We start from the raw sequence: 70,943 nt of genomic DNA, 5'->3' as shown, positions 1-70,943 counted from the left end.
CCCAGTGAGCGAGGTCCCCGCCCACTGAACGGGGAACCCTCAACATACGTCTCTTCTGACGTATCAGGTGTACCCAGAAGCAGATGAACCAACGCTGTAGGCATCTCGTGTGCAGTAAACCTAACAGCACCACAGAGTGGGCTGCAGCCATCATGCCCAGAAGATTCATAACTAACAGGGCTCTCACGATCTTGCGGGGTTGCATGCGGGAGATCACCGTGGTGAGATCTGCCGCTCTCACCGGAGATATACGTGCCCTCATTAGGGAGGCGTTCAGCTCCACTCCGAGAAACACAATCGACTGGGATGGAAGGACTGGGTTCGCGCCCTTACCGCCGTCGCTTGCACCAGAGAACTGGGAGCTGCCCTTGGAGGGCTGCGCTAAAAAGGGCGAGTGTGAAACAGTTGGAAGAGGCTGATCCGCACCGCGGAGCTTGGTGTCCAAAGATAAAAAACGAGTGGGAGTCGGACCCATGCATGGGGACGACAAAGTGCCAGCGGATGGAGCTGCGCACTGTGTCGTCGCGCATGGACACGATAGCGCCATGACATCTCATCCCACCCTACGTTGTGGGGGGGAGCGGGATGTGTCGGGCCTGGCAGGAAGCTAGGGCCGGTGCGCAAATGGAGCACACCCGTACAGCTGGCTATGGGCATGTAATATGATTGACTGCGTGAACATGCAGGTGCTTGGTGTGTGGAACATGTGTGAGGATTCGGCAGAAGATTCTGCAGAGGACTGTAGGATGTGCTCTCAATGTGATGTTTTTTGGGTTTTATTTCAAAGCCAAAATCATTCACAGAGTTAACATTACAGACAGAAACACACACATTCTCCCCAATGAGTCATTTTCGTGTTTGCTTTCAGCGAGGTTCTTGCGACGGTGACAGCCAAGACGGTTTCTGCTGGCCCTTTCGAAACCGTTGGTTGCCAACTCTCTGGTCCCCCTGAGGTGGAACCGAAGCGGGAGGCCAGCTCCGTGGGCGGGCGGTGCAGCTGGGCGTCTGAAGTTTCCGCGCCGTTTGTCCCATCCTCTGGAGGAATGGCCGGAGTGAGAGGCGGACCGGGGGTGGACCAGGTCTCACACAGTGGCTGACTAAGATGGGGACCAAACAGAACGTCAGAGTTGATGGGGCCTTCCAGCATCTCTCTGTGCAGGCGTTCGGGAATGGAGGGCAGGGCCTTGAGCCACAAGGCCCGTTGGATAAGGGTCTGCCAGGCAACAATGCGAGCAGAACCGGTGAGTACAGCAGCGCACAGATTGAGAATGGCATCAGCAGTTTTAGTAATGATGGTTTTCGACTCGTCAGGAGTGCCAAGCTCTTCCACCATTTTGGAGACACCAAAGGCAAGAAGGGCGATGTTATTTCCTGTAGCCCCGGTCTGGAAGGCACACTGGTGTGCGCGATCGGTGAGCCGCGCCAGCAGATGGTCCTGCTTAGAAGTGGGAACTGCTCGCTGGCCAGTGAGGTGGTTCTTGGCGCCAAACAGCGAGGTCAAGTCCGGCTCCAGTGGAGGAACGGATGGCCAGCCCTGGTCGGAGAAGCCCTCGACTTTAGTAATGGGCGCATATGTGAAAATTGGCGATTTGAGCTTAGCAGGTTCGGAGAAGGCGGCGGACCAGTAGCTCATGGCAGCGGGGAAGAGCAGCCAGATGGGGTCTGGACAGCGCGTTTGTGTTGCCCCGAAATTTCCCGCCAAATCATCTGCTTCAGGCAGAGCCAGTTCTGGCACAGCTAGCCCCTTGCGGACCGCAGCCGCAGACATTATGGCAGGTAGCTCCTGGAGCAGTGCTCTAACTGCTGGCAGGGAGCAGCGACAAGGCACTGGAGCAGAGGAACCCGCTGAGGGAGGCTAGTCAACCTCCGTGTTGTCCAGTAGGGAAGAAGGGCTATGGCAGCCAGCCTCGTCGTACTCCTCATGTTCAATGTCATCGTCCAGTCGGTTGGAGCCAGCCGGCTCCTGGCCGACATTGAAGAACTGTAATGACTTGTCCAGCGAGTACGTGTTAGCCACCGGAAATTCCTCGTCGGCAGCGGGGGTGAAGTACTCAACCCGGCGGATCTTTTCAGCCATGGGCAGAGTGGCACAAAACGGTTACGAGGCCTGGGGGATCAAGGCCAGGTCAACATGATGAGCCCCGAGACAGACCTCACATTTGGTGTGCAGGTCGCCGCTGTAGATGCAGCTCGCCTGGCAGGCCAGGCAGGTCCTGACGTTGCTGGATATGGTTGGTGAGGCGATTAGTGCTCTTGGATAATTGCTCTTTAATGAAAGCTCTTAAGATTGGCTTGAAGAGATAACGCTCCACTTATATACCCACAGGGCTGCCCACCATTGGTGGGCATACATTTAAGCTCTTCATGATTGGCTGATGCTGAGATCATCCTTCCAATAGCAGCTTGCTTAAGGTCTAAGACTAGACAAAATAGAACTCGTCTCTTTTTGTGTCTCCTCTGTCTGTGCTGACGGGTCTGAATCCGCTGTGTATCTCACGGCAGTGATGCACCTTTGGCGCAAAATGCGGACCTTCATGGATCGCGTGTCCGATGTATTGGGACTTTGGGAGTGGCTGCGTTGGCACGGACTGTGAATGGCTGATGTTGGAGGGACAGATATTGTTTTAGAACTCGGAGATTTTGACTAGTAAATGACCTGAAAAACTAACAGTGCGCACCGCCTAGAAAAAAGTATTTAAAAAAGGTATGCCGAGAGGTCAGAGATTTTGAAGTGGCGGTGCATGTTGTTGCAAACCGAACCCACTTAAAGCACAGCTTTCAGTCCATATATTCAAACTTTGGTCCATATATTCAGACTTCGGTCCATATATTCAATTCAGACTTCAATAAAATTATCAGATTTCAGTCCATATACTCAGACTTTCAGTCCATATATTCAGACTTTGGTCCATATATTCAATTCAGACTTCAATCAAAATTATCAGACTTCGGTCCATATACTCAGACTTTCAGTCCATATATTCAGACTCTCAATCCATATATTCAAACTTCGGTCCATATATTCAGAAGTATTCTGGTGTCAGGTTCGTTGGCAGATCTGAAGCGTGACTGAGAGTTCTGTTGCCCAGACGCGGAGAGACGGAGAGAACTGGCGTGGTTATTTCCTGTAGGTGTAGCTTGAGGGTTTAGAGGGCTGGTAAGCCTGGAGACTCGATACAAAGTCTGGTGAGAACGATGACTGAGCAATGAATGAAACGCCGGCACTTCCTTAAGTAGTGTCGGCGTGATGACGTCAGTCGCCATGTTGGTGGCAGGAATGAATGGAATGCAGTCAGCTGGAGGAGTTCGTGACATCTGGTATAAATATATAATAATTTCCTGAACGGCATGCCATACTATATACATTACTTACACATCACATTACATCCCCTCACATCCACTCCATCACATATCATTATTCATATCTTGTCATGCATAATAATTAGTTTTGAAAAGAATAAAATTCCTTTTTAACTGTATACCTGACTCTGTCTGAATTAATACGTGTGTGTGTGTGTGTGTGTGTGTGTGTGTGTGTGTGTGTGTGTGTGTGTGTGTGGAGGCTTCAAGATGCAGCTATAAACAGACAACAGGGTTTAGGAACCTACATGTAAACAGGGGGGGGGGGGGGGTTAACAGTTTGACAAAGATTAGCAAGGTTATGGAGCATCTACATGGGGAGAGGTCAAGAGAGTGAACAGAAGGTGAGGAGAGCTGAATTCTGAGGAAAAAAACCCCAAATGAAACAGAAACTAAGAAAGCAAAACTAAACACAATGTGTGTCTCAAAAACCCCAACTCCTCTGGTTCCTGGAATCTGTGGTGAATTAAAAGAACTTTTGTTTCTGCTTTGTGTTTCATGAAGTTTATTTTAAACAGTTGTGGAAAAGGTTATCACAGCTAAGCTAGTCTTGGGACCACACAGGCCAATGCACGCTTGACTGTCTGTGTTTGAGAAGACAAGCTAACTTACACACACCCACACACACACACACACACACACACACACACACACACACACACACGCACGCACGCGCATTCCACACACGGTTTGATCCCTTTTCAGCCAGACAAAAGGGATCGGCCATTTTGGGTTTTCAAAACTACCTCCATCTTGGGTTAGTCCACCTCAGATTGTCACGTCACATTATTTTTTCATTGTTTCATTGTTTGTTGATAAAATAGGTTGGTTGATATTGATTGGCTAATCGCTTTGGGAGGAGCTGAAGTGATCATATTAGTTAATAAATGTTATTGCCAATTAAGTTTTGTCTCAAGTGAATTTGTTTGTGTGATATGGAATTATGACTGCTACCCGTTAAAGAATTTACAAACTTTAGACAGATCGATTAGAGGTGTGGATTCATTTTCCCCTGTTAAAATGGAATGGTGCCCCGAGGATATCCAAAGATATCCTAATTACATAATAAATCGGTAAATATTTCCATATTTACGAATTTATTGATGAATCCAAAAAGTAAGTAAAGTCTACAAATTATTCGTTGGCTAATAATCACAACACTAGTTAAACTGAATCTTTTAATAAACCTATTGTTGGTAGGCTTATCCTTAACTGTCATAAAGGTATGGTCAGAAAAAGGGGGTTAAAATCATAATTATGAAATACAAAGTCATAATCATAGGAAAAACTTTTTAAATTCACATTGAGGGCACGCACACTAACAAATACTAACAGTATTTAATTAATATAAAACAAAAATGGTGATTTATGTAGCTTTTTAACTTAATTGCAATCATTATTACAGTTTTTTTCAATTGCTAAAACACGTTTTTCAAAACTGTACGTTTCTTTCAAAACTGCACACACAAAACCCCAAACATAACACACAAATTGCTATACCGTGGCTTCCCTTTGCAACAAAACCCTGCCATCACACATCGTAACATGTTCCCAAAATGGAACACGTGTTTTCATTTGGTAAACACTGCCACATTTTCACATGACACACACATACCATTCATTGCTTAAACACAAGTAGTCTTCGGGTGAACACTACCAAGCATGGAAAGAACACTGAAGAGCAAAACTGAAAACACAATTGTCTAAATGGAACACAATGAATTACACACTGAATGTATGACAGTGCCCACTTTTCTCTGAGACAAACATTAGACATCACACAAATTTTGAGACAAAACATTTTATTTTTACAGTTCCCCCCCCCCCCCCCCCCCCCACACACACACACACACACACACACACACCCTCACCCCCGGCCACCCCACCCCACAAATTTTGAGACAAAACATTTTATTTTTTACAGTAACCACTTCCACCCCCTCTCCCATTCAAGCATAATCATGGGGTATCATGCCTCTGGTCTCTGTCTGGCCAGAGGGTCTCATCAACATCACAGGCGATGTCCTCCTGGTCCAAACAGCGCTGGAAGTACCACCTTGAATGCCTCATGAAGCCCTGACAGGCCTCAAAGGCCACATCTCTATAAGCCTCCTCCATGGCTTGAAGCAGTGGGACCTTGCTCTGTGGATTCCTTTCGTACACCTTCCACCTCCAGGCTGAGAAAAACTCCTCAGTGGGATTGAGGAAGGGGGAATAAGGTGGAAGGTATAAAATGGAAAACCGTGGGTGGTCCTGAAACCACTCATACACCTGGGTAGCCTTGTGGAAACTTACTTTTATGCTGCAGTCCCTGATTGCAAATTGCTCACCCGACATGAAAGTTTAGAGATTTGAATATTTGTGTGCTGTTGATTGAAGCTTTGAGAGTTTGTTTGACAAGTGTGTTTAAACGTGAAAATTGTGTGCTGTGTTTTGACAGCATGGTGATATGAAATTGACATCAGAGTGTAAAGGAGGACAATCAGAGAGCTAATATGATAAGGCAATCTTAAGTAGTGATAAATGGAGTCAGGCGATTGGGAATTAAAGTAGAGGTTGTGAAATGTGTGCCTCATTTTTGATTTTTGAGTTTTAGCAATCGAAAAAAACTGTAATAAATTTGCCAGTCACAGCCTAAGAGGATCTTTTCTGCGGAAGTTTCTCCTGAAATGGAAACTAGATAATTGCAGAAAATAATTTCATTATCGTTTCAATAAAATCATTAAGGAAGAGAGTGAGTGAGTGAGAGAGAGAGAGAGAGAGAGAGAGAGAGAGAGAGAGAGAGAGAGAGAGAGAGAGAGAGAGAGAGAGAATGTGATGTTCTTGGTAAATCCCCTCCTCCAGAGAGGAGGAAATGACCATTTCTCACTTCAGGAGAAATGAGCGCATAAAGGCACACAACTGCACATTTTCCTCACTGTGCAGCTGAAAGTCACCATGGCAGTTCTGCAGCTCCTCTTCCTCACCTTCATCACAGGTAAGCCCAACAGGTTGGTGTTTGATTGGTTTATGATCAGAGTGATGTTTTAAACTTGAAGATTCCAGGAAAACATTTGCGTGATGAAGGTTTGCAAAATGACCAAAATAATTTCCAGCTGCATGATTCTTTCACTTGGATTAATAAATAACAATAGACATATTTCTTTGACACTGTTTAGGTTTCCAGTGAAGATGCAGATGCTTTATTTATTTATTTTTGCTTCAGATTACAAATGCTCAAACCCAGCACCTACAAGTCACAACATGAAGCCTAGGCTTGGTTAAAACTGCCCTTTTATTTCACACCAAATAACTCTGACAGCTCTTGCAGCCAGTTCTGAGGAAAACTGCTGAAAGAGAATCTCACGTTCAAAAAGTCGACCCTTCCAAGAAAATGGGATGTGGTTAAGACACATGCCATTGCAGCAGTCACATCTAAGCCCTGGAGAAAACTGAGCGTCTGTCCGTCAGCTTTGGTCTTTTCTTGGCTTTAGTTACGTTTGCTGTAAACATCACATCAGTGTGGAAAAAATGGAGACTCTCATGGCATCTGTTTTCATACCTGATGCTATTTTCAAACCTAAAAAAATGCACTGAGAGGGTTCCTCTTCAAAGTAAACCCACAGAATGGTGCTGAATATACACATTTTGTGCTGTTTCCACTTCTTGTTCTTGCTGTGGTTAAAAGTCATCCAAGTCATAAGGTTGCCTAATGTGATTACCTAATCTATCAGATGACAACATTTAGAAAAAATCTTCTAATATTACTGACTTTTATTAAAATGGTAAAAATACAAAGGAGGCTCAAAATGAGGCACGTGGCTTGTTTGTAAATGAAGATATTGAGACCAGCCTTCAACAGGACGAGGTTTTGTGGTTTTCTTTGTGTCAGTCTGAGCAGTTATAAGTTTCTTTTTCAAGCAATACATCTTTATTCAGTTTCAGTTTTAGTGTCAGATACCAACGTTTTGGTTTCTTGGATATAATCTCCTTTACAAAATACCATAAGCCACGGGCACTCACAGAAAAGGGATCAAAGAACACAACTTTATGCCTTGATGCTTTTCTACCTCACCATTTAGAGCCACAACCAGGTAGAATCCACTTAAATATGAAATGGCAGTCAAACAAGGAAATGGGAACAGTTGGAAGCAGAAAGAAATCTGAAATCATCAGGATTCAAAAGAAAAGGGCGTTTCAGAGAAGGAAATTAATTTGATGTTCATTTTTGCAGGTGTGTGTTCCCAGACACCGAAGGATATTTATGTGAAGGCAGGAGAGATGGTGACGCTGCACAGTGAAGTGTGTAAAGTGAATGATACTGCAACACTCTGGAAACAAGAAACTGACCAGCCCATATATGTGTACAGCAACATGTCTGCAGCTGAGCAGAAACGCATGGGCGTGGTGCTTTATAAGAACTGCCTCGTGATTCTTAGAGCCTCCGGGAACCACACGGGGAATTACTCGTGTCATTATCTCAGGTGAGATCCAGACAGGCATGAACTTGGAAAAGTAGAAAATGGAGCAAAAGTCCTTTAATTTCAATAATTCAGCTTAAACTGACAGATCGTCTAAAGGCTCAGGAACCCTTTGCAGATGTTGAACCTTTCATAATATTCTAATTGAATTTTGAATGTGGGGTTTTCATCAGCTGTAAGCCATAATCATCACAATTTTAGCAAATAAAGTCTTTAAACCCTAACTCTCTAATGTATTAGTTTTACCCTTTAAACTGAATTACTGGGAAAAAAAAGAACTTTTACTCCACATTCTAATTTTTCAAGTTTCATCTGTCTTTGAACAACCTTCATTTAGAGAAATAGAGATTCGCTTTGATGAGACTCATGAGACATAGTCACATCATGGGTAGGCATAGTGGACAGTTTAAAAATGGGTTGCTGTTGTCCTAAAACAACTCAAATATATGTAAAAAAAAAAAAACTTAGTTGATGCAAAATCAACTAAACTTTTAACACTTTTGTCTGGTTTGGAATACACAATTATTCTGGTGGGAAACTAAACAGAATATACCCATAAGAAGTGAGAATACTTCAAGAATACACTAACTATGCAGACGCTTAGAGGTTTGGGAAAAGAGGTGCTCATAAATGGTACCCATTCATCCCAAAGAAAAATGCACATACAAGGTTCCCCAGCTGCTCCTCGCTGCCCAAGCAGCAAAATGTGGGTACTTACGACAGAGTCGCCCGACATGCTACAGGGGAGCTACCGCTACACCTTGCATAAACAAAAATTTTTGAAGAAAGTATGTGTCCCCTTGCTTATAAATGAGCATGCACCACAGTGGTATGTTAGAGATTTGCTTATATTTTTTATGGCAAGAATTTGCTTTAGCTGACTAGCAGTTAGCTTGTCCATCCAGCCACAACTAATCTCTGTTTCTCCAGCAAGTCAAAACATTACCTGCTCATAACGAATGCACAAATAAACAAGTTTAAAGGTCTGAACTAATGGTTTACTGTTTTCTCAAATTCTAATAAAAATCCCTAACGTGATCATCAGTTTGATGGTTAATTTTGGTGAATTTACAGGAGAAACCACAGCCAAAGGTTTACACTGACCGTGTACACGCCACAATCCAAAGAATACGATGAAAAGAACCGCTTCTCTGACTTATGTTACACACCAGGCTCCTGCCAGATGTTTTGCCCTAGTGTCAACACCCCTCCTAAGGATTTCAAACCAAATGGCACAACGTGGCACACGGTAAGAAAAGCAGCAGGTTTATGTGTGCACATGAGATTTAAACATGTTTTACTTCCCTCAGACTTCCAGTGACAGGAATATTGTATTTACTTACAGATTTTACTTTTTTATTCCAGGAGAACGGTGAGCCGTCATCAGGTTACTTCAGCAGCGTTGAAGAAAAAGACAGTGGGGTCTACATTTGCACACGGTCCTACGCATATTCTGGTCAAATATACAATATGACCTTTACAGTGATACTAGATGTCCAAAGAGGTATAACAGAAACAAATGCTCTCACTGTATTTTATTAGATCGTATTTTAGTTCATCTATTTATTCAAATGCAAATAAAATGTCATTTTAATCACCAGAAAAACCCGTGAAAAATTTGGGAATCTCTTTTCCAAATGACGGTCAGGTGTTTGAAGTAGAAGTTGGTGAGTTTTTATTATGTAGCGCATGCAAGACCCTCTCTCTCTCTCTCTCCCTCCCTCCCTCTCTCTCTCTCTCTCCCTCCCTCCCTCTCTCTCTCTCTCTCTCTCTCCCTCCCTCCCTCTCTCTCTCTCTCTCTCTCTCCCTCCCTCCCTCCCTCTCTCTCTCTCTCTCTCTCTCTCTCTCTCTCTCTCTCTCTCTCTCTCCCTCCCTCCCTCTCTCTCTCTCTCTCTCTCTCTCCCTCCCTCTCTCTCTCTCTCTCTCTCTCCCTCCCTCCCTCTCTCTCTCTCTCTCTCTCTCTCCCTCCCTCCCCCCCTCTCTCTCTCTCTCTCTCTCTCTCTCTCTCTCTCTCGTAATCTGAAGAAGATGTGATGAGCAACAGTTTTCTACATTTTCCAAAGTGTCTTCTAGACAAGTATCCTAAAAATGAAAAATAAAAGGCAGCTTAAGTCCAAGGAAAAACTTGAGACTGCCGAATTATTCTCATTACCTAATTTTTAAAGAGCACAAGAATGTCTCGCTCGCTATAGACTAAAGTAAAGACATGATGAAGACTCGGGAGTTCTGCTCATTTTTACCTTTAATTCTTTTCTGCAGGTAAGAGAGCTGAGATACCTTGTAAAGCTTTAACAGATTCCACCCTTGACCCCGGTTCACCGTTCTGGCTGAGTGGAAGTTCGTTTGTGGAGGAGGACAACAGAAACGCCAGAGTTTATTTCAGTTTCTCGTTGTAAGTGCAGAAGCAACATTTTAGGTGGATTACATCTGAGTTAGCAAAACAGACTAGCGAAATAAAAAATAATAGCCTTTTTGTTTTTATTTTCAGCGATAACAGAACAGAACAGATGACAGCAACTTTAACCTTTAAAGAAGTAAGGGAGGAAGACTTGTCTACAAAATTTACCTGCAAACTTGAAAGTGAAATAAAACCAGCCTTTGCCACTATCACCCTCACCAAAATAGGTTGTTTCACCTAATCTAATCCTCAGTACTGATGTTTTTATAACGATTAAAGGAATAGATGATGAGCTAATAAATCCTAGCTTTGTTCTCACTCTCTGAATAATATCCCTGCAGCTCAGCCCTCGTACACGGCTCTGGCTGTGTGTTCGATCGTCGTTGTGTTGGTGATGGTTCTGACCGTTGTTGTCTACAGCAAGTTCAAAGTGGACATCACTCTCTTCTTTAGGGATGCTCTTGGATGTCGAAGCATCACTTCAGGTGAGAGCTAAGGTTCTGAATGTTTTACACACACACACACACACACACACACACACACACACACACACACACACACACACACACACACACACACACACACACACACACACACACAGTATTTCAGTAATTTAAAAGCATTTTAAACATGTATGATGATGTGTGTGTGCTTTTGTGTGTGTTTGTTTGTTTGTGCATCCGTGAATTGTGTAGATGGAAGAAGCTATGATGCATTTTTGATGTGTTACATGAGTGACACTGATAAAGGACTAAATGAAGATGACAGAAGACAGCTGGAAAACACTTTGGAGGAGCGGTTTGGGTACACGTTATGTCTTTATGATCGAGACATTTTACCAGGACAGGGTAAGTTCAAAGAACTTCATGAGTAAATCAGTAGTGTCCAGTCCTGGTCTACAGGGATCATGCTCCAACTGTGCTCATTCAGTGGTTGAGTTGCCTGCTCCGTTTGCTCTCAAATTCTCCATCAGCCTGGTAATGCTCAGCTGTAGCACAGTAGGGTAGTCTAGCTCGTTCTAGTGGGTATACTCTGACCCCTTAATTTGCACCTCACCACGCCGAATGCTTGGGCTTGATGACCAGGTGTTTGTGTCCAGATCACTGAGATCATGCAGGATTTCACCTTCAAATCATGTTGTTGACCAGACTTTTGAGGAATTGTTTGGCATTAATTGGTGTGAGTTTTGCATTTGAAAAGGGTAATGATCCAAAATGTCCAGAAGTCTGTGCTTGCAAAGTCTCTTCAGATTTCTTTCATGGAGAGTCTTTGAATGATGCCAGGGCATGGATGGTGCGCCTTGGAAACTTAGCTGCTTTCTAGAGTTGCTGAGACAGGTTTCAGAGTTCAGACAGCATGTTGTACATGAGCCCGAGTTCACACGGGAATTCTTTGCTTTGCGTACGACATGCCAGGCCTCTGTACGTTTGCCTCTCTTTATATCCCACAGTATTTTCAAAGCATCCATTCAATGCTTCATATGACCTACATACAGTCTTTAATAAAAGCTACTGGTGGCCCACCCATCATGTACTCATGTTTAGGACTTCTGAACCCTCTTCTTGTACTGCCTCTAGACGTTCTGATGCATTCTCATTAGACTGACTGTAGATACTGTGGATATTCTCCATTAACACCTTGAAATGATTGCCTGAACGTCATCCACAGCATCAGAAACAGCCAGTACCAAACGGTGATTCATGCAATGCCACATGAAAAGATCAGGGAACCTTGCAGTGAGCCGTTTTACCACACCCCTTAGGAATCATTACGGACATTTTTGTCGATTTGGGCAGTTTTTCTTCATTCGTCTAGACACCATTTAAGCAGTATTTGTTGCATATGGTACAATTTTTTGTTGTTAAATTTCTTTTAACAATTATCAAAATTTAATATGCAATTCTGAAAGTAGATCAATGCTATTGAAGCACTGCTGGACAAAAACGGCCATTCTTAAAAGTGGCTTTTTTTTGTTGCTTTTTTATCATAAACAACTTCAGCACTGCTCAAACCTGTAAAATCTTCAGTCATTTCGAGGATTTTAACCTTGACACGCCAGTTTGACTACTCAATGTCATTGCTGTAATTTATTAGCCTGGCAAGCCAGACTAAATAAATGTATTATTTAGTCTGGCCATGCTCCATTGACGGCTCTCGGTTGTGGGGCGGGTTCTACCGTTGTCTTTCAAATGATCTCCGCATTCCACTGGACAATGAATGTGACATACTCTTGTTTCACTCTGTTGCATCATCCCACCCACCAGGCATATAGAGTGCCCTGATTGGCCCACAAAGCGGATAAAGCTCTGTGATTTGTTCACTAAGCAGATAGAGCACTATGATTGGCCCACCATTATGGACCAATCACAGCTCTTTATGTGTTTGAAACTCCTCTAGAGAGCTGTGATTGGCTAGCCAGAGTCCTGGTAGGAGCTGTGGAGGTTCCAATGGAGCATGCCTAGACCAAACTTTGCAAAGCAAGAATTTGGTCTAGTTCACTAGGCTAGTAATTTATGGGAGAAATACAAAAAAAACTGTTATTTAAAAAAAAACGCCTTTTCTGCCTGGGGCATTTATTACAAACCAGTCTTGGTTATGCTATGGAAAATCTAAAACATTACATTTTTTTTGCTTCAATAGTTTCTGTGTCAACAAATTTAAAACTGGCTACCCTCTTGTGCTTCTTCAGGACAAAAACATCCCATTGACTTCCATTCAAACCATAGTTTTTGACCCTGTAGCATCTGCAAACAATACCCATGCATTCTGTGATATTAAATGATAAATGGTCTGTATTTGTATAGCACCTTCTTAGGGTTCTACGACCCCCCAAGGCGCTTCACAACACAATCAGCACAATCAGTCATTCGCCCATTCACACACACATTCACACGCTGGTGGGAATGAGCTATGATGTGGCTACAGCTGCCCTGGGGTGCACTGACAGAGGTGAGGCCTGCTGAACACTGGCGCCACTGGTCCGTCCGACCACCAACAGCAGGCAAGGTGGGCCAAGTGCCCTGCCCAAGGACACAACAGCGGCATTCTCTAGTTGGAGCAGGGATCGAACCTGCAACCTGCTTTACCATTTTTGATTCTTTTTTTTAACACAGAAAAAGTTTCTCTTTACCTTGCTGACAGTTTCGTTTGCGGCTGCAAACATCCTCAGAGCTGACGCTGATGGTGGCGTCACTTCCTACTCCGTTTATCTGCGGGCAGCAGAGGATGTTGTCGCCCTCTGCTGCCCGCTCTCCCCTCTCCGATGATGCAATCCCATGCACGGTCCAATGTGTAGACCCCATCGTCTCTGTTCATAGTCACACACTCTGTTCATAGTCCCACATCCACGTCTCCTTATCTCCCTAGCTTCTTTAATCCATCTTTTGTATTTCTGTTGTTCGGTGTTTATGATCCTTGTGTTGTCCCAGTCCATTACATGGTTTTCTCTTATGCAGTGATCTGTTATGGCCGACTTCTTTATTGTGCTTTCTGCTTCTTGTTCGGCTGCTCTTGTGTGTCTTCGACTTGTTTCTTTCTCGCACTCCTTTCTATGTTCTATTGTTCGTGTGTTGAGTTGGCGTCCGGTTTCTCCTATGTATGTTTTATTGCAGAGTTTGCATGGGATTTCGTAAACGACTCCACATTTAAGTCCAGCTGATATCTTGTCTTTTGGGTGCACTAGTCTGTTTCTAACTGTTGTGTATGGTTTTGTTGGTGTGTTTATGTTGTGTTTTTTCATTGTTGCTCTTATTTTTTCTGTTATGCCTCTGATGTATGGTAGGGTTATTACTGGTTTTTGGTTCTTGTCTTTCTGGGTTTCTGGTTCATTGCTTTGGTTGTTCTTTTCTTTCTGTTGTTGTTTGTTGTTTTCCTTTGTTTATCGTCCATACCAGATATTCGCAGGTCTTTAAAGCATGTTGTATGTGTTTGTCCTCTTGTTCACCATCTCTTTATTCAGTTAACATGTTTGCTCGGTGATATAATGTTCTGATTACTGACATTTTGTGTATGGTGGGGTGATCTGATGTCCATAATAAATATTGGTCTGTGTGTGTTGGTTTCCTATATGTGTTTATGTTTAGGGTCCCGTCGGTCTGCCTGCTTATTTTTTTGTCCATAAATGCTATGCTGCCTTCGGTTTCTGACTCATATGTGAACTTTATGTTGCCTGTGTCGTCAATGTTATTCAAATGTTGTGTTAGTGTTTCTGTTTGTCCTTTTGGTATGATTTCCGGTATGTCGTCTACACAGCGTTTCCATAATTTTATTTTGCAGTGTGGGGAGGCAGTGGCTATGGCTTTTATGGCTACTTATTCAACATGTCTCCTAAGACAGAGTTCACCAGTGACTGAAACACAGCAGGAGCATTCGTCAGGCCGAAAGGCATTACCACATACTCTAAATGCCCTAACGGCGTTTTAAACGCCGTCTTCCACTTATCTCCCTGACAGATTCGCACTAAGTGGTAGGCGTTCCTGAGATCCAAGAGGCTAAAAATAGTGGCGTCCTGAATGGGCTCAAAAGTGGAGGTTAACAGAGGCAGAGGATACTTGTTTTTTACCTTTATCTGGTTTAACTCCCTGTAGTCAATACACGGCCTGAGAGTTCCTTCCTTCTTTGGAACGAAGAAAAACCCTGCTCCCAAAGGTGAGGTGGATGGCCTGATAAGATCAGCTGCCAGACTCTCCTGGATATAACTCTCCATACTCTCCCTCTCAGGCTTGGAAAGGTGATACGGTCGACTGGAGGGAAGTGGAGCTCTGGGTAACAGCTCAATGCTGCAGTCAAATGGTCTGTGTGGGGGAAGAGAAGATGCACAGTCCTTGCTAAATACCTGACGGAGGTCATGGTAGGCCGGCGGTACATTGGAGAGATCAATCTCTTCTGCAGGAGAGGTTGTGGGGTTATTGAGGGTTGGCGAGGCAGAACGCAGGCAGGCTAGAGAACACTCTGGGCTCCATCTCTCTATCTGACTGGTTCTCCAGTTCAGCTGGGGGTTGTGTCGCTTCAACCAGGACCTGCCCAGCACCAACGGAGACTGGGGAGGGGGAAAACCAAAAAATGCCAGACTTTCTGTGTGGTTACTGTGTGTCTTAACTGCAGGGGAATGGTTTGGTGAGTGATGGTGGACAAAGCTCTGTCATCCTCATGACAATTTCTTTTGCCATGTTGTATGTTGGTGTACCTTTGCTGTCTACTATTGGTCTAAGTGGGGTGTTTTGTTTGTGTATTTTTGGAGTTCCATAGATTCTTGGTATTATGTTTGCTGTATGAGTCCAGTGTTTGTACATTTTTTCTGTTAATTTGCCTTTTTCTTGTAGTGGTTTCAGTAATTTTTTCATGTTTTTCTTAATGCTTTCTGTTGGGTCTTTTTAAAGTATTTTGTGTGTATTTTTGTTCTCTAACATCTGTTTCATATGTTGTTTATATTTTTCTTTGTCCATAACTACTGTAGTTCTTCCTTTGTCTGCAGGCAGAATAATTATCTGTTCATTTTTGGATAAGGCTGTCATGGCTGGTTGTTCTTCTTTTGTAATATTGCTGTGTTGAATTTGGCTGTTTTTTAATATCCCAACTATGTTATTTCTGAGTTCTGCTTTCTTCCCTCACCTGTGATCTGTTGACATGCTAGTTCTGTTGCTACAATAAATTCTACATATGGTATTTTCTTTGGTGTTACTGCAAAGTTTAAACCTTTTTTAATATGCTTTCTTCTGCTTCAGTTAGTTTGTATTGTGAAAGGTTACATACCCATGAGCTTTGTGTGGTGTCATCTTGCATTTCTTTTCTCTTTTTCTTGTTGATGAGTTTGTTTAACTTCTTTATGTGTCTTTCTTTTACTTTTGTGAACTCTTTTTCCTGTTTTTCCATCATGTGCCCTTTAATTTGTTCCTCCGTATTTTCATCAAGTTTGCAATCCCTTTTTAAGTCCAGGTGTCTTCTTTCCAGTTCGTTTTTCACTTGCTTCTGTTTGGTTGCGACATTTCTTATCCTTTCTTTGAGTAGTGCTCTCCGTGCTCTTTCCATTATGTATTGTGCTGTCTTGGTCTGGATCGGTGTTTTCAGCTGTAGGATTGTTGGCGTGATGTTTTCGTCCTGGCATCTTAAATCGAAGTGAAGGTGGTTCCTTAGACGTGTGCGTTTTTGATGTAAACGTTCCAAATGGCGGAAGTCCTTTGTTCCTTGTTGTCCTTATTTTTCTTAAAGAGGACAAACACATACAGCACGCTTTAAAGACCTACGGATACCCGACATGGGCAATAAACAAAGGAAAACAACAAACAACAACAGAAAGAAAAGAACAACCAAAGCAAAAAACCAGAAACCCAGAAAGACAAGAACGAAAACCAGTGATAACCCTACCATACATCAAAGGCATAACAAAAAATAAGAGCAACAATGAAAAAACACAACATAAACACACCAACAAAACCATACACAACAGTTAGAAACAGACTGGTACACCCAAAAAACAAGATACCAGCAGGACTTAAATGTGGAGTCATTTACGAAATCCCATGCAAACTCTGCAATAAAACATACGTAGGAGAAACCGGACGCCAACTCAACACACGAACAATAGAACATAGAAAGGAGTGCGAGAAAGAAACAAGTCGAAAACACACATGAGCAGCAAAACAAGAAGCAGAAAGCACAATAAAGAAGTCAACTTGAACAGATAACTGCACAAGAGAAAACCATGTAAAGGACTGGAACAACACAAGGATCATAAACACCAAACAACAGAAATACAAAAGATGGATAAAGGAAGCTATCGAGATAAGAAGACATGAACAGAGACGATGGGGTCTACACATTGGATCGCGCATGGGATTGCATCATCGGAGAGGGGAGAGCGGGCAGCAGAGGACGTTGTTGCCCTCTGCTGCCCGCAGATAAATGGAGTAGGAAGTGACGCCACCATCAGCGTCAGCTCTGAGGATGTTTGCAGCCGCAAACAAAACTGTCAGCAAGGTAAAGAGAAACTTTTTCTGTGTTTTAAAAAAGAACCAAAAATGGAATTAGAAGTACACAGCAAGAACATACCAAACCTGATTTACCTCCTGAGCTCCTGCTGTCCCTTTTAAGGTTGCATTTTTGAGAAAATTAGTCAAATTTGTGATTTTTTACTATTCACCCCCAAAAATCAGTCGTCTCTCCATTAGTGGCCCAGGCGGGAAACCTTGACATTTTTCAAGACTTTCTGCTGCTAGGACAGCACAAAAGACAATGTTACATGCAAGGCCAATGCAATCTTTGTTTTGTACAGATGTTTTCTAGCCAGAAGATAATTTGCAAACCTAGTCGTGGAGCACTATGAATGCACTGAAATCAAAAGTTCACCATGACCTCTGACAAACAAATAAAGCGCCGTTTCACTCTCTTAATGAACTTTAAAGTGTGGAAAACAAAAACAATTATGCATATGCACCTGGCTGGAGCTCAAGCACAACTAAACTCTTTGTAGTCTGATTATCTGGTCATTTCAATTCTGTGACAGCCAAGGATGAAGGGGAACTTGTTGACCTAACAATTGCTGAAACACTGAAATGGTGTCATTTGATTGTTTTCTTTTCATGTATTTCTTCTCCATGTTTCCTCTTCACTGTCTTCTGTTAGACTCGTTCAACTAGTTGTCAAAGAATAAAGCCAACAAAAACAACTAACTGTGCCATAGCAAACATCACACTTGACGGACACCCATGTGGTCCAAAAGGGTTTGTTTTGTAAAGGCTGACTGCGGATGGGATATGAAATTTATGTCACAGAGTCATAGTGATATGCATCTTTGCACATTTATCAGTGGTTATAAGGAAATTCTGGACCCTTTCAAGCAGTTATGCAACATACTTGCATATCACATAGATTACCCAACTGCCTTAGCAAAAAGTGATAAGCTGGGTAGATACACTCCTCTTCCACTTCAAAAAGAAGCCAAGGTGATTTGCGTATTTGGTTACAATGCCTCCTGGACACCTCCTTGGGGAGGTGTTTTGGTATCTCCCCCAGGTCATGGACAGACATTTAAAGCATGCAGGATAGTGACCCAGGAGGACAGGTTTGGACCATATGGAGTACTTAGTAAAAACACCATTTTAATCTTACATTTTTGCTTCTTGCAGCTGTAGCAGAAACTGTGTTAGAAAGCACAGAGCAGAGCCGAGCTGTGGTTTTGGTTCCCTGCTCTTCAGATCCTGGACCAGGAATTGGCTTGTTGAGTGCCATCCATGAAGCCCTTGTGGAACGGAAGACTCGCTTGATTTTGATCAACACCAAGCAAACAGAAGGATCAAAATCAGACTCATTACCAGAGGCCTTGCAGCTTCTTAGTAAGGCTGGAGACTGTGTGACCTGGAAGGGCAGTCCGCCTTCATCGACGTTCTGGAAGGAGCTACGTTATCACTTACCAGCACCACAGCATGCACCTAGAAGAACACACCGACTTCTATCACAAACAGGCTACGAAGTTCCCTCATTGTAAACCTCCTGCATAGTCTAATGTTGGATTTGATTATTTATACTTCACATAGTGTAAAATAACATATCATAAAAGTAGAAATGTCTTCACTATGCTTTAAAGTGGCTTGTCTTTACCATCTGTAATCTTTATAAATCCAGTAATGTGAAGTGTGCCCAAATGGAATGACAAACTGTAAAAAACAATCATTTCTGAGTTTTGTTTCCCCAGTCAGTACTCTCCATTAGAGGCTGATAGTAGATGATCCTCTTGGGGAGATACTTCTCTGCATTTGACCCGTCAGGCTGTGGTTCGTAGAGTTGAACTGGTGTTAACCCTGTTAGGTAATTTTATCTCCCATCCAGGATTACCTTAGGGAAAGTTCAACACGCAGGGGTTATAATAATCAGCTGATCAATAACCAATACCAATAATCAACCAACAACAATCAATTTAGACTTTGCAAAGTGGAGAGAGATCAATGATACACACCAGGCGGTAGTCAGTTTGCTCTCATCAGACAAAACCCTCAGAAAGCATTTATTAAGGCAGACACACAAAAAGATAAACGCACACACAATACACACAAACATTTGAGGTTCTCACAGACTCTCACACAGGAAGACACTCCAGGTACAGTTTCTAAAACAATAAAGCTGTCTCAAGGGAGTTCTATTGATAAGGGGGACTGGGACTGGTACCAGGCGAGGTCAAAACCTTCCAACACATCCTCCCTGTGAGAACTGAAAAGGCCTGTCTCTTACCCGAGTAAAACAAATGGATGAAGCTTCGTTTAAAACACCAAATGTTACACAGTCAAGTCATTACAATACATGTTTTTATCCAACAAACCCTGTGAGCTCCGAGCACAGCTACAGCAACCAGCAGCATGGTGATTAAAGTCTGTTTATGGTTTTTCTCAGAAGTTCGGATTTCTTATCTTGCATCTTATCTTTTTCACCAAAATAACATCCATTTTCTTCTTTGTGTCTAAGAAGCAAGACCCTCATTTTGTCCCTTAAATGACCATAGAGTACTATTACTTTTGAAAATATTTTCAAAAGTAATAGTATTAGAGTGGGCTGCAGTTGACTTCTTCAGTGGTGCATGCTGGTTCTGTAAAAATGTTTGTGAGCAGAACTCTCTCTAAATGGAATGTGTCACACCCTGTCTTGTCTCCCCGTTCTGTTTAGCCATGTGTCTCTGTTAATTGCTCCCACCTGCCTCTCGTTTTCCACTCACCCAAGCTCCCAGCCCTCATGTATTTAAACCCCTTCAGTCCTGTGTCTCAGGTTGGTTCATTGTTTCAGTAGTCCAGCGTGTTCTGTTATTACAACCCTTTTATTAAACCGTTCCTGCTTGTCTGCCTGCCTGCCTTTGCACCCGCATGTGGATCCTGCCTCCGCTTCACTCACCAGCACGTGCGTGACAGAATGAACCAACCCAGTAAAGGATCCAGCAGGGAGGTTCTTCCTTGGGGGCATTTGCTCCAGTTTTTAACCGCTGATCACCGGCCGGCTTCTCCTCCTCTGGCCTCGTCTCGCCACCGACGCCGAACCCTGGCTGCGACGATCCCCTCCGCCCTCCCGGAGCTAGATGTGAGGTTGGACCAGGAGACGCAGCGAGAACGCTCCTGCTACGTGGGCACCAGACTGGCTGTGTGCTCCCCCGGAGCTGGCCCACGGCGTTGGGAAAGATGCCGGGCTCCACCGTCACCCCTGGTCCCGGGACGGAGCCGCGAGCTTGCTGCAGCTCCGGCTCGGCGCACCAGCTTGGACCCGCCCCCAGTCAAACCAGCAGTCCCGTCTCCGGTCCAATCAGCACCTCCGTCATCTGCAGGCAGAGGGACCACGCCTACAGCCCAGCTGACAGAGCTCGCCGGCCTCCAGGCGGAGCTTGGCCGGATCCGTCAGCTCGTCAGCCTCCAGGAGTTCCAGCTGGACACCCTATCCTCCCCGAATTACCAGGAGAAGGTTCCGGTCCAGTCTGCAGCTCCCTCATCTCTTGGCCAAAGGATCGGGCCCGCAATCCACCCAGCAGAGCTCACCAGTCTCCGAGCTGAGCTGGTCCAACTCCATCAGAGCCTCAGTCTCCAGGAGCTCCAGCTGGACAATCTATCCTCCCTGCTCTCCCAGTTTCCGGCACCACCAGTTCAGTCAGCTCCTGTCCCAGCGGTGGTCCCGGAGGTCGCACCGCATCCAAATCCAGACGGTGGTCCCGGAGGTCGCACCGCATCCGGTCCAGCCTGTCCAAGCGGTCCCGTCTGTAGCAACTCCTCCTCCACTCCAGAAGCCGGCGGTCCAGAAGCCGACGCCCCCGGACCAGAAATCAATGGTCCAGAAGCCGACGGTCCAGAAGCCGACGGTCCAGAAGCTGACGGTCCAGAAGCCGACGCCCCCGGACCAGAAGTCGACGGTCCAGAAGACGACACTCCAGAAGACAACGCTCCCGGACCAGAAGTCGACGCCCCCGGACCAGAAGTCGATGGTCCAGAAGACGACGGTCCAGAAGACGACGCCCCCCGGACCAGAAGTTGACGCCTCCGGACCAGAAGTCGCTGGAGGTTGACGCCCCCAGTCCTGAAGTCGACGCCCCTTCCAGTTCTGTGGTCGATGCCCTTTCCAGTCCTGAGGTAGACGCTCTCTCCAGTCCAGAGGTCGACGCTCTCTCCAGTCCGGAGTTCGATGCTCTCTCCAGTCCAGAGGTTGATGCTCTCTCCAGTCCAGAGGTTGACGCTCTCTCCAGTCCAGAGGTCGACGCTCCTTCGTGCCCAGCGGTCAATGCTTCTTCGTGTCCAGCAGTCGACGTTCCTTCGTGTCCAGTGGTCAACGCTCTTTCGTGTCCAGAGGTCGACGCTCCTTCATGTCCAGAGGTCGACGCTCCCTCGTGTCCAGAGGTCGACGCTCCCTCGTGTCCAGAGGTCGACGTTCCCTCGTGTCCAGAGGTCGACGCCCCCTCGTGTCCAGAGGTCGACGCCCCCTCATGTCCAGAGGTCGACGCCCCCTCGTCAAATCAAATCAAATCACCTTTATTGTCACGTCACATGTGCAGGTACACTAGTACAGTACGTGCGAGTGAAATTCTTGTGTGCGAGCTTCACAGACACAGACTCGTGCACAACAAAAAAAAATAAAAATAAAAAAATAAAAAATAAAAACCCGACAAGATATATAATATACAGAAGTTGGTATGTACAAACAGTGGCATTAATATACTGTGTGGCGTGTGTAATGTTGAAGTTCCAGTAGTGAGGGTGAGATGTCTATGTAGTGTTCAGCAGTCTGATGGCCTAATGAAAAAAGCTGTCTCTCAGTCTGCTGGTTATGGACCGGATGATACAGAACCTGATTCCTGATGGAAGTAGTCTGAACAGTTTATGGCTGGGGTGAGTTGAGTCCTTGATGATCCTCCCCGCTTTCCTCAGGCACCGCTTCCTGTAGATGTCTTGGAGGGAGGGAAGCTCACCTCCCATTTTCCTTTCAGCACACCGCACTACTCTCTGGAGAGCTTTGCGGTTGTAAGCGGTGCTGTTGCCATACCAGGTGGTGATGCATCCGGTAAGGATACTCTCAATGGCACAGCAATAGAAGGTCCTGAGGATGCGGTGGCTCATGCCGAACCTTTTCAATCTCCTGAGAAAGAAGAGGCGTTGCTGTGCCTTTTTTACTGTATTGTTTGTGTGCACTGACCACGTGAGATCCTCAGCCAGTTGAACACCAAGGAAATGGAAGCTGCTCACTATCTCCACCGCGTCACCTTTGATGGTGATGGGGGTGTGTACTCCTCTGCACCTCCGAAAGTCCACTATTAACTCCTTTGTCTTCGCGACATTGAGGATGAGATGGTTGTCTTGGCACCAGTGGGTCAGGGTGCTGATCTCCTCCCTGTAGGCCGTCTCATCATTGTTGGTGATGAGACCCACCACCGTGGTGTTGTCCGCAAACTTCACAATGATGTTGGAGTTTCTAGTGGCTGTGCAGTCGTAGGTGTAGAGTGAGTACAGGAGTGGGCTCAATGCACACCCCTGTGGAGCACCAGTGTTCAGTGTGACGAGGGATGAGGTAGTGCTGCCCAGTCTGACCACCTGGTGTCTGTCAAACAGAAAGTTAAGGATCCAGCTGCGGAGGGAGATGCTCAGTCCTAGATCCTGCAGTTTCTTGTCTAGCTTCGAGGGAACGATGGTGTTGAATGCTGAGCTGTAATCTACAAACAGTATTCTCACATATGTGTCCCTCTTCTCCAGGTGTGACAGGGCAGCATGAAGTGTCAGGGCTATAGCATCATCAGTGGACCTATTGTGGCGGTATGCAAACTGTAGAGGATCCAGTGAGTCGGGTAATGCAGAGCAGATGAAGTCCCTGACCAACTTCTTGAAGCATTTGCTCACGATGAAAGTCAGGGCTACAGGTCGCCAGTTGTTCAATGAGGAGATGGTGGAGGGTTTGGGTACAGGGACAATGGTGGCCATTTTGAAGCAGGCTGGGACTACCGACAGAGAGAGGGAAAGGTTGAAGATGTGTGTAAACACTCCAGCCAGCTGAGCCGCGCATGACCGAAGGACGCGGCCGGGAATCCCGTCCGGACCAGTAGCTTTGCGTTCGTTCACCCCCCTGAAGCACTTCCGCACATCCTCCTCAGACACAGTGTGCACACCGACGTCATCCGCGATGCGCTCACTGTCCGGTCTCATGATGTTCGCTGTGTCAAATCTAGCGTAGAATACATTTAGGTCCTCACACAGAGAGGCCGCAGTCTGCGGTGTGCTAGTTTCCCCTCTAAAGTCTGTGATTGTGTTTAGTCCCTGCCACATACTCCAGGGGTTGTCAAACTGTTGCTCCACCCTGTCTCTGTACTCACGTTTGGCTGCTTTGATCGTCTTCCGGAGTTGTTAATATGCGTGTTTGTAGTCCGATGTGTTCGCGGAGGCAAAGGCGGTGCTCCGTGCCGCCAGCGCCATTCGAACACCTCCGTTAATCCAGGGTTTTTGATTCGGGAAGGATTGAACTGTTCTGGATGGGACGACATCTTCCACGCATTTCCTGATAAATCCGCAGACTGAGTCTGTGTACTCATCAATATCTTTAGCAGCCGCGTGAAACATTCCCCAGTCCGCGCAATCAACACAGTCCCGCAGCGTAGACTCCGATTGGTCCGACCAACGATGAACCGCCCTCAGGGTTGGAGCTTCCCATTTCAGCTTCTGCCTATAGGCGGGTAGAAGCAGGATGGAGTGGTGATCTGATTGGCCGAATGGGGCGCGGGGGAGGGCTTTGTACGCATCCCAGAAAGAGGTGTATCAGTGGTCGAGTAGCCGGTCTCCACGTGTATTGAAATGGATTTGTTGGTGTAGTTTTGGTGAGACTTTCTTCAGGTTACCCTTATTAAAGTCCCCGGTCGTAATAAACGCCGCCTCTGGGTGTACGGTTTCCTCATTGCTGATCGTGCTGTACAGTTCCCTGAGTGCTCGGTCAGTGTTGGCTTGTGGGGGGATGTAAACAGCCGTAATAATCACTGCTGTGAATTCCCTCGGTAGCCAGAATGGCCGGCACTTAATCATCAGGTACTCCAGGTCCGGAGAGATGAAGGATTTGACCGGGTGCACGTTTGCATAATCACACCAGCTGTTGTTGATCATGAAACACGCACCACCGCCTCTGCTTTTCCCAGTAAGCTCCTGTGACCTATCCGCGCGGTACACGGAGAACCCCGGTAGTTGTACTGCGGTGTCCAGTACCTTGTCCGATAGCCAGGTTTCTATGAGGCAGATCACGCAGCAGTCCCGCATCCCTCCCTGGAATGAGATCCGAGCCCGAAGCTCACACAGCTTATTCTCCAGGGACTGCACATTGGCCAGTAGTAAACTCGTGCCGTGTCATGTCCAGAGGTCGACGTCCCCTCCAGTCCAGAGGTCGACGACGCCTCCAGCCCAGAAGCCAACGACTCCGCCTCCGGCCCAGAGGCAGACGACGACGCCTCCGGCCCAGAGGTCGACGACGCCGCCTCCAGTCCAGAAGTCAAGGATGTCTCCTCCGGCGTCTCTGCCTCCGGTCACCGCCAGTCCCGCCCTCATCAGGCCCGGGCCCCCGAGAGCTCGTCGTCGTCTCCTCCTCTGCCCCAGACGCAGGTCCCCGTACTTTACTGGTTCCTGCCTCCTCTCCACCGGTCCCTCAGTTCCTCTTGGCCCTCCTTCCTGGTCCCCCTCCTCCCGGAATAAAGATATTCACTACAGCATTAGAACAGAAAACACAAACTAAAATTAAAACCTAACCTTGATGCAAAGTCATCAATAATGTCATCATATGAAATCTGCTCCCCTACTGAGTGATTGATACTAATCAGAGCCAGGTTAGTGAGCCGCCCCTGAAACATAGGTGACCTCAGGTATGACTTGATCAAGTTTTGAAAAGCTCCTCTCAGTTTGAGCCACAGTGACTGGCAGAGCAGTCCAAAAGTTGGGTAGATCTCCAATAGATCTTTATCATGATCCATAATATTTTAGAATTGCCTCTGAAATTGTAATTTAAACTGACATAAAAAACTGTAGACTACCACAAATGCCAACTTTTACAGAACAAGTCATGTAAAAAATAGTCAGTGCAGCCATCTGCAATAAAAAAAACAGGATAGTTAGTGGTGACTGGGGAGTTTTCTTCTGCTTGTAGAGTTGTTTTATTATTATGTGAACATGATCAACATGTGTTTGTTGTTGTTCAGGCAGGCCACGAGCTGCAGCGAGCATTTAACAAATCCTAGTTTGAATCAGTAAAAAATGATTCAAGGAATTTTTTTTAACTATTTGAACATTCATTTCAATATTTCAGCCCTATTAGCAATTAATTCACCAAATTTAACCATTAAAATTCCAATTAACTGGTTCAAAAAATGGAAAACACGCAGCATGAGAGCGTACATACCTTTATCTTTCTCCTTTTTTTCTTTTTTTTCCCTGAATCGGGCAACTGGTGGTTTTAGCCTTTTTATGTTCATCCCTTCTGTTTGGCTCTTGACTCAATAAGTTTCCTTTAGTCAGGACTAAACAATTTGACCTTGATTGGGGGGGGGGGGGGGGGGGGGCCTCATTTCATTTGGGAAAGGCCCAGAGGTGAATTCCCCGCCACACCCCTTCCCTTCCTCTTCTTCATACACACATGGAGCACCTGAACCCTCTCAGTCAGCAGGAGCAGCTGCAGGGGGCGCCAACTTGCTGTTTCCAATCCAGACTCTGTGATATATGACAGATAATAGAAAGCCTCGGTGCGGTACAGATTTTTTTTTCTTTTTTATATTTTTACTCAGCGCTTGTGCGCCCCTTTTGTGTCATGAAAAAATACCGCCCCGGGCAACTGCCCTGTCTGCCCGTGCCTAAAACCGCTACTGCACATAGGCATAGGGAAGCTACCTTCTCATTCACCAGGATAAACCTCAATGTACAGGCACCAAGAAGGGGGGCCTCTCAGTAGGAGCAACTCCAGAGTGGCCCAACCCCTCTCAAGGAGACTGGTTCCGGAGCCAGAGCCAAGTATATCTAGCCAGAACCTCTCAACCTCACACACCAACTCCAGCTCTTTTCCCACCAGAGAGGTGACATTCCACCTGCTGAGTGCCAGTATTTGTAGCCAAGGATCAGACCGCCAAGGTCCTCACTGTCAGTTACCACCCAACACAGAAAGCGTCCAAACTCTTTGGCCCCTCCCATGAGTAGTGAGCCAATGAGAAGGTGGATCCCCCTCTCTTCTTGGGTTGTGCTTGGCTGGGCTCCATGGATGAAAGCCCACCCACCAGGTGCTTGTCAACGTGCACCAACTCCAGGCCTGGCTCCAGAGGTGACCTGCATCTGGGGGAGGGAACATTGTTTCCACATATGTTGCTCATCATAAGGGGTCTTTGGGCTGTGCTTCTTCTGATCCCTCACATAGGACTGGGTGACCCTACCAGAGGCCTCAGACAACTTTCCTCCTATCGATCATTGGGACACTAAAACCCTTTCACCATAGTAAGGTGGCAGCTCCAAATCAGCCAATTTTCAGTGTTTGAATTCAGTGTTTGAATTTAGTCACCTTTGTATACCTTTGTATATTGTCATTTTTTATTGTGTTTTATTTTAAAATCCTACATTAGATTGTTTGGAAAGTTTGTGAATGTCAAGCAGAGAGTGAACATTGAAGTGTTAAAAGTATGTTGAATCAGACAGATTATGCAAAATCAAGTACTGAAATTTGTCAAAATTGCCTTTATTCCATTATTTTGATAGTTTTATAAATCCCACATCAATTACAGATGAAAGTTGGTGAGTGTGAAGTAGCGGATGTGTACTCTTAGAAAACAGTGGAATAAGTGGAGTATTACAAATCAGTGGGGCTCATTTTTAGGCCCCCTTCTATTTTCCATTCATCCACTACCTTGGGGACAGATTTTTCTGCGTCACGGCATCAGCTATCACATCCATGCTGATGATTGTCAGATTTACTTGGCAATAAAAGGACCAGACGTGGACATCCAAGTGGGAAATCTTCTCTCTGACACGAAGGAATGGTTAGCTGCAAACGTCCTGAGTCAAAATGAGGCAAAGACAGTTGGTTATTTTTGAGCCTAGAAACATTCCACGCACATTATCTGTACCCAGCTTACCATGTATTAAACCCAAACAATGTGTCAGTATCCTTGGTGTGAAATTGGACGCAGGATTTTCAGTGGTATCTCAGATAAATGCAGTTGTTAAATCATGCTTTTTTTCAGACATGCCTGAAGCCAAAACTGATACGTTCACATTTAGAGTCCGTGTAGTGACTATCAAGTCCCACTTTTAGTCACCCTCGGGTGCGGGTGGAGGCAATGACTCGCTTCAACAATAATGTCCAGGCAGAAAGCGGGTTTGGGTTTATTGTCCCATTTACTGAATATGATGATGATCACAAGCTGGGTCCACAATGGCTATTTCTTGTCCAGGTTTATGTAAATGATGAAAATTATAACGGCAAATTAGATGTGGCATATGAAACCAAACGAAGCGGTAAAAACCGTGTGACCTCCCGTCACCCACAAAACGCCAGTGCACTGCCACCTCAACACCTTTATAGGCTCCGCAGTGCCACCAGTGGTCAAAGGAAATACAAACCATAGTGCAATAAACTGAAATGTACATAAAACATTATCAAAATAAACTTAGATCATAATATAATCTAAACCAAAACAATATTGGCTCCTACACACCGGCCCCTATAGTGTAGACAGCACAATAAATAATAACAAAATAAGGAGCCAAAAAATGTCCGAAGTAGTCCCATGCAGGATCTTCTCTCCACCTTATACAGCTGCTTGAAGAAGGCAGATCTTTGAGATGGGCCTCTCCAGCTGTCCGGTCTTCGTTTTCAGCTGAACTGCTCTAACAAGTCCATTTTTGTCAGGATAAGTGTTGATTATTCTTCCAAGTTTCCCTTTTTTTTTTTTTTTTGGCAGATCTTGAAGCCATGAAGTCCATTGCTGTGACATTGTCTGGGAGACAGGCTCATCCCAAGACATTTTTCTCCTGCACATCTCCTGCAGCAATAACTTTGGTAACAAAGTGAATGGTGCCAGGAAACGGTTAGAACACCGAAGAGAGAGTTGGTAAGGTCCGGCCCCTGTAGAAGCTGGCCATTCAATGAAGAGCCTTTGTAGCTTGCTCCACAGTCAAAAACCACTCTCAAAGTATTTTTCCTTGGGTGATAGACACCGTGATGTGGAAGATACCAGACTTTCCCTTCTTTGGGTTCCATCTGGTCAAGAGTTACTTTTTCTGCATAGCCTTTGTCGATAAGATCCATCATGAATGCTGCATATTCCTTTTTGTAGACTTTGTTCCTCTCAAACTTTCTTTTGAGGGTCTGAAGGCGTTGTGCCATAACACACCGGTTGTTGGGCATGATAATGTCAGTCTTTTTTGAAGGGCAAGTCCAAACAATAATGTCCATCCAGCATACAAGCTGAATTTTCCATTATTTCCATAAATTTCTTGTCCTCGATCGACATTTCATGTTTTTCTTCCAGTGTTTTTTCATCAAAGTCTTGATTGTATTGAGATATCAACAGCTCCTCCAGTTTGGCAACAGAAATCCTGTTTGCGTAAACAGTTGTACAACCTTTCTGGGTAGTTACACTGCTTCGCAGGGGACCATTAATGACCCATCCAAGTGGGGTTCTGACAGCATGTGGTCCGTTGCCTTGACTGTTATCTCCCATGGCTCCATGAGGTTTGATGCATTCATTCCAATCAAAAGCTCGACATCAGCATCCAGTTCCGGAATCCTGATGGTGCTGAGATAGTCCCATTTTTCAACATCTCTCTGAAGAGGAATGTTGTTCCGAGAGACTGGAATGGCTTCTTGTGTGTAAACTTCGGGAAGTTCTACAAAGCTGTTTCCTTGTAGCCCCGAAATTTCTAGTCCAGTGGCACAACAGCTGCTCACCAAACTTTCTTGGCCCACAGTACGCAGCAAGATGTTAATCTTTGGGCCTTGCACATTTAGTTTCTTCTTTAATTTGTTGGTAATGAAAGTTGCTGTGCTTCCAGGATCCAAGAAGGCATAAGTTTGAAACACTTGATCTCCTTTCTTAGATTTTATTTTGACGGGAACAATTGAAAGAGTACAGTCCTCTCCTCCATCAGTACAAACATCAGCCTTATGAGACGCGAGGGCACTGCTGACAGGTGTTTCTTGGGCTTTAGCTTGTTCTTTGTCAGAATGTAGGATTGTAGGATGCTTCCGGTTGCATTTATCACAAGTGAGGCGATTTTTACATTCCTTACTCATGTGGCCAACCTTAAAACATCCAAAGCATATTCCTTTTCCTTTCAGAAATTCAATTTTATCCTTTTGAGGAATCCTGGTTAGCTTTGGACATTTCAATAAGGAATGAGATTGATCACAATATGGACAGGCTTCTGGAGCTGGACTTCTGGTAGCTACTGGCTGCACTTGTGGCTTTGGCAGCACAGATGGAGAAGATATAGCACAGTCATCAGGTGCTATAGCAGTAACAAAGGTGCTTCCTTTGATGTTGGTCTTTATTGAGCCTTTGTTTCTTGGTACTTCCTTTGCTGCAAGACTTGGTCTTGTTTCAGAAATGTCTCCAAATAAAGGATGAGACAATATTTTTACTTGATGCTCAAGGAAGGTGACCATGTCAGTAAATGTTGCCCTGAAACCTCGCCGTTCCTGTAGTTCACAGGCTGCGGTTCTCCATTTTTCACGTAGCTTGTAGGGCCATTTCAGGATCACTTGCCTCATGTAGGATGGTAGATTAAGTTCTTCCATATAATGCATGAACAAAGGTCTTTTATTTTTGCCTTTATTTTATTGGCTTGTTTAAATAAATAAGACCTCTCCTTTTGCAGTTTTTCGATCTAAAAGCCAAACCTTTAACAGAAAACTTCCTTTGTCTTTTTTCATTTTCATTGTCTCTAGAATTGGTTTCATCATTATCCAAATCCATTTCATTCATAAAACACCATTCAGCAAACACGGATGATTGTGGCGCTCTTCCTCGCGCTATTTTACGCACAGCTGCGCTTTAATTTGCCACAAAGCACGAGTATTGACACAGTCACGTTTGTGTTTTCCAGACATCAGCACATGAATGAACAGTTTAATGAGTGGAAGCCATCAATATCCTTAGCAGTTCTTATGCAGGCAATCAGCTCTTGTCAGGACGCAGCGGCCGCAGCGCATCAATACTCCACTCCAGCGTCTTTAACCCAAAAGGATGACTGCACTCACCGGAGATGTCTTGAATGTTTTGCTTGTGCCTCAAACCTTTTAGATTGCTTTGATGTGGAGTCACAACAAAGGATCGATGTGTGATGGAGTCTCAATCCAACCTCCAGGTAAACAGCGCCGCCGGCGGGGCACCTGCCAAACTTTTCCTGATGAGCTCCAGAAGATGCGACTTCCTCCAATTCCAGACAGGTCCAGGTTTTTACTTGTTGTAGTGACTATCAAGTCCCACTTTTAGTCACCCTCGGGTGCGGGTGGAGGCAATGACTCGCTTCAACAATATTGTCCAGGCAGAAAGCGGGTTTGGGTTTATTGTCCCATTTATTGAATATGATGATGATCACAAGCTGGGTCCACAATGGCTATTTCTTGTCCAGGTTTATGTAAATGATGAAAATTATAACGGCAAATTAGATGTGGCATATGAAACCAAACGAAGCGTTAAAAACCGTGTGACCTCCCGTCACCCACAAAACGCCAGTGCACTGCCACCTCAACACCTTTATAGGCTCCGCAGTGCCACCAGTGGTCAAAGGAAATACAAACCATAGTGCAATAAACTGAAATGTACATAAAACATTATCAAAATAAACTTAGATCATAATATAATCTAAACCAAAACAATATTGGCTCCTACAGTCCGTGATATGCTTTTATTATCGCTCGTTTGGACCACACAAATTCACTGTTCATTCGTGCTCCTGCTTCAGCTTTGAACCGGCTGCAGATTGTGCAGAATGCTGCTGCTAGATTTCTGACAAACATGAACAGAAGCAGTCACATCACCCTGGTTTTGGCATTACTACACTGGCTGCCCGTGACCATCAGGGTGCGATTCAAGATTTAACTCTTTGTCTATAAGGCATTGAATGGCCTTGCACCCTCCTACTTATCAGAGCTGCTCGTGCCTTCATCAGACACACATACTGGAAGTGCCTTTTTACTTTGAAGGTCTCGAACGAGTGCACTGTAACGCAGCAGGTCGTTGCTCATGTAAAATTCGAAGGAGGGTTGGCTTGGCTGTCATTTCTGAACTGGAGGTTCACCCACAACACCATGGCTTAGCTGGGGAAATATAGGTCAGGCCAGCAGGTGGAAACCAATAAACTGTCTCCAGTAAGCCACACTGGTTAACCATAGCCTAGAATTATTATCACTTTAAGAAATTCCTTTTTGTCACATGGGAAAACTGTTTACGGCATTTTTACAAATACAGCGTGTATCTACTTCTTAAGGTAAAATATCTACCACTTTTGCAGCCTCCCAAACAAGCTTGTTGGTTTAGCTTTATTTTATTTAGTGATGTATGCATACTATTAAGGAAGGGACTCTTGTATCACAACATTGCAAATTATAACTCAGCCATTCTAAGGACAATAAACCAGTTGCATAGGAAGTGGCTAACAGGAACATGTTCCTTTGAAATTATGTTCAAACTCAAAATGGCAGGAAATCCTGCATTATAACCAGAACTGTGAAAATGCTCTACCACAAAACCAACACGCAAGAAAAAGACCTGCAAAGAAAAGTAGAGAATATGAGCGGCACGACATCTGGTGGCACAAGTAATGATCGGAAACACTACAAAGACGTGAAGATTACTAATTTCCTGAATCAACACCTCCAACCAGCTTGTGCCGATCTGAAGACAGAGAATGCAAACTGAATGTGTTTTGCTGTATTTTATCTTTCCAGTGATCACAAATGGATGCTGCATGAAAAGTCCCCAAAAGGAAATGACAGGTATTTGATTTCAATTTCTTTCGCGAGTATTGGTTTTAGATAATTAGATGTGAAAGTGTTTTGTTTACTTCTCACTACACAAAATAATTAAAAATAACATAAATTTCACTTTGACGCAAATGTAGGTCCTCTGCAGAATCAAAACTTCAGAGTTGTGGAGGGAGAAATCTTCATGATGCCATGCAATAAATCAAATAAGTCTGTGATGTGGTCCAGGAACAAAGATGACAAGAAGGAAAAGAAACACCTGTCCTTTAACTGTACAGAAATGTTTATTACTGAAGTGGAACACTCTGGGATCTACAAAAGCCAGACTGGGTAAGTTGTTTGGTACATTTTTGTTAAAAAAAACACTTAAATCGTAATAAAATGACTACTGAATGTTTGTTTATGGCAAATAGAGAGAAAACTATTACTTTAACACTTTAATGGAGTTTTAAATAATAGTTCATTATTTATTCAAGACTTGAGCTGCATATATGCCCTTATGCTTTGTCTTCAGAGACCTTTTTGTAATGTTTTTTCAATGGCTTTAACTAATAATTTGCGACTTTTGAAGTTCTTTGTTTTAGACTAGATTCCTCGTTCATTTTAATCCCAGCCATGGGCGTAATTTTGAGGGGGGACAGAGGGGACATGCCCCCCCCCCCCACACACACACACACACACACACTTTTTCCAAAGTCAATTTTTGTCCCCATCACTATTTACCATCCAAAAACAATATTACACTATATTAGTTTTTCTCCATTGGTTTGGCTCATTTCTTAAAACACTCTTACAGTTTAGCACAGCACTATAGCTCACCTGCAAAAGCTCGTATCTCTGCCAAAACTGTTCACTCAAGCTTCAATCCAAATCCCTTTCTCATTTATACATTCAGTGTCTCGAAAATGGCAAAGATCCTTCTCAATAGCTTTGGCTCTTTTCAACAAGGATCGGACATTCTCATCATTCTTGGTGCTTTTGTCAAAATAATCCTGGATGGTTGATCACAACAACATGGTTTATCTGCTGTAGCTCATATCTATCCTAAAACTCATGTGTCAAAACTACATTTCTTTCTAATTATTTACACACTGTTGCTGATGCTTCTTCAAAACCCGGTCTATTGTGGAGATGCTTATTGTGTTTATATTCTGGAATATATGATTGTCCTGAAGGATAACATCACGGAGCTGTCTCAGTGTGATGGCATTATTTGCCATCACCATGTTACAAATCTCTCTTTCCTGTTGTTCATTGAGCAGTTGTCCTCTGCCACCCACGCGAGGTTGTCGTCCAATCCTACACACAAAAAAAAACAGAATACAGTAAGTTACCAGTGTAATTGTATTAGTTTTACTCACAGAAACTTCACCACAATCCTAATGCAACATTGCACAGTGACTGGAATACTACTTTAAACTGTATAAATTATGTAATTCCATTGTTTACAGTAATTTGTTCAATATATCTCTTGTCATATTTACGTATCAAAACATTCCACTAGTCCTCTTTACCTGCTAGTATAGACCTACTACTGAAGGCAGATGCACACAAAATCTCTACAGTAAGTTATAAATTTTTTGCCTCACGCACAGTGCCCTGTCCTATACAACATATAATTCCATCATAGGTTACACAGAGTACATACCTGTTGCTCTGTGGATGATGGAGGAGACTGTAGAGTGAGGCACATTAGGCTGCACTTGACGACCTGCCTCTGCCATTGTGAGGCCATGGTTTGTGACATGGTCTACAATTGTGGCCCGAATTCCATTCGGGACAGCACAGTGTCTTCCCGCTCCTCGGCCTCTTCCCCCATTCCTCCACCACACATTCTCAATCCTCTTCTTCTTCTTCTTCTTCTTCTTCTTCTTCTTCTTCTTCTTCTTCTTCTTCTTCTTCTTCTTCTTCTTCTTCTTCTTTTTCTTCCTTGAGGAAGAATTTCCCCTTGTCCGTTTGCTTGGTCTTATCTATCCATGTTCAGAGATCGGACTGGCACTGGTCAAGCTCCATATATGTGTTTGGCAGCACACGATCATGGAAAACACCTGTGTGTGACACTCCCCGTTCGTTAGTCTACTTTCACCTGACTGTCAATGACTGTCATCAATGTATCAAATATTCAGAGAAATTTATATATGGTATTCATGGTATTATGTTCTTGACCAATTCTGACAATTGAACAGGCAGTTGTGCATGCGAGTACTTATACAATGAAATCATGCTGACATGTTTTGAGGGAATGATCATTAGACTGAGAATCAACTAATCAGTTTAGATCTACAAGATCTATTCATTTGGAAAATGTGCAAAATGTGAGCTAACTGTATAACTATAGGCTACATGTACTTCATCGTTTGCAAAGATGCACTGAGGGAACTGAGACATGTACTAAGGCATTTGCCATTTGATAAAATGAATGAGAAAAACCATTCTGTTGTGAACATTTGCCAAGAGGTTTGGAGGTTTGTCCATGTTATTTTGAAAATGTAATTTCTGTTTCAAGAAATGAGCCAAACCAATGGAGAAAAACTGTAAACAGACTGGTTAAGCACTGGGACCAAGAGTTCAGCTAGAATCTGATGTAAATAAGCTCTATTGATCAGATATTACAGTTTTTCTCCATTGGTGAACACCACCTCACCCCTGCCACGTGGACCTCAAGGGATAAACCATCAATCATGCTCAATGGTTAACTTTCCTTGTGGGGTCACACCCATTAGGACAGTGGGAGGGTTAAGGATTTGAACAAATAACTAAATAAACTGAAACCGAAGAACTGACGAAACAACTAAAAAACTGGTACTCAGTTGGCATGTTTTCCATGTGCTTCTATTCAAACCTGAAACTGAAGCATAATCCTTGATCCTTAAACCAATGGTTGGTGTCCAGGGGTATATCTCCTTCCAGATTCTGACCAGGGATATCACTGATTGTCATGTTCTGAGGGTGAAGATGGTAGGACCTTGTGTGGTGGTGGGTTTCAGGAGGCAGAAGAGCAGGCAACGGATGAAAAAATAAAAATGGTTTAATTGTAGAACGGGAGTGACTGGACAAAACACACATGAACAAACAACAATGATCCAACACAGGACATACGAGACGGGAGGTATAAATACACTGGGGAAAATCAGGAACACATGGGCATGTTAACAAGGGCAGGTGAAACCAATACACAACTAATCAGGGCAGGAGAGAAGCACAGTAAGGAAGGCAGGGGCAGATTGTGACAGTACCCCCCCCAGCCCCCCCCCCCCCCCAAGGGGCGGATACCAGACGCCCACAAGGCCACACAACACAGGAGACTGGGAACACTTGACTTGACTCGGGACAAGGACTCGAAGACTTGACTGGAAACACTTGACTCGGGAACACATGACTCGGGAACACATGACTCAGGAAACCGGAAGACTGGACATGGGAACTTGGTCTCTCGAATTCAACAGCAGCGGGCGCGGGACACCGGAACTCGACAGCATTATGCTGGACCTCGACAGCAGCAGGCACGGGACACTGGAACTCGACAGGACACTCGAAAACTGGAAACACGCAACTCAGTCCGGGGCTGCAGAGTAGGGGCCTCTCGGTTAGGTGGCACAACTCCGACTTACAAAGTCTCCTTAAGCTCAGACCGGGGTTGCAGAGCAGGGGCCTCTCGGTTAGGTGTCACAACTCCGACTGACGGGGTTTCTTGAGCTTGGACCAGGAAGCTCGGACTTGGACGCACGAACACTTGACTTGACTTGAGACCAGGAACACGAACACTTGACTTGAGACCAGGAACACGAACACTTGACTTGCGACGAGGGAAACTCAGACTCGAAGACTTGACTTGGGACCACGAACACTTGGACCACGAACACTTGGACCACGAACACTTGGACCATGAACACTTGAGCACGAAGACTTGACTTGAACACGAAGACTTGTCTTGAACACGAAGACTTGACTTGAACACGAAGACTTGACTTGAACACGAAGACTTGACCACGAAGACTTGACTTGAACACGAAGACTTGACTTGAACTGACTTGACTGGAAACAAACTGCAGCAGCAGACGTGGGACCCAGCAGGAACTGCAGCAGCAGGCATAGGACCCAGCAGGAACTGCAGCGTGAAGGGCCTGCAGGCATAGACCCTGCAGGCGTGGACCAGGAAGTGGGACGAGACAGCAGGAGCGACGCGAGGGAACCAGGAGCGGTAGCAGGTACTCGACCACAGTTCTGAGCAGGTGCACACCGTGACTCGACAGGATCCTCAGGCAGGCTCGGGTGAAGGGAAGCAGACCACGGAGCAGGAAGTCCAGCCCTACCACCCCGGAGAATGATGGCGTGCGTAGGGGGTTTTACCTCCATCAAAACTCCAGGAAACGGCAGCTTCCATAAAAAACAGGACGGGACAGAACAGCAGGAGAGGAGAAAAGACCTTGACCACCCCGGAAACTGAGGATGCGCCAGGATCACCCAGAGGGCTCAACCACCCCGAGAACAGGTAGGATGCGCCGAGAAACACAACTCCAGGCCGGAATCTCCCTCCGCTGAAAAGGGGAAAAAAAAGAAAAATTAATCCTCCAAAAAACAGGTGTTAGCTCACCACAGGTCCAGGTTTGGTCGGATCCAGTGTTGCCAACTCAGCGACTTTGTCACTGTTCCTAACGACTTTTTGACCCCCCTCAACGACTTTTTTCCAAAAAGCGCCTAGCGACAAACTTAGCGACATTTTTCAGGACCCGTTGCTACTTTCTGTAGAACTTTCATGTAGATATTCCCTACAGATTAGCAACAAAGAAACCATTTGCACTCTGAACCGTTCTTCCGGGAGTAAGGAAAGAGAACGATAATCTGCACATGTGCACGAGGACTGACCAATCATAAACCGTTTTCGGCTGGGCCAATTCGCTGAAGACAGAGTACAGCTGCAGAGCTGGAGACCGCCGATTTACGTCTGCTGCTTTCATATTGCTGCAGGCTCACGCTTCTACTAGAGCGTCAACCTGCCATCTCTGGTTCTGCAGCCGTCAGACACTTTGGCTTTTCCTGCATTTGGCAAATACAGTCATCGGGAGTTTCAGCTACCGTCCCGTTTACACACGCAGCTCTGTGGCTCATCTGAATTTCCTTCAGTGACACAGGGATGGTTATACCATGAGACAGCCACTCCCCTTTGCTCGGTGCACCGTTATTATCACGATGGAGAGAATACACAACAGAGAAGTTGAGAAACTTCTGAGGTGTAAAAAAACGAGAGGGTGCTCGCTGCAGAACCACAAAGGCGGAGCTGCACCATAAGGTGGAGCTGCACCAGAGTCAGCCCCGCCCATTCACGCAAACTCAGCTTACCCACTGACTTCCGTTTTTGTTTTCAACTTTATCGCAAACTGACCTGACCCACATGAATTACGGCTGTTACTAGTTTACAGTCGTTAATGCTATGTTCTATGTTCCAATTAAACAAGATAAATATAACTTGCTACATGGCAAAGACTGAACATATCTCGAAATGAAAAGCTTTCTCTTAGCGAATATGTGCATACAGCCGGTCTAACAGAAGTGCTGTATAACAGCATAGCAGACTTTCGGATGGGCTCTGGTAGTCTAGTGGCGAGATGCCTGAATTAACTTTTGCTTTCCCCTCAGCTGATGCTGGTTCGATTCTCGGTGGGGTCGTCAGCAATCTATTTAGCCAGCTGAAACATTTAATTTGTTTATATTTTAGTTGTAATGTTTATTTTCAGCAAAATAATTATGTCTCTAAAAGTTCTTTGAATTTGGTCGTTCCTAAACAGCATTTTAGTTGAAACTCTGCTCACAAATGGACTCACACTGGCTAAATAAACGAATAAATAAATAAAAAAAACACATTAATCATTATATGTTAAACGGTATATCAGTAAATTGTTGTAAACATAGTACTGGCAAGTGTAGCTAGAAATGAAGAAAAGAGGTTGTACACTACCTAAAACTTACACTAATGGGAGGTGAACCTACGAAAAACTGCATGTCAACCTGATTCCATAACCACTACACCAGCACATCTGTTATAACTCATGCGGCGTTACGTCTAATTGTCCATCCAAGTGTGTCTCTGAGATAGGGATGTATGGTTTATTGGCGGTGTCTCAGCAGAAGTCATTTCAGAAATAATTTGTCAGAAAATTCACAGAATATCCAGATTTGAGAACCAAGACCAGACCCGCTTCGGGGGAGGAGACCAAATTGAAGCTGAGATGGGAGGAAAATGCATGAATGAGGCTAAAAATGGCTTTGGCATGTTTCTTATGAGGAAATGACAATATAACATGATTAAAAGTTGCAAAAGTTAGATTTTTAATTATATGGAACCTTTACAAAAACTGCTCAATTAACTTCTCAACTCCGTCCTCAATCTTGCATTTTTTAGCTATAACACCCTCTTTGATTCCAGAATGCTATCAAGTCTGACAACTGGAAGGAATTGGACTGACTCTGATGGAATGGGCGGGGCTGATTCTGGAATGGGCGGGGCTGACTCTGGTGCAGCTCCACCTTCTGGTGCAGCTCCGCCTTTGTGGTTCTGCAGCGAGCACCACTTGAAAAAAACAGCTTTTTAGGAAAATGTCTGTGAGAATGAGGAGAGCAGGAGGTCTGAGTTATATCCTACAACAGAACTGTTTGGATCACCACACCATAACTGTCTTAATGCCACTTTATTGATACTTTTGGAATTTATTGTACATCTCAAAGCAATTTGAGCCATTTTAATCATACTAATTAATAACTGTAACATATAACATAGTTTTTATTTTCCTCCCTTTTAGTCCTACACACACACACATATATATATATATATATATATATATATATATATATATATATATATATATATATATATATGATGCTATGGGGAAAACGAACGCTAATGTGGCGTGATGACGTCATCAGTATGTAAATTAGCATGTGACGTCATCTGTGACATCTAGTGACTTTTGGGGGGAACTTCAGCTACTTTCAGTCAAAAACAGTTGGCAACACTGGTCGGATCATTCTGTCATGTTCTGAGAGTGAAGATGGTTGGACCATGTGTGGTGGTGGGTTTCAGGAGGCAGAAGAGCAGGCAACGGATGAAAAAATAAAAATGGTTTAATTGTCGAACAGGAGTGACTGGACAAAACACACATGAACAAACAACAATGATCCGACACAGGACATACGAGACGGGAGGTATAAATACACTGGGGAAAATCAGGAACACATGGGCATGTTAACAAGGGCAGGTGAAACCAATACACAACTAATCAGGGCAGGAGAGAAACACAGTCAGGAAGGCAGGGGCAGATTGTGACACTGATTTCCTGGGCAGTCTGATGGGCAACCTGGCAGCTTCAGATGGACCTAAGTATGATGTCCTAGAGATGATCTAATTGATTTAAGTCTGGCAAGTGTGGAGGTCAGTCACTGCCACATACTTTTGCTACGAGTATGTACCTGGAGGAACCCAGGACCCACTGCACCAGTAACGGGTTTCATTGGAACAGGCTTGGATATGCCTTCCCAGACTAACACTGGCCCACCCCAAAACGAACCACATTTCAGGCAACACAATGCTCACCACAGCTTTTCCAACAACTTTACTCAGAGGGAATCTGAACTGAACTCATCAGTGAGAAGCACACTGTATAGGTCCGGACCTGCTAATTCTGGTGTTCTCTGGTAAATGCCAGTGGAGATACATGTGCAGGGCCCACTTGTGGATATCAGAACCTCAGAGCACCCTCATGAAGTCTGTTCCTAACAGTTTGGTCGGTATTCAGGTCACTTTGTAAGGGCAGTACTCATCCTGTTTCTCCTTGCATAGAGAAGCAGATTCTGGTCCTCCAGATGGGTAAAGGAACTTAGACAGCCTTGTCCAGCCCATCTGAAGTAACTGCCTGTCTTCTGGCACCTCCTCCAGGTTCCTGCGGCTGTTCTGAAGACATAGCAAATCTTTTCTTGTTCTGTCTTGGTGAAGTAAGACTGACTGTACTACATCTGTAGGCTCCGGGTTTCACATCATACCAGCAGTTCAATTCAATTCAATTCAAGTTTATTTATATAGCGCCAAATCACGACAAGTCGTCTCAAGGCACTTCACATAATAAAAATTCCAAGTGTCAGTGACTATACAGCAATCCTCATACTAAGCAAGCATACAGCGACAGTGGAGAGGAAAATTCCCTTTTAACAGGAAGAAACCTCCAGAGAATCCTGGCTCAGTATAAGCAGCCATCCTCCACGACTCACTGGGGATCGAGAAGACAGAGCAGACACACACACACACACACACACACACACACACACACACACACACACACACACACACACACACAAGTAATGTGTCTATAGTTATATTGTGATGTCTTAGTAAATATTGTATTTGGTGAAAGATAAACTTTATTGTATTTATCCTAGTGGATCTATAATTAAATGGATAAACTAGTATTAGCACATCAAAAGTCAATGAAAGCAAAAAGTTATTATCAGGAGAGAGAGAATGTATTAGTGGTTAGCAGCAGTGTGCTAGTCGATGGCCCCCTCCATGAGGCCACCACAGCTCAGCAGAACGTCATTGTAGCTTCTTCTGGGGAGAAAAACACTTAGAGAAAATAAAGTTAACAGCTGAAATTGCACAAAATAGTACAGTTAAAGAGCAGACTGTAGAATAAAGCAGTAGAGTGTGAAAATTGGTCAGTGTATCCTCCAGCAGTCTAAGCCTATAGCAGCATAACTACAGAGATAACTCTGGATAATCTATCCTATTTAGATGTAGGCATGTTGGAGGCAGGGCAAGGGAGAGCCGTCTTTACCGACTGTACACTCCACCTCCCTGTACTCCCCCACTTGTCCTGATTTAGGCTAACATCAGATTTTAACCATAGGCCCTATCAAATAAAAATGTTTTAAGCCTATTCTTAAATGTAGACAAAGTGTCTGCCTCACGGACTAAGGCTGGGAGCTGGTTTCACAGGAGAGGAGCCTGATAACTAAAAGATCTGCCTCCCATCCTAATTTTAGATATTCTGGGAACCACCAGTAGACCTGCAGTCTGAGAGCAAAGTGCTCGGTTAGGAACGTATGGAACAATCAGATCACTGCTGTATGATGGAGCTTGATTATTAAGAGCTTTGTATGTGAGAAGGAGGATCTTAAAATCTATTCTGAATTTAACAGGTAGCCAATGTAGGGAAGCCAAGACAGGAGAGATATGATCTCTCTTTTTAATTCTCATCAGAACTCTAGCTAAAGCTTTTTGGGCAAGCTGAAGACTTTTAACTACATTCTGTGGACTTCCTGAGAGTAATGAATTACAGTAATCCAGTCTTGATGTAATAAATGCATGAACTAGTTTTTCAGCATCACTCCTGGAAAGTATGCTTCTAATCTTAGCAATATTCCGAAGGTGGAAAAAGGAAATCCGACAAACTTGTGAAACCTGGGATTTGAATGACATGTCCTGGTCAAAGATAACACCAAGGTTCCTTGCTTTGTTCTCGGAGATTAATGTAATGCCATTAAGGTCAGGCGATTGGCTAAGCAATTTCCTTTTCTGGATTTCTGGTCCAAAGATGAGAACTTGTTGTTGAGAACTTTTCATGTTCTGTCTTGGTGAAGTAAGACTGACTGTACTACATCTGTAGGCTCCGGGTTTCACATCATACCAGCAGTTACACTGACTCTATAGTCAAATGTAATACCACTGAAAAGCAGTTTAAAAAGATGAGCATAAATAAAATGTCTGTAATCTTCTCCTGCAAAACCATTCCTGTTTTTAAGGTCATCCTGGTGTTATTTGATTATCACCAAATCAGCTGCAACATATTAATATCTTCCCACTTAACACCCGTATCCCAGATGTTTAACTGAATTTATTTCAGTTCAGTTCAGTTCAGTTCATTTTTATTTCAAACATTTCACACATATATCATTACAAAGACTCATTCCATTATTTGCTTGAAAAGGAGTAGGCAGAAGTATTTACTTATTTGTCACTACCCCCAATTTGTACCTCTTATTCATTTAATTTTCTTTCAGTCTTAACTTAAACAAACAGCATATGCGGAAAAAAAATATAAAAACAAAAACAAAACAACTTATGAAAAACAGAGAATGTGTAAATTTGCAGATTCACCAGTTATGGGGAAAAAACAAAAACAAACAAACCAAAAACTGAAAAAGAAGCACAACAGCATAACCAGCCACAGTCCTGGTTTAACCCTGTTTCCTTCATTCTTATACTTATTTAAAATGAGGTTTTTATATTTTATTTTAAACTGGTTTATGTTTTTACTTTTTTTTATTTATTCTGTTAGACTGTTCCATAATTTAACTCATGCAATTGTGAATGAAATACTTTTTAAAAGTTGTTCTGGCACTTTGTATTTTTGAATTCCATTTCCCTCATAAGTATAACCACTTTCTTTTTGAACAATATACAGATTTCTTTTGGAAGCAATTTATTTCTTACTTTATACATTATTTGCGCTGTTTTGAGCTTCACCAAGTCTTGGAATTTAATAGCTTGCATTTTGACAAAGAGTGCATTTTTATGGTCCCTGTACCCCACATTATTTATTATTCTAATGGCCTTTTTCTGTATTATAGTTATCGTTTGTATGTTACTTTTGTATTTGTTTCCCCAGACCTCTACACAGTAACTCATATATGGCAGTAGTAAAGCACAGTATAATATGTGCAGGGCTTTCTGATCCAGCATATTCTTTGCTTTCCCCAGGATGGCAATAACCTGAGCCAATTTCCCCCGAACACAAGTAATGTGTGGCTTCCAACAGAGCTTGTGGTCAATGATCACACCCAAGAAATTTTATTTCATTTACTCTTTCTAAATATACATTGTCCACACATGTTTGTTTTTCTTTTGGTTTCCAAATAACATAAATCTGGTTTTATCTAGATCCAATGATAATTTATTTATATCAAACCACTTTTTTAATATCGTCAATTCCTGTGTGATCAACTCCAAAACCTGGGGAAATTCCACATCTGAACACAGTATATTTGTGGCATCTGCAAATAGTACAAACTTTTAAAATTTTTGATACTCTGCAGATATCATTTAAGTATATAATAAACAATTTTGGGCCCAGTACTGAACCTTGAGGTACTTCACAAGCTATATCCATCAAATCAGATTTATATTCATTTATTTGTACATAATGTTTCCTATTCCCTACATATCTTTTAACCAGTCCCCAACGATTCGCCTAAACCTGTACCTTTCCATTTTTTTAATAATATTTCATGATTAACAGTATCGAACGCCTTTTAAGATCTAAAAAAACTCTGATTGCATACCTCTTATTATCCATACAGTCCGTTATCTCTTCCATTATTCCCATCAATGCTAAAGCTGTTGATCTGTTGCTTCTGAACCCAAATTGGCTATCTGTCAGTAATTCATATTTTTCCACAAAACTGTCAAATCATTTTATGAAAACTTTTTCCAGTATCCTAGAGAACTGGGAGAGTATCGACACTGGTCTATAGTTTGTAAAATGATGCCTTTCACCGGTTTTGTAAATGGGAATAACTTTAGCAACTTTCATATCTTGTGGAAAAAACCCTTTTTGAAATCACAAGGGTTTTACAATACCATCAATAACAGTCTTTACTGTTACCATATCAATATCATTCCAATCTGTACTGGTTTTGTTCTTAAGTCCTCTAACTATGTCATAGATCTCTTTCTCTTCCACTTCTCTCAAAAACATTAAGCTTCTATGCTTTTCAATATTTTCACCAGTGTCCCTTTCTATTTCATCAACTTTTATTTCTTCTGCCAGTTTTGGCCCTATGTTTACGAAGAAATCATTAAAACCATTTACTGTCTCCTTCATATTATTAATACTTCTTGTCCCTTCTATTGTCACGTCCCGTCCTGTCTACTCTTAGGTTTTGACTGTGTCTCCGTTAATTGCTCCCACCTGCCTCTTGTTTCCCAATCACCTTAGCTCCCGGTCCTCCTGTATTTAAACCCCGTCTGTTTTGTGTCCTTTGTGGAGTCATTGTTTCAGTGTCCAGCGTGTCTCCTAAACCTGTGTTAAACGGACTCACCTGTTCGCCTTCTTGCTCTCTGCGCTTGGATCCTCCTCGCTGCCCGGCACGCACGTGACAGAATGACTCCACCAAGCAGGAATGGATCCAGCAGGGAGATTCTTCCGTGGAGTTGCTTTCTTCAGTGGTTCACGTCCGACCACCGGCCAGCTTCTCCCTCTCCAGCCCCAGCTCCGCCTCGCCGCCGCCGGCGTCCCCGGCCATCAGCCTCGGCGTTCATCGCCGCCCTTCCGGAACCGGACGGGAGTTGGGATGGGGAGACGTTCCTGGATCGCTCCAGCTATGAGGGCACAAGGCTGGCGATCTGCCCTCCCGGAGTCGGTCCACGGCGTGGGGAAAGTTGCCGGAAGCCACCGCAGCCCTGCGCTTCAGGACGGAGCTTCGAGCCTGCCACTTCCTCCTCCAAGTCTCCTCCTTCTGCTCCGAGACGTCAGTCCGTTCCTGCCCCGGTCCAAACTATCCGGACCGGCTTCATTTCCTTCTCCCCTAAACCTGTTGGTGCCCTCTCAGCACATCTGAAGGGCCAAGCCACCACACCCTCGCCTGGACCAGACAGCGCTGTCGCATCTTCTCCGGTGGGCTGTCATTCCTCCTCAGTTCCTGCCAGTGTCCTCTCCATACCTCAGCTGAGCCACAAAAAAAAACACGCCGACGCCGCTGCAACCGTCCTGCTCCAGCGGTGGTCCCGATGGACGCATTGCCTCCTGTTCCAGCTGTGGTCCCGGTGGACGCATCGCCTCCTGTTCCAGCGGTGGTCCCGGTGGACGCATCGCCTCCTGTTCCAGCGGTGGTCCCGGTGGACGCATCGCCTCCTGTTCCAGCGGTGGTCCCGGTGGACGCATCGCCTCCTGTTCCAGCGGTGGTCCCGGTGGACGCATTGCCTCCTGTTCCAGCGGTGGTCCCGATGGACGCATTGCCTCCTGTTCCAGCGGTGGTCCCGGTGGACGCATCGCCTCCTGTTCCAGCGGTGGTCCCGGTGGACGCATCGCCTCCTGTTCCAGCGGTGGTCCCGGTGGACGCATCGCCTCCTGTTCCAGCGGTGGTCCCGGTGGACGCATCGCCTCCTGCTCCAGCAGTGGTCCGAGGTGACGCATCGCCTCCTGCTCCAGCGGTGGTCCAAGGGCACGCATCGCCTCCTGCTCCAGCGGTGGTCCAAGGGGACGCATCGCACCTTGTCTCGGCAGAGGAGGATGCACGGGCTCTGGTCCAGCCCATCCATGGGGCCCCGGGTCAGAAGTCAACGCCTCCCGGCTCGAGCTCCGAAGCAGACGCACCCGGCTCGAGCTCCGAAGCAGACGCACCCGGGACAGAGGTCGACTCCCCTGAAGTCTGCTCCCAAGTCGACGTGGCCTCCCCTGATGACGGCTCGTCTGATGACGTCGCCTCCCCTGATGACGGCTCGTCTGATGACGTCGCCTCCCCTGATGACGGCTCGTCTGATGACGTCGCCTCCCCTGATGTCGGCTCGTCTGATGACGTCGCCTCCCCTGATGTCGGCTCGTCTGATGACGTCGCCTCCCCTGAGGTCGGCTCATCTGATGACGTCTCCTCCCCTGAGGTCGGCTCGTCTGATGACGTCGCCTCCCCTGAGGTCGGCTCGTCTGATGACGTCGCCTCCCCTGAGGTCGGCTCGTCTGATGACGTCCCCTCCCCTGAGGTCGGCTCGTCTGATGACGTCGCCTCCCCTGATGTCGGCTCGTCTGATGACGTCGCCTCCCCTGAGGTCGGCTCGTCTGATGACGTCCCCTCCCCTGAGGTCGGCTCGTCTGATGACCTCGCCTCCCCTGAGGTCGCCTCCCCTGAAGTCGGCTCGTCTGATGACCTCGCCTCCCCTGAGGTCGGCTCGTCTGATGACCTCGCCTCCCCTGAGGTCGGCTCGTCTGATGACGTTGCCTCCCCTGAAGTCGGCTCGTCCGATGACGTCGCCTCCCCTGAAGTCGGCTCGTCCGATGACGTCGCCTCCCCTGAAGTCGGCTCGTCCGATGACGTCGCCTCCCCTGAAGTCGGCTCGTCCGATGACGTCGCCTCCCCTGAAGTCGGCTCGTCCAATGACGGTGCCTCCCCTGAAGTCGGCTCGTCCGATGACGTCGCCTCTGGTCTGACGTTTCTTCTGTCTCCAGTTCCAGTGGTGATTCTGAAGGTCGCTCCGGTCCAGCCTGCAGGGACTTCGTCACCGGTCCAGCCTGTGTCCCCAGCCCAGCCTGCAGGGCTACTCTGCCCCAGGCGCCGCCCTCCAAGGGTCCGTCCTCGCCTCCTCATCTGCCCCAGGCGCAGAACCCCAAGGGTCCGTCCTCGCCTCCTCATCTGCCCCAGGCGCCGGCCCCCTAGGGTTCGTCCTCGTCTCCTCATCTGCCCCAGGCGCCGGCCTCCAAGGGCCCGTCGCCTCCTCATCTGCCCCAGGCGCCGGCCTCCAAGGGCCCGTCGCCTCCTCATCTGCAGCAGGCGCCGACCTCCAAGGGCCTGTCGCCTCCTCATCTGCAGCAGGCGCAGGCCTCCTGACTCTGCTGATCCCTGCCGCCTCTCCTGTGGTCCTTCGGTTCCTCTGGGTCCTCCCTCCGGGCCCCCCTCCTCCCGCCCTGCTCCTGGTTCCTGTGGGCGTCTGGGATCCGCCCTTTGAGGGGGGGGGGGGGGGGGGTACTGTCACGTCCCGTCCTGTCTACTCTTAGGTTTTGTCTGTGTCTCCGTTAATTGCTCCCACCTGCCTCTTGTTTCCCAATCACCTTAGCTCCCGGTCCTCCTGTATTTAAACCCCGTCTGTTTTGTGTCCTTTGTGGAGTCATTGTTTCAGTGTCCAGCGTGTCTCTTAAATAAACCTGTGTTAAACGGACTCACCTGTTTGCCTTCTTGCTCTCTGCGCTTGGATCCTCCTCGCTGCCCGGCACGCACGTGGCATCTATAAAATACCCAGGGTAATCATTATTCCTTGAGTCATTTTTCATTATGCTGTTTAATACCTTCCATATAGCTCTTGTGTTGTCTTTATTATGTTGTAACCTATTAATGAAATAGTCTCTTTTACAAGATCTCATTATATTAGTTAATTTATTTTTATAATTTTTATACTTCCTTTCAGTTTCTATTGTTCTCTTTTTTATGAATTCTCGATATAGGGTTTTATTTATTGCTAGCATTTTGTAGTCATTTAGTCATCCATGGTCTTCCTGCATAGCTGTGTTTCCTGTTGATTTCAATTAATGGGCAGTTTTTATCAAGTAATGTGTTAAATGTTCTTAAAAATACTTCATATGCTTCATTAACTTCTGTTTGTTCATATACCAAATTCCAATCTTGCTTTAAAAGTTCATTTCTAAGACAGTTTAATGTCCTCTCTGTTCTTATTCTTTTGCACATAATCTTGTGTCCATCATTGTTCACTTTATGATGACAATTACAATTACACGATGCAATTACTGGTAAATGGTCACTTATATCGTTGGTTAACAGCACACTTTTTATATTTTCTTCTATTATATTTGTAAATATATTATCTATTAGAGTTGCACAATGGGATGTTATATATTACTTTATTAATAGTTTTCCTTTAGATTTTTGCTTTGTTTTGAGCAGCGTACAACATTTTGTCATTTCCTTAAGGGCTTTATTGCAGTTTGATATCTAATTACCTATCTAATTAAATCTTCTTTTTGTTGCAGGTCCATCTTAACTCTGCAAGTGATGGAAAAAACCAGTCTGGGATGTTATCGACCTAGCGAGAGCAGCAGAATATTGCTTGCTTTTGCTGGTGGGATGATCAAATGCCCCGGCCACACCTGTAGCAATAACACAGATGTTGTTTGGTACAAGGTGAAGTACATACACCTGCAGGATCAATCCTTTCACAATCGTCTAACTCCCCAGTCATTATAGAAAAATACATTTTTGTTTCTTTTGAATGCAAAAGGTGTCATTTGGTAGAACATGTATGTTTTAAGATCTCAGCAGAAACTGATGTGTGTGTGATTCATTCCAGAGAAACAAAGCTGTGTCCAAAGAGAGAAGAGAGTCGTGTGAAGAGATGGAGCACTTACAACTCTGCACAGTAGACGTAAAAGACGACACTGTGTTTTTCTGTGACAGAAAAATAATTGAACAGGGAGTCATGTGGAGTTTCAGGAGAGCTGTTAATGTCACAGTCATACGTAAGTGAGATTTATTTGTATGTGCTAGTAAATTAGGATTGAGTTTGTTGAAGATGCTTCACCTTCGGTCTGCAGAGTTATGGTTTGTGCCATAACTACCAGCGTCAACAACTCTGTTGTCATCATTCAAGTTTAACTAAACTGGAGGGTGTTTCCGATAGATTTGGTTTCTCAGTTGCCTCAAACATCGGGACCACTTTAGACTTTGTTACACTTTTGAATCTGTAAAAGATATGTGTACCAGCTTTTGAAAGGTTTGCGGGAATCGTCCCCGTTAGATATGAAAAATAAATAAAAGAGCAAATCAAGTCTGTGACTCACCAGTTGATTCACTCCTAAATTACACTTTTGTTTTGTTTTCTGAAGTTCAGTTTCAGTTTAGCTAATTCTACAATTCACAACTTGTACAGTTACTTAAAAGTTAGTCAACCTGACTGAAGTCAACCAATACTTTTAATTATAGGTCAGGGTTCTGGTCTAATGTATGTATCACACTTGAGAGACTCGCCAATATTAAGTTAAAAAAAAAAAGTTATATTCATACTTCTGGATACAAAGTTTTAAAAATGCAGGAAACATTTAAGGCTGTGCAGTGGCACAGTGGTTAGAGCTGTTGCCATGCAGCAAGAAGGTCTTGGGTTCGCTTCCCGGCCTGGGATCTTTCTGCATGGAGTTTGCATGTTCTCCCTATGCATGCGTGGGTTCTCTCCGGGTACTCTGGCTTCCTCCCACGGTCCAAAAACATGACTGTTAGGTTAACTGGTCTGTCTAAATTGTCCCTAGGTGTGAGTGTGTGTGCATGATTGTGTGTCCTGTGTGTCTCTGTTGCCCTGCGATGGACTGGCACTCTGTCCAGGGTGTACCCCGCCTGATTGCCCGTTGACTGCTGGAGATAGGCACCAGCACCCCCCCCCCCCCCCCTGTATTTCATTAAATACAATGAAAGCAACATTTTCCACTTGCTTTTCAGAAACATGGACAAAATGCCTTCTTTCTTAACCTTTCAAACACTTTCTGCAAAACTCAATTCCTCCAGTTTCCTCTGCAGCTAGAGGATGGCTGTTTGTGCTGCAGCCTTCACATACCCGTGGCAGACCATCTTTGATGTAAACAGGAAAGCAGCTGAGTTAGTTACATCACATACAGCACATTTACTAAATACCACTAACAGGTCCATCTCTGGTGTACATTTTGGGAATATAATAATAATAATAATAATAATAATAATAATAATGCATTGAACTTATATAGCGCTTTTCTAGACACCCAAAGACACATTCACACACGCTCACATTCACACACTGCTAGTGATTGTAAGCTACTAGTCACAGCCACCCTGGGGAGGTCTGACAGAGGCGAGGCTGCCATTTGGCGCCGTCGGCCCCTCTGACCACTACTAACACAGGCAAGTTGGGTGAAGTGTCTTGCCCATGGACACAACAGCAGGATACCCCTGGCGGGAGCTGGAATCGAACCCCTGACCCTCCGATCATGAGGCAACCCGCTCTACCACCTGAGCTACTGCTGCCCCAATATGTTTCCTAAATGAGACATTCAGGTTTTCCATCACTGAATTCCTGTGATTTATAACACAGAGCAGACGTAGGTCTGACTCCACTACTGCTGAGCAGAAATAGGACTAAGACCACTTCAAACAGAAAAGATATGGCCTTGCTACGCCTTTTATCTTTAAAGAGGAATGCAATGCTGCAGTTGGTTTTGCATCAACACCTTCAAATCACACCTCAATGGCCAATCTGTGTGGAGTTAGCACATTCTCTCCATGCATGCATGGGTTTTGTGCAGGTTCTCCAAAAAACATACATGCCAGGTTGATTAGAGACTAAATAGTCCCGAGCTGAGTGTGTTTAAGCGGTTGTGTGTCCCTGCGATGGTGACCTGTCCAGGGTGACTGCTGAAGATAGGCACCAGCTCTCCACAACCCTATGAAGTGATAAAGATGATTTTGTTAGTTTTTCACAATAAAACTGACACATTGGAAAGATCATCAAAGTCATAATTAAGCTATTTGACACATCATAAACACATTGAGCAAAATAAAACAAATGCAGCTGAAACTGTTAGATTAAATCTATTCAAATATGTTTTAGTAAAATTTTCCACAAAATATGCAGAATGGGACACGTAAAAAAAGCATAAAATTCCGTCAAATTCATGAGAACACTTTTGGTTTTCATGAATTTGGACGTCTCTATCATGACAAAGCTGCTTTCTGATTCAGAAATAAACTTTCTAATCACTCACTTTTCTCTTACAGCACATCTTAAAGCTAGAACTCCTCCAAAGATCACATACCCTCTTGCAGATGTGATAGAGGAAGTCGTGCTGGGTGAGCGCATGAGACTACCAGAACTAACACTCTAACCCTAACCCATCTGACAAACATCACGTACATCAATCTGACGCTGCTTCCTCTGTTCCAGGTCGGCCTCACAACCTCACATGTAAGGCAGATTTTGATTTTGAAGTGAACATTTCACGAAAGGTGCAGTGGTTCATGAGTCAGGGAGATAACATGGAGAATATGACTTTGCTCCACACCGAGAGACCTCAGTGAGTAGAGACATGCGTATGGGTGCTTCAAACAGAAAAGCATCAACACCTTTGTGTTTTTACCTCTATTTCTCTTTTAGGGAGAGTAGAGATACTTTTAGATCATTTAAAGTCATACAGATAGCCAACATAAAAGAAGTGACAACACACCACCTGAACCACATGTACACCTGCGTCGCCAGCAACACTGTGGGGAACAGCAGCGTCACAACCAGGCTTAAACAAAAAAAACAAGGTGTTCTTTTATTTCTCTTCTCTGCATTTGCTTTGCTATTTCTGAATGCTTACATTGGCTGAAAGACAAATAATGTCTTAATTGTTGTTTTCAGTGAAATGGCCATCACTACTAGGGTATCCCATTGCATGTTTCCTGCTGGTAGCCGGACTAGGAATCACCTTGCGTGTGAAATGGTTGGAAGTACAGCTAATCTGCAGATCCCACTTCCTGTTTGGAACATACAGAAAAGGTCCGACTGCACACTAAAACAGGCCTGCATGCATTTACTCGTTTCCAGACTGAGATCTAGCTTTAATGTTCCAAAAATAAACCACTAAAATGTCACAAGCGTGCTTTGCTGCCCTTTAATTTTCTCTCTGCGCCACATCTGAAATACCCAGCGCTGTCTAACCGTTTTATCTTTGAGATCAAAAACCATGGTAACACATTTGTGAGAAACTATAGCTGCATGTTGGATCAATATCACTGATGTTTTCATATCTAACTTGTCTTTAAACGTCTCCCTTAGCAGAGGACACAGACTTTGACGTGTTTTTATCACATGTGTGGAAACCCTCATCTTCAGAGGTTGAAAGAGATCTATTCTTCTCCACCATATCAGGACCTTACCATGATGCAGAAGGTAAAGGCCAAAATGCACATTATCATTTAAAAAAAATACTTTAAACAACTTGTTTCCATTATTGGTAGAATGTCTATCTAGTGTGGAGATGTTGGGCGCTGCAGAAGCAAACGCCACTCAGAGACCAATAGAGGTGATGCTCACTGAGGTAATAGAGGACCAGTGGAGGTATCGTCTGTGTCTGCTGGAGAGGGACCTACTTCCAGGAGGGGGTGAGATGATCACCAGTGTATCTTTGAGAGTGTGAAGTCCAAAAAGACTTGCTAATTTTTTTTTGTTTGTTTGTTTGTTTGGTTGGTTGGTTTTTTGTAGCTTATACGGATGACGTGGTTATGATGATAAAAAGGAGCCGGACGCTCATCTGTGTCCTGTCAGCTGACTATCTCACTGACAGTAACGCGGTGTTTGTGCTCGACGCAGGAATTAAAGTAAGGAAGATTAACATAGAGGACGGTCGGTTTCTATGCAGAGAAAATAAGACTAAAGATTTAGAATGAGGTTTTTAATGCCGTGCGAGGTTCACGAGGTCAAAGTATTTAATACATCTTTAGATAAATTTATGTTGGAGAATAAAAGTTTATCTGGGATTACATTCCTAGCCTGGTCAGCCAGCCCCATGCTTCCTTATGGGAAGTTATCTGTGTAGAATTAAACAGAGGACGAGTCGGTAAACCTTAATATTTATTACAAATTAAAAAATCTGTTCGAGGAGCAGATGAATTATCCAATTACAGAAAATAAATCTTTTCTGGTCCATGTTGGAACTCAACAGGATTTTCTAATTCTATAGAAGTGTGATTTTAGACTGAACCATACATTTCAATGGTTTCTCAACTTTCGAGTAAAGAATAAAATAAAAATAAAGAAAATTTTTAAACGATCTCTTATAGGTTTCTATATTTTTCTATTAATCATTATATTTTGAAATGTCTATCATCTTATTTAGACCTGAAAATGCCACTCATAATTCAGGCCATGCCTCGTTTTTACTTTGGACTCTTCTGTTTTCCACCCAATTAGCAGATCTGAACCGTTTTATGCGTTATGTAGAAATGTCTCTGGACTGGAGTTCCAAGCAAATCACACCCTGCAAGAATAACAAACGTTTGGTTTCATTGAGTTGCTTTATTGACCCAAACTGAAACCAGAGCATATGTGGAAACAGGAACGATGCCACATGAAATATTACCAGTTATGGCTACTTAATCTTCTTGATATTGTAAATATATTAACTCTAATACTAATTTCTAACGTCTTCAGGCTTTACTGCAAGACTCCGCCCTCAAACTCCTGTTGGTATGGACCAATGGAGCTTCAGCATCCCACATCCACCCAGACCTCCCACTGCCTAAACTGGTCCAAAGGGCATTAAAGGTGCTGCCCAGTCTGGACTGGTGCTCAGACACATCTTCGGCAGACACTAGCAGATTCTGGACTTCTTTGAGGAGAATACTACCTAAAGACTAAGCGAGGCCAGTTGGACATAAATGCAGTTCTTATTAAAAACACTTTTTTTCCCATTAACAGATGCCGGTTTTAAACACAAAAGCAAAACTGAATGGAAATGGGCTCGCTGCAAAAGCAAAGCCTGACGGAAAAAAGCAGTGAAGGAAGTTTCCATCTTGTCAGAGAAACGGTTACAATGTGTTGAACTCTAAAATGTGGGAAGACAGTGACTCAATTTCCATCTCTACTCATCTCGGTTTCTCCCTTCAACCCTAAAGCATTACTTAAATACACAAACAGAAGCTGTAAACACAAACTATATGTCAATGAGGCGTTTTTCATACATGCCAGCATTAGACATTTCACCATAGAAGTGCATGTACTGTATGTTTGCTTTATTGGAGTCTGCACAAGGTATAACACTGGAAAACTCAAAGGTTTACATTTTGAGTTAAGTTTCAGGAACAGGGTAATGGGTGGTGTGTGGTTTTAGCTGAAAGGGAAGGACTTGCACTAAATTGTGACCATATAACTTACCTAATGACAAATATATTACAATTCAAGAAGAAACAATCTATAGCGCCTCTCAAGATAAAAATCAGGAGGCATTCACAAGAACAAAAATAAAAATATAAAAAGATTCCAAATATGTTGAATTTGGAAGAGTCAGGAATTGCGCAGGGGAAAAAAAACATGTAGAAGTTAATGGTTACAGAGGTGTCCGTATCCAGTCGGACTCGGGATTTTAAGCAGATTGATTGATAAGACTTAATTGAATTGCTTTCATACTAGATGTTTGTCAAGTTGAATGAGACAGAAAGAGCCATGGAAGGAAAATAAAACAGTCAGAAGCCATATTAACCCCACCGTGTAGGGTGAAGGAGATTAAACAGAAGAGAAGTTTCACACGTGCAATGAGGCTAACCTGATGAAACCAAAACATAAACTGATGTTAAGAAGTTTAATGTGAGGGAAAATTACATTTGCTTTCAAAAAAACTCACACACGCTGCTACACAACACTCGAAGTCACAACCCAGTTTATGGAATTCAAAATAAAACTATGTACATTTTTTACACAAATATGAGACAAGAAAAAAGTACTTGCTGAGGACTAAGCTTCACCGGCTTAAACAAAGAAAACATGAAAAGTCCTGTAGCAAATGAGAATTTTTAAAATGATATTCTGACAATCGTGTTTCTTCTCTACAGCTCGTTTCCCCTCAGGATCAGCATGAGATGGTTCCAAACTTAAATGGAAGTTCAGAAACAACCATAGACATCGTCTTTTTTCATTGCATGTTCACAAAACTGATCATTAAAAAAGCTACACCAAAGAAGCTTTTGAGCCTTTGTAGATAACAAGCTGTACAAAATCCTCCATTGGTGGTAGTTATTTATTGTTTTTCACCTTGGGCCTTTATCTTCCTCTCCCAAAGTTTTTGATTATCAGAGAAGCCCTGTTTCCCTTTGTTGAAGGAATTAGGTCCTGCAGATGTTGGTGTCTCCCTGAAAAAAAAATACAGCAAAAGTGAGATGAACCACTTTAAAAAGGCTAAAATTAGCTTTCATTAAAGCACAGAGTCGTTTCTGTACCTGCCAATGTTCTTCATCCTCATCTTTGCTTCTGGAGGCATCTCCTCTGGTTCACTCTGTAGCAACAGAAGGATAAAGTCAGTTCCTTCTCATCTGTAGTTTTCTGTATGACACAACTGTAAACTTACATCGTCATCTTCGTTAAAAACAGAAGCCAGCCCTGACTTTTTGGGTGGAGCTGATGGTGCAGGCTCTTTGGGTTTCTAGAAGAGATCAACGACAGAAAAGAAACAAATCAATATCCAATCATCCAATAATGCAGCAACACAAATTTCTGTTGTGCTAAATGATAAACACTCACTGATGCGCCTAGTTTGATTGTTATGGGGTTCGATTTCTGCGCCATCTTGTTGCTCATGCTAAACCCAATTTTGGAGGCTTTGGAAGGTGCTGGCTGGTCTGCTGAAGACGAGTCTTCATCTTCAGAGGTGAGATGCTGAGATGTACGTTTGACAGTGGCACCCTCTCCTCTCATAGTGCTACAAGAGACAGGCTTAGTTTTCACTCTGTCGCCCTCCTCCTGCGGCCCTGCTTGAGGCAAGACAACTCATCGAGGTGAACAACTGCTTTCTGGGAAGTGGGGAGTGTTAAGACTTGTTATTTTACCTGAACGGCAAGTCATCGACAAATCAAAAGATAAACAACTGCCTTCTACCATCTGCCTTGCTACTTTGGAGAAATGTATGAAGGCCACTGATCAACTGTTAAAATAAAATACTATGAAAAAAATAAGTAGTAACCAGATTACTTTTCTTTGGAGAAAGTGTGACAATTCTAGTCTTGGTGAGAAATAAACTGCTGTCAGAAGTGAAATGATGAGACTTGAGCTTTCAGTAATAAAGGGCCTGAACAATTCTCGCAAATGCCTGCAACTGCACTTAAGAGTGTTCATTTAAAAATATGTCAAACTAAAACAGAATCATGCCAGCTGTTCAGACAGTGATAGCCTCTAATTAACTTACATCAGTTAAGTGCTTTGTACTGACTAAACTTGTTTCTTATAAAAAATGTTCTATTTATGTTAATCATTTGTTACATTAGCAAAGATGCGTTTTTAACTTAATGTTTTTTTAAACCAGTTTGGACGACTAATTTAGTATTTGTTCTTTTTTTTAAAACAGAAACTAGTAGCAGACATTTCAAAATACACATGAAAACATAGGTATTGCACCATGTATGTTTGTTTCCTCACTTAAAAGTGAAAGCTCGCGTATTAGTCTTATTAAAGCGGGACGTCAGGAGATTGTTGCCTATATGTGAATATATAGTATTTCGCTTCGGCAGACTGATGGTCTAGATTCCTAGGGAGATTGTTCTTCCTCCAACGAAAGGAGTGGCAGAACAAAAAGTTTGAGGACCATTAACTATTGGTGTCCAAACATCGCTGTAAGACCTGCTAACTAGCTTAGGTTAGCTATTTGCTCATTAGCTAGCAGGTAAGCAATCCGTCAAGAGACTAATAAATGTTTAAGAAACTACAAAAAAGAATAGGCTATTTTATTTGTAACGTGGTTAATGTTTAAAGCATAACACTTTAGCTTACAACTGCATAGGTAGCGTTTATACCACGTAATGTCACTTGCATTAGCCAGCAGCGGCTAACACCAAGTTCAACGAGCGTCTCGTGTTAAAAGACTGAGGCATCTTTAACACATAGGTAAGGAAATTGGAAACCACATTATGTTTCTGATTAAGCCGTTTAAACTGCACAAGTATCACCTCCGTCGTCGGAGAAAGTTCTCCTGTTGGGCTTGCGATCCGCCATCATGCAAACGTTTTGTCCGGTACCTTAGTGGCAGTGCCGCTGATCTCGTTCAGGGCGCTGTGGGCCCAGTAAGCTGCAGAAGAAAGAGATGAAGAAGAAAAAAAACAACGAAGAAGAAGAAGAAACAAAACGTCACCAAGCTAACTTGGGGGAATGGTAGGATTTCTCTTGAGCCATCAAGACAGAGTTATTGTTTATTACCGCTTGTGTTTGGGAATCGGTTAAAATTACAAAGATACAAAATTGAAATTAATGTTAAAGTCGGATTTTTTTGTACCGTAAGTGTATTTAGTTTGTAGAAAATAGTGGATGTGTGTTAGCCAGCGTTGCTGCATTTTTCATGTTTTTAGCTAAACGTGTCAGGGGTTAATGCAGACAAACATCAAACAAAATTTGTTTGTCTAACTTTATCTTTCCACAAGTGCTTCGCTTAGCAGTCGCGTGTATTGACGTTTCCTCGAATGCATTTATGTATGAAATTATCAATTTGTTTTAGGCAGGAAGTGTTTTGGAGAAAACATCCCTAACAGGTTGAGCGGAGCACAAGAGCATCACAGATCTTTACTATAGGAGACACTTGACACCCACCTCACAAACACATTATGGTACAAGGAATGAAAGATCAGGACTCACCTGTCTACCTGCATGTCGAGAACAAGGGACAATATTTAAAAAACACATCCTGGACAGAAAATGGGTCATTTGAAATTAGAGTAACCAAAGTAAATTGCCAAACAACTGAAACGCTCGTGTAGAAGTAATGGCCTCAGGTTTCACTCGTTGAGCCTGTTTGTCGGTGACTCCGATTGCCTGTTTAGAATAGAATAGAATAGAATTCAACTTTATTGTCATTGCACATGTACAGGTACAGGGCAACGAAATGCAGTTTGCATCCATCCAGAAAGTGCTTTAGTCATGATATAGATGTATTACAATATATGTTAGCAATAATATAGATGTGTAAGTATATTACAGAAATGGATCTATTACGTATGTTATAATGTACACGGTATGAAGTATGTTATGAATATTCTATGACTATAAGTATGTACAGGCTGTAGTTAATACAATCAGTCCATGAGTTTAACATGGGTCATATGTCAGGAGGCAGAGTTTAAGAGTCTGACAGCTTTTGGGAAGAAACTGTTCCGGTACCTGGTGGTCTTAGTCCGGAGGCTCCTGTAGCGCCTCCCAGAGGGCAGCAGGGTGATCAGTGCATGTGATGGGTGACTGTGGTCTCTGATGATTTTCCTAGCCCTTTTCAGACACCGCTTCCTGTAGATGTCCTTTATGGCAGGAAGTGGTGCTCCGGCGATGTGCTGGGCAGTTTTCCCAACCCTCTGCAGTGTCTTCCGGTCTGAGGCGGAGCAGTTCCCATACCAGACTGTTATACAGTTGGTCAGGATGCTCTCGATGGTGCCGCGATAGAAGTTCACCAGGATGTCTGAGGACAGGTTGTTCTTCCTCAGAGTCCTCAGGAAGAAGAGGCGCTGGTGAGCCTTCTTGACCAGCTTGGAGCAGTTGGTAGTCCAGGTGAGATCCTCGGAGATGTGGACTCCCAGGAACTTGAAGCTGCTCACACGCTCCACTGCCGTCCCCTTAACGTGGATGGGTGGATGTGGGTCAGCATTCCTCCTGTAGTCCACGATGAGCTCCTTAATCTTCTCAGTGTTGAGCAGCAGGTTGTTTGTGTCGCACCACTCAGTCAGACGGTCCACCTCCTCCCTGTAGGCGGTCTCATCGTTGTCACTTATGAGGCCAAACACCGAGGTGTCATCTGCAAACTTAATGATGGTGTTGGAACCATCAGCAGGTCTGCAGTCGTGGGTGAAAAGGGAGTAGAGGAAAGGGCTCATCACACAGCCTTGTGGTACACCAGTGTTCATTGTGATTGTTGATGAGCAGCGGTTATCCAGTCGGACATGTTGAGGGCGGTTGGTCAGGAAGTCCAAGTTTGGGTGGGAGGTTGGGTCAGCTCATACATAAGTGGCTCTATCGGCAGCTTATAAACCTAGAAGGGCTCCTAGTCAAGTAGAATTGGTGTTATTTTAAATCAGAAATAAAAAATCAATGACAGTTTTTTTTAAGTTTTAAAAACATTGTCCGTAGAAATTACAGATACTTTCTTAAAAAGACCGTAGGATCAGAAACCACCTTAAAATATTACAATAATTCAGTTTGGCACAGCATTGAACGCCAATCTGATAGTTTTATTTTATTTTCAGGCCCTTTTGAAAATGTTGGGTTAAACAATGCACCAGTCAACATGGGACAGACCCTGTGTGTGTGCTCTCGTGGCTCCATCACCATTGACAGCAAAAAATACTACTTTGTCCAGAAACTAGATGAAGGGTAAGTTGACAAGATCTCTCTACTGATTTACAATTTCATACTTGTATATGGTAATGTTATTGATTTTTGTTCACCCCTTTTTTAAAATGGAGCACAACATGTGATCTTTCTGTTCTTTCTCTTCAGCGGCTTCAGCTTTGTTGATTTGGTTGAGGGGGCAAAGGATGGGCACTTCTATGCCCTGAAAAAGATCTTATGTCATGATCGCCAAGCTCGTCAGGAGGCACAGACAGAGGTGGAAATGCATCAGATGTTCAATCATCCCAACATCTTGAGCCTGGTTGCACACAGCTTTGTTGAAGGTGGAGGGAAAACTGAAGCCTGGTTACTTCTGCCTTACATCAGAGTGAGTTGCTACAGCAGTTTGCCTGATGACGAAGATGTCTCAAGGAACATTCTGACTCCTTTGTATGTTTGTTAACAGAAAGGAACCCTGTGGTCTGTTTTGGAGAAGCTAAGAGAGAAGGGGAGCTTAATGCCTGAAAAACAGATTTTAAAAATCTTCCGTGGAATCTGTTCCGGTTTGAAGGCCATTCATGATAAAGGCTATGCCCACAGGTAAAGTTTACATTTTAAAATATTCTGAAGAGCACCTGTGATCATTGACTTCTTCACCCACTGTGTAACTTTGTAATTAAGACAAAAATAAATTGCTGACAGAGACCTGAAGCCCACTAATGTGCTGCTGGACGATGACGACCGGCCACTCCTGATGGATCTGGGCTCAATGAACCGCGCAAGAATTGAGGTAAGAGGAACAGGTCATTAGTTTCTACAGACTATTTAAATCATCACCTGTTTTCTCACTGTTGTCAGCAGTTGAGAACAAATTTTAACAAAATAACAATTCAAATAACCAATTACAAATTTTATTATTCCAGAAAGTTTAGAATTTTACTAAACGTTGTTAAATTGTGTTTTAACTTAATTTTTTGGGCATGCTAAAATTGAATAAAGTGGGGATTTTAAATGAAGAAAACAGTGATGCCAGACAGTAGGGTCCTTGTGCAGATGTAAGAAAATACCTGAGTATTCTTTCAACTGACAGTTCTTGTTTCTCACCTCTAGATGGCAGCGTAACAGCATCGTATATTAAACTAGTTGTGTTTTAAGTTCGTTTCTGTCGCTTTTCCTAGTTCACTTGTTCTTTGTCTATTTCATGTGTCAAAGTAAATATCATGTAAACATGAGATCCAGTGATGTTTTGGTTTTTTGTTAAATTTTTTGTAGTTTAATTTTTTGTGGTATTTTATTTTTTCTTAGTGATGACAACCCAGCTGAGTGTCAGATATCCAGAAATTAGACTTTATTTGTCTCTCAAAAAAAATATTCCTCTCAAAATCAGGAAAATAGATTTAAATGTTGCTCATGCTGTGAGTGATTTGATGCAAGTAAATTTTTTCAGGTCCGAGGATCCAGAGAAGCCATGACCGTCCAGGACTGGGCAGCCCAGCGGTGCACCATCTCCTACAGGGCTCCTGAGCTCTTCAACGTAGAGAGCCACTGCATTATAGATGAGCGCACTGATATCTGGGTAAGAACTTCATGTCTTCTTCCTCCCTGTTTTTGTTTATATAAATTTACACCACTGACATCTTGGGTGAGCTGGAATGTTCCTGACTGATCCGCTCCTGTGCCTTCAGTCGCTTGGCTGTGTACTGTACTGCATGATGATGTTAGAGGGACCATATGACCTGATCTTTCAGAAAGGGGACAGTGTTGCTCTGGCTGTCCAGAACCCGGTGACCATCCCAGCGTCCTGCAGGTCAGAATTCAAACTTCCCTGATTTCTCTGGTTCAATTCAATCCAATTCAAAAATGCTTTATCAATCCCAGAGGGAAATTGATTCTGCTGTTCTGCTGCTGCTTCTTTTGGTGATTGTTAAAATAAAAGTGTGAAAAGTAAATGAAATCTCAAGTAAACATAGAATGACGGTTTCTGACCTGGTGTTTGTTTTTTCCAGGTACTCAGAGGGCCTCCGCGTGCTGCTGAGCTCCATAATGGTCTCAAATGCACAGGAGAGACCAAACATTGTCTGGGTTCTTGACCAGGTTCAGGACCTGCTGAGTCACAGCCCAAACACTCAGACCAACATGGTCTGACTTCTGCTCACCGCACCACATCCTGAGCTCTGGACTCTTTTATCCACTTCAGTCAGCGTTTCCTAATTTCGCTTTAAAATCTTATTATATTTAAATTGTTGTAAAAGAGTGGATATTTTATCTTTTCAGCTTGAAAAATCGCCTTTTTTTGTCTTTTGTTCCCATTGAACCGATTTAAATGAAACGCCTTAAGTGAAATTCAGCCTTAAAAGTAGAAAGTTTTAATTTGTTATCAATGTTTTGAGCAAATAAAACAAAAATAAACACGGGTGTTCTGTTAGGCTAAGACGGAGGCGTTCGTGTTGAGCTAAAATCACTCGTTTTGTTCTCTTTTGTTTAACTGGAAGAGAACATACTCACTGGCTTTTCAAACAGCAAGCAATGCATTTTATTATTAAATATGATTAAAATATTATTGATCAAGTCACTTGCCATGTTATGTCTTTCTGGCTTTGCCTGTACAAAAAAACAAACCAGAAAGATGGAACCTGTTCAAGGACGAGCTTTAGAATATTCTACTTTGTTTTTACAGGGATGAAGGGAAGATTTTAACGCTTTAGCTAATGTTCTCATTAATAAATGCTACATTTTAGTACATATTACCTTGCGCTCCCTAAAAAAGGAGTACAGTTTAGTTTCTTTTATTCTTGTTAGGGTTGGGCATTGAGCATCAATTGGAACCGGTTCAAACTGTTAGTTTTTCCCGGAATCGTTCAAAGTTTTTTTGTTCGATTCCTAGAATGCCGACGGAAGAGGAATCCGCGGCCGATCTCCCTGAAAAATAAACGTGATCTGCAAATTGTGATCAACGCTTTTCAGAGCTGATCACACCAGCTGTCTGTGTGCAGCACCGCGTCCCCCCTCCCCCCACCCGGCGCACAGCGGCCAAATATAAACAAACGCGTCTGCCGAAGTTTTACTCCGTGATGTAAACTTTAACTCCTGCAGCGTAGAGGAAACTTGTTAAAATACGTCAACACGGTGGATTTAATAGAAGCTTTAAAGAACAAATTCTGGACGATGTGAGGTGAGTTTGTCTCACTGCAGAAATACAAACACACACGGAGCGTCAGCAGTCAGACACAGCTACTCACCAACGTGTGTGTGTGTGTGTGTGTGTGTGTGTGTGTGTGTGTGTGTGTGTGTGTGTGTGTGTGTGTGTGTGTGTGTGAGCATCAGAAGGCTGAACAATAACATGTAGAATAATTAAAGTCATCATGCTAAAGAAGCTTCTCTGTGGTGGACCACACCAGCTTCTGCCACAATAAATATTAATAATAATAATAATAATAATAATAAATCACACACAAAGTTGTGAACATTTCAATTGACTTTTTTGAACAATTTCTGTTGAGTTTTAATGTTTAAAATCTGTTAGATTGTTACTGACAGCAGCTACATTCAAGTTTCACTTCCTGTTCTGACTGAATGCTGCTGCAGCATGGAGGTGTAGTTCTCAGTCATCCTGGACATGATCATCCTGAGAGTTTTAGCTGAAAACAGCTGGACGTTTCTGGATATGTTGGAGAGGCTTCTTCCAGACTTTGGTTGTGGTCAGAAACAAACACACTGGTTGTGCTGAAAGTCTTTTTCTTTTTTTTCTCCAAAACACGTTTTTGTCTAAATGAAGGTGATGTTATTGTTCATAGAGTTAAAATTCATGTTGAAGTTAAGATTATTTCATCAAGTAGGACCTGTGGTTAGCTGGCTCATGTAAAGCATGTCACGTCTTGAAAGAATCGGAATCGGGAATCGATAGGAACCGGAATCGAAACGAGGAATTGGAATCATTCAAAATCAAACGATACCCAACCCTAAATTACTTGTACTCCTTTTTTCACCTCGATTCCTCGTTTTTGTGTATCTTCCAGCTTCTCCCAGTGTTTCTGCTCAGACTGCAGTCACAGTAAGATTTTGTTGAACACAAAAGTATTTTCCTCCACAACAAAAAAGAAAGACTAATGTAATTATTGCACAGCTAAAGAATGTTAGATGGTATTTTATGAAAGGGTAACATTTTTACTTCTGGTTTTATTGTGTTTTTGAGCAGTTTAGTGTAATAACCCATTCCAACTATTCAAGTTTAATGGCTTTATGTTGTGTGAGGATTTCACACTTTTGTTTTCTCAGGGCACAGTTGCATCTCAAACAGTCTCTTAGCAGACGTTAGTGGTACTTTTACGACTAATGTTTTGGGCATTTAAGTTTAAAGCTTCTGTGATGCGGTGCAGTTGGACCATGTGGTGGCTGAACTCGGCCTGGATCGTTGAAAAGCAGACTAAAGAGTTTAAATATTTTTAGATGCAACGTTTGGAGAGGACCAGTGGATATAAAGTCTTGTGCTTTTGTAAATGCTAAAGTAAAACTGGTTTACTGCGGCTGGTGAGAAGAACTATTGTAAAGTTACTGATATTGATATGAGTTTGCTGATGAAGACTGACTATTATGTTTAAACCTTTATCTGTTTGATGCACAGTAATTGGTGTATAAAGAAAAATGTAGCAGTCTTGTACTGTATACTTTTTAATAATTGTGAAATAAAATCGCTTCAAATATTTAAAGATTCTCATTCAAAGTTTGTCTTTATAAATTAATGACATCTTTATTCAAAACCAGCTACAACTCATTATCAGCTGTCGTTTTAGCTGTGTTATCCATACATCCATCCATTTTCAGCCGCTTATCCGGGTTCGGGTCATGGAGGCAGCAGCCTAAGTAGGGAGGCCCACACTTCCCTCTCCCCCAGCCACTTGGGCCAGCTCCTCTGGGGAAATCCCGAGGTGTTCCCTGGCCAGCAGAGAGACATAGTCCTACCAGTGTTTTCTGGGTCTGCCTTTAGGTCTCCACCTGGTTGGATTTGCCGGGGAAACCTCACCAGGGAGGTGTCCAGGATGCATTCTAATTAGATGCCCTAGCCACCTCAACTGGCTCTTACCTGGGCTGCCACCTTACCATGGTGGAGGATTTTAATGTCCCATTGATCCCAGGAGCTAAGGTGTCTGAAGCTTTATGCCTCAGGTAGGGTCACCCATGGCAAACAGGTCTTAGGAGAGGGATCAGACAAACTAAGCCCACAGACCCCTTATGACGAGTACCATATATAGAAACAGTTTTCCCTTGTCCGGAAATGTGTCACCCCTCTGGAGTTGTGGCGCGTTGGCGAGCGCCTGGTGGGGCTCTCATGGGAGGGGCCAAAGAAGTTGGGTGCAGTGTGAGATAGGCTGCAGCCGAAGGAGGGGTCTTGGCGGTCTGATGCTCAGCTACAAAGCTAGCTCTCAGCATGTGGAGAAGAGTTTCATATTTGGTTTTACTAACGGACACTAGGGGGTGCTAAAAGCAAGCCAAAACTGCATATGTTTCCTTTAATTAAAGCAATAATGAATCTAGGGATCTGGTATTTCTCTGAGATGTTGTCAAGAAGACTTTAGCAAAGCCCAAAATACTGTTAAGTGTAAATTAAGTTTTCAAAGTACGCAAATGGGATCAATTAAATTCCATTTCTTTGGCAGTAGTTTCTCTCAGGAGGTTACTAAGCAGTTCCACTGTGGAAAGATGTTCCAGCAACACAATCAGTTCTTCCATCACTGCCCTTTGCTGACAGTAGTGTATTTTCTGTGTGTGTGTGTGTGTGTGTGTGTGTGTGTGTGTGTGTGTGTGTGTGTGTGTGTGTGTGTGTGTGTGTGTGTGTGTGTGTGTGTGTGTGTGTGTGTTTGGAAACACACATTGGTAACAAGCTGCTCAGGTGTCTGGATTTACAACCCCCACAACCTTTCAGATCAACAAAATGTTACGCTTCACTGCAATTACATTCAACAGTATTTCCCACCTTTCCAGGCGCAAACACACCAATGTGTCTAGCTCCCAGACTTCAGGCCTGACATCAGAATACAAACATTCCCGTTCAGCTTTATTTTCACAATGATGGGCAGAATGATGTCATACAACTGATACACAAGGTCAGTCCAATGTCATTTTTTCCTCTCATTCAAAGAAAAACAATGATTTGTACCTCATGCATGCAAAATGTTCTGTTTTTTATCTATTTGTAAACCTGCAGAAGTCTTCAGTTCTTATCCAATAAGCCCTCTGAAAGCTGTATTGATATGTCAATTTGTGAATTATTTAATTAGCAGTGCATTGTGGGTCATGCGTAGCTGCTCCCAGCCTGCACAGCTCCTAGGTCTCCATTTTTGGATCCCATGAGGTTGTTTATGTCTCATCTGTACAAAAGTCCTCTGAACACTCAGATGTGAGTCCGGTGAAACCTTGTAAAGTCATCTCGTAACTTTGTGTTGTTACTCGCCAGAGAGCGCTTATTCCTTTACAGCTTTATGTGTTCAGACTCTGAACTTTTTGCTGTCACTCGGGTCCAAAATAGTCTTGGCTGCAGCTGAAGGTGGGAGAAATATGGACACCACGTCCATCTCGTTGAGTGGATGACTTATGACTGGTGCTTGTGATCAGGGCGTTTTCTCCATCTAGGAGCTTTCTCTGCACTCATTAATTCATGGAAGTGTTTGGGTTAAAATGCATAATGAGTTCATTAAGGGGGATTGGTGTAATCAAGAAAGGTATTGCCTTAATTACTGGCACCAGGCCAGACCTATCCGTCCTCTGTAAACTGGCCACCCACCCCGTCCACAGAGCTCGCTAATTTAATTAAGTGTACAAAATGCTACAGCCTAACGTCGCCCTCGGGGGCAATTATGGCACGAGAAATTGAATGATCTCCACCAGGGGTATTTTTACTTACTGGCAGGAGATTGCCTGTGTCAGTTAGCTGATTGCATTGATTATATTGATTTGTAACAGCTTTTCGGGTAATTTCATCTGCAAAGGTGAGAGCAACACGTTGGCCCAGGGATTTCTTTTTATTTATTCTTTATTTATTTAGACGCTGGACTCTTTTGCCAAGTGATTAGATGAAATGGAGCTCCACAATAATTCTTTTAAAATGGGGGTTGGGGATGGAGGATCAATAGTTTTTATTTACCATAAAAGGACAGGTACAGGTTGTGAATGTTGTGAGAAACTGGCTGCACAACTTTAAACCAACCGTGTTTGTTTTTGCTGAAGATGTAAGAAAGTTACAGGTCCGATAAGTCATCCCAGCCACCAGGCAGAGATTCGTTCTGTCATTCAGAATTTCTGTGCACAAATTTCATTCATTTCCTTGTATTTAACCATGCCTTAAAGGTGCAGTATGTAAGAACGAAGTAATGGTCTCGAAACATGGGAGACGACATGTGGCAGCGGCCAAAGCCAGCGACGCACTCTGTTCTAGGGTGAATAGCGAGTATTCCGTTGTTATGATTGGCCGTCTAACTGAAGGAAATGTTGGGTTAATAAAGCAGTTCGAAGTTGAAAAAGCAGTAGATATGACTTCTGACTTTACTATATACTAAATAAAAGAAAAATATGTGAATGGGTTCATCCCAAAGAGAAAAAGAAATGGTGAAAATGAGACCACACCAACAACCAAGTTACCAACTATTTCTCATACCGCTGCCTTTTTGTGAAGATCTCTAAGGGTGTTTCTCAATGCCAAGGAACCTTGCCTTGATGTCTTGGCCCCTCCCCGGTTGCCTTGGAGATACGTCATCAGGAACTGCCTAGGCGTGTCCCAGTGTTCATGTTCCACCGAGGCGTGTGTTCTCCGTTTGTTAGCCGTTTAGCTAGCTGAGCAAGGATACACGGGAGGTGTCTTGTAGCCTAGCCTTGGTAAAAAAAATTCCCAGAATACACCGCGGTACTTTCAAAAGGTGGATCAGAAGCCGGCAGCTACTTCGGAGGCAAATTTCAAGTTTAAAAGTAACTCAATTTAAATTGTTTTTTTTTATCCAAATAAGCTATCTATGGTTAGTTAGTTGTTTAGTAGTTGAAGCTTTGGTGGCTAATGGATAGTAACTCACTTATATATTTAATTTAACAAAAATATACAGAATTTAAAAAGTAAAACTCTCTTTATATATTAATATTCAAACTTATACGCACAAAATATCTTTATTTTAAGTCTGTTCCATTAAACTGTTTTCTTTGACCAAGGAAGGACAGTGTCCTTGTAAGCAAGGCGCCTGGCCTCGTAAGACATCGCCTCACAAGGCCAGGCGCCTTGACATTGAGAAACACCCTATATTCTTTTGTAGAAATGTTGTAAAGCTCTGGGAAATCTGACACAGTTAGTAATAACTTTTCCTCTATATTTGCCCAGAGATGTACTATGAAGCACCCTGTCTGCTGAATGGTCAGTCAATGAAACCTCTGCTGATTGGTCCTTGTTCTTTCTGGGATTGCATCGCTGGTTCGCCTGTGCACGACACTTGCACGAGCACAAAATTTAACATGCACAGATGTTGCTTGTTACTTAGCTGAAGGGAGACCCGTGATTTGTCGCACACATCTCATTGAAAATGAATGGACGAGAGGCAATGCCGCCTCCCGTGTGGCGAGCCCATAATAATGACATCTTGTAGTCTTCTGTCCAACATGATTAATACATTTATTCAATTCAATTTATTTATATAGCACCAAATCACAAAAAGAGTCATCTCAAGGCACTTCACTAAGTAAACATTCAAGTACAGTTCAGTTCATTAGGCCAATCAGTAAAAGTTTCCTTTAAGGAACCCAGCAGATTGCTCCGAGTCACTGACTAGTGTCAGTGTCTTTACAGCAATCCTCATACTAAGCAAGCATGCAGCGACAGTGGAGAGGAAAACTCCCTTTTAACAGGAAGAAACCTCCAGAGGATCCTGGCTCAGTATCAGCAGCCATCCACCACGACTCACTGGGGGCCGAGAAGACAGAGCATGAGACTGTTTTATGATTATTTCACTGTAAAATTATTACTGTCACGGTCTGCCCTGCTCACTATTGATTTCACTTAACACACTGCAGTTGTCCCAGTTCTGTGTTAACAGGTGGGCGTGTCAGAGAGCCAGCTGTTCCTGATCTCCCTAATCAGAGGGCCAGGGGTACTTAAGGAGTCGTGTGACAAAACTCCAGTGCCGGTTGATACTCGCATCTTGGGTAAACACTATCCAGTCGCAGTTCTAGCTTGTTGTTCAGTTTTAATCTTGTCTTCCCGTTCCTGTCTGCCCTGATCTACCGAGTCCTGAAGGTTCCTGCTTGTCTGTTCTCAGGATTTACCCACCGCCGTCTGGAGTTGTTAGTCCAACATCACGTCGCTCACCGTCCCCCTGATCTCCTCACTCTCCGCCGTCCGCCTGTCATCCTGCCCGCTTCCCAGTCTGCCTAACCACCAGCCTCCGGACCTGCATCATAGCCTGCCTCGCTGTCTGCCTCGCAGACTGTTTCCTCGTCCCGTCCTGGATTCTCACTCTCTGCTGCTTGTCTGTCCCCACCTGGTCCCAAAGACCCAGCCCTGCCTCACCAAGACCGATCATCCCCAATCTCGGTCCCTCCTGTTCCCGTTTGGAGCAGTGCTTTCAGTTACACATCGTTCTTAATAAATATAATTTGTTATTTACTTACCATCGTTTCCGTCTGTGATTCTTTCATGTCCTGGGTAAAACATAATCCCAACATGACAATTACATGTTGTTCCTTTAACCCAAAATGTTCACTTGATGTAGTCCAACATGTATTCATTGATTTTATGCTCACTTTTATATTCTTTTGATTTTGCACGTTTTTTCTATCTATGTATTATAAAACTGAACAATTGTCTTTAATAGAACATTTTATAAAATTTGACTTTAGGACATTTAGGAAAAAAAACACATTTTTTGTTTGTGTTTTTAAGAGACAGCTTTAATCCAAATATAGTAGTGAATGAGGTTTTCAGAAAATGGCTGGATTAGGTTTCCAACAGACATCATTCCAGTTTGAGATGGACACCACAAAAAAAAAAGCAACTTTAGCGAGCTCAAGAATGATTTACTCAAGCAGTTTTACAAATATCGAGCTAAAATCTGCAGTTCCTGTATTCCTCATCATGTATTGCCTCACACTCCTCTGGCATTAGCTGCTGGAGTCAATCTTGTTTGTAAGCAAAATATCTCATTGGCCACCAGACAGATAATAAGTCATTTCTCACAGTCTTCACCTGATGATCTACTTCTAGTTTATTTTTATGTCAGTCCCAATCAAATAGCTTCAGTTTATTTTAAAGGTATTCTAAAAATAGTGAGTGATTACACAACATCACGCTATGCTGGATTAGATGTTTGACAATGGAACTGAAGAAACTTTAACGCCATCGTTTTTCAGCCTAAAATAATCCCAGTATTAAACTCTGGCATGAAAGGTAGAGAGGTTAAAGCTTCAGAGCCAAGCTTTTAATCTCATTGTGATGTTTGTCTAGGCTGGATGTATTTTTCTTTTGGGTTGCATTTCTTTTAGAAATAAATGTTTGCCAGCATACACCAATTTATGGGCCATTACAAGCAAGCAAAGCAATCCATTTTAATGGCCTCCAGTGTCTCAAAGATGGACTGCTTCTGTAGAGTGTGTGAGGATGTGAATACACAGATAACCAAAAGGAAACAGTTTAAATATGATTTGATAACTGAGGCCCTCATGCTTCTTGGTGTCCTCATGAAAGCACCACTGTTGTGACTTCTCTCACCAATTAAATATAAAAATGTTGCCCCAGAGATTATTTTTAATTGCACGCTTTTAACCTTTGCCAAGGATAGCAGAGTAAAAGAGCGGCTAATAGTTGGATGAGCAGTTCATCAGTGCTGATTAAGAGGATGGAATGACAAGATAATCCAGAGGTGGCGCGGTCTTTAAAGGTGGCCCGAGGGGAGCAAATTAGTTGATTAAACAAGTTGCCGCCCCTTCAATGCCAAGCGTGTTGATGGGAGGGCAGCCGTGAGTGATGGATGGGGAGACACGGAGGAAGCCTTTATGTCCCTCGCTGGAAGAGCTGTCACCAAATGAGTGAAGTGGCTTCATCAATTTGGAGCCATTATCATGTCAAAAGGCGAGGATGGCACTTGAAGGAGGAGAACAAGATGGAGGAAGGAGGGAAGCAGAGGAGGCCCATCTGCATACTTTAAGCTCCTCCCTCCTGCAGCCCCTCCTTCTCCAGGCAGGCCCGTTTACCGTAAGGCTGCTTAATTTTCCTGAAATAGGGCTGGGACGGCTGTGTCATGCTGATGAGTAGAGTAGCAGCCTGTCACATCTAATCTATCTCAGCTAGGATAGACAGCTGGACCTCCTTCTCCCTGTACACACACACACACACACACACACACACACACACACACACACACACACACACACACACACACACACACACACACACACACACACACACACACCGTTCTTAGAGGAAGTTTTTCCCAAATGCACAGTTCCAGTTCGTTAAAATCCAGGGATAAAAGTAATTGTGCTCTTCTCTATTTTTACGTCCTTCACTTTAAAAACTGATGTTCAAGAAAAAACTGCCTTGTTTTTATTTTTTTTTAATCTTATTTTAAGTCTAAAAGAAAAGGAAATAAAAGTTGCTTGGCTAGAATTCTCAAAACTAGCAGATAGATCTCACATTGCAGTATTTTGCTAGTTTAGCAACTTTTGTTAACACCAATGTCCTTTTTGTTACTAAAAAAAGAACTGTTTTTGAAACATATTTAGGAATATTTATCTTATTTCAAGTAGTACTGCTTTTGTAGATACAAATTGTTTTAAAGAACTGAGACAAGATAAAATGTCTAAAAACAAGGCATGTCTTATTATATTGAGAATCGGTTTTAGCGATGTTTGATTATAGTTTTTTTTGTTCTTTTTCATCTGACCTGCTCAATATGCCAATTGGATATGAGTGACATGTGAGGTTGCAGAGATAGTAAAATAAAAAGTACAAAGTAAAGAGAAGATAAAATTATGTGCATGT

The 70,943-nt window shown here is 43.6% G+C and overlaps 3 protein-coding genes across 8 annotated transcripts; 2 read left to right on the top strand and 1 right to left on the bottom strand.

Annotated features, from left to right (window-relative positions):
- Positions 1-25,746: 25,746 nt before the first annotated feature.
- Positions 25,747-53,010, top strand: LOC107381668 (interleukin-18 receptor accessory protein). Of its 2 annotated transcripts, none has more exons than XM_015953463.3 (11): positions 25,747-32,172; positions 32,298-32,490; positions 47,901-48,051; positions 48,218-48,386; positions 50,665-50,736; positions 50,831-50,960; positions 51,041-51,195; positions 51,290-51,427; positions 51,710-51,820; positions 51,889-52,032; positions 52,133-53,010. In XM_015953463.3, exons 1-11 carry the CDS (start codon positions 32,085-32,087, stop codon positions 52,315-52,317), a joined length of 1,536 nt encoding a protein of 511 aa, XP_015808949.3. In that variant the 5' UTR covers positions 25,747-32,084; the 3' UTR covers positions 52,318-53,010. The 2 variants fall into 2 exon arrangements, with proteins under 2 accessions (XP_015808949.3, XP_015808948.3); XM_015953462.3 differs by having other exon boundaries at positions 51,707-51,820.
- A 1,203-nt stretch (positions 53,011-54,213) lies between these two features.
- LOC107381671 (PEST proteolytic signal-containing nuclear protein) lies at positions 54,214-56,693 on the bottom strand. Of its 3 annotated transcripts, none has more exons than XM_015953465.3 (5): positions 56,581-56,693; positions 55,163-55,389; positions 54,990-55,064; positions 54,862-54,917; positions 54,214-54,774 (listed from the first exon to the last, which is right to left on the bottom strand). In XM_015953465.3, the coding sequence occupies exons 1-5, from the start codon at positions 56,627-56,629 to the stop codon at positions 54,663-54,665; spliced, it is 519 nt and encodes a 172-aa protein (XP_015808951.3). In that variant the 5' UTR covers positions 56,630-56,693; the 3' UTR covers positions 54,214-54,662. The 3 variants fall into 3 exon arrangements, with proteins under 3 accessions (XP_015808951.3, XP_015808953.1, XP_015808952.1); XM_015953467.3 differs by having other exon boundaries at positions 55,163-55,340; XM_015953466.3 differs by having other exon boundaries at positions 55,163-55,431; positions 56,581-56,688.
- Positions 56,692-63,642, top strand: stk16 (serine/threonine kinase 16). 3 transcript variants are annotated; one of them, XM_015953464.3, is made up of 8 exons: positions 56,692-56,782; positions 58,852-58,978; positions 59,105-59,324; positions 59,403-59,536; positions 59,639-59,726; positions 60,384-60,512; positions 60,622-60,743; positions 60,943-63,642. In XM_015953464.3, the coding sequence occupies exons 2-8, from the start codon at positions 58,893-58,895 to the stop codon at positions 61,079-61,081; spliced, it is 918 nt and encodes a 305-aa protein (XP_015808950.3). In that variant the 5' UTR covers positions 56,692-56,782; positions 58,852-58,892; the 3' UTR covers positions 61,082-63,642. The 3 variants fall into 3 exon arrangements, with proteins under 3 accessions (XP_015808950.3, XP_054588345.2, XP_070410599.1); XM_054732370.2 differs by lacking the exon at positions 56,692-56,782 and adding an exon at positions 56,797-56,904; XM_070554498.1 differs by lacking the exon at positions 56,692-56,782 and adding an exon at positions 56,936-58,159.
- Positions 63,643-70,943: the final 7,301 nt, after the last annotated feature.

Source organism: Nothobranchius furzeri, chromosome 9 (genome assembly GCF_043380555.1).
Source record: "Nothobranchius furzeri strain GRZ-AD chromosome 9, NfurGRZ-RIMD1, whole genome shotgun sequence".
Taxonomy (NCBI): domain Eukaryota; kingdom Metazoa; phylum Chordata; class Actinopteri; order Cyprinodontiformes; family Nothobranchiidae; genus Nothobranchius; species Nothobranchius furzeri.
This window is presented reverse-complemented; position numbering and strand designations above follow the sequence as displayed.

What these genes read in the sequence shown, in the direction of transcription:
- LOC107381668 (XM_015953462.3), top strand. Translation starts at nt 32,085, where the DNA reads ATGCAAACTGAATGTGTTTTGCTGTATTTTATCTTTCCAGTGATCACA. An exon ending in ATCTACAAAAGCCAGACTGG is followed by an intron (nt 32,491 to 47,900) that starts GTAAGTTGTTTG and finishes TTTTTGTTGCAG; the next exon opens with GTCCATCTTAACTCTGCAAG. An exon ending in CAGATGTTGTTTGGTACAAG is followed by an intron (nt 48,052 to 48,217) that starts GTGAAGTACATA and finishes GATTCATTCCAG; the next exon opens with AGAAACAAAGCTGTGTCCAA.
- stk16 (XM_015953464.3), top strand. Translation starts at nt 58,893, where the DNA reads ATGGGACAGACCCTGTGTGTGTGCTCTCGTGGCTCCATCACCATTGAC. An exon ending in TACTTCTGCCTTACATCAGA is followed by an intron (nt 59,325 to 59,402) that starts GTGAGTTGCTAC and finishes GTTTGTTAACAG; the next exon opens with AAAGGAACCCTGTGGTCTGT. An exon ending in TGAACCGCGCAAGAATTGAG is followed by an intron (nt 59,727 to 60,383) that starts GTAAGAGGAACA and finishes AAATTTTTTCAG; the next exon opens with GTCCGAGGATCCAGAGAAGC.
- LOC107381671 (XM_015953465.3), bottom strand. Translation starts at nt 56,629, where the DNA reads ATGATGGCGGATCGCAAGCCCAACAGGAGAACTTTCTCCGACGACGGA. An exon ending in CAATCAAACTAGGCGCATCA is followed by an intron (nt 55,065 to 55,162) that starts GTGAGTGTTTAT and finishes GATCTCTTCTAG; the next exon opens with AAACCCAAAGAGCCTGCACC. An exon ending in TTTTTAACGAAGATGACGAT is followed by an intron (nt 54,918 to 54,989) that starts GTAAGTTTACAG and finishes CTGTTGCTACAG; the next exon opens with AGTGAACCAGAGGAGATGCC.